Source organism: Poecilia reticulata, chromosome 22 (assembly GCF_904066995.2).
Source record: "Poecilia reticulata chromosome 22, P_reticulata-male-v2, whole genome shotgun sequence".
NCBI lineage: Eukaryota > Metazoa > Chordata > Actinopteri > Cyprinodontiformes > Poeciliidae > Poecilia > Poecilia reticulata.
The window spans coordinates 8,135,880-8,196,235 of record NC_088851.1 but is presented as its reverse complement, the minus strand read 5'-3'; the positions used below and the strand labels follow the sequence as shown (position 1 = coordinate 8,196,235).

The 60,356-nt window shown below is 39.9% G+C and overlaps 2 protein-coding genes across 8 annotated transcripts; both read left to right on the top strand.

Annotated features, from left to right (window-relative positions):
- The first annotated feature begins 1,108 nt into the window (after positions 1–1,108).
- asxl2 (ASXL transcriptional regulator 2) lies at positions 1,109–20,090 on the top strand. 2 transcript variants are annotated; one of them, XM_008399129.3, is made up of 12 exons: positions 1,109–1,349; positions 3,992–4,074; positions 4,923–5,031; positions 6,692–6,830; positions 7,975–8,093; positions 8,958–9,078; positions 9,714–9,773; positions 10,014–10,174; positions 10,400–10,496; positions 10,635–10,740; positions 12,795–13,521; positions 14,474–20,090. In XM_008399129.3, the coding sequence occupies exons 1-12, from the start codon at positions 1,293–1,295 to the stop codon at positions 16,226–16,228; spliced, it is 3,534 nt and encodes a 1,177-aa protein (XP_008397351.2). In that variant the 5' UTR covers positions 1,109–1,292; the 3' UTR covers positions 16,229–20,090. The 2 variants fall into 2 exon arrangements, with proteins under 2 accessions (XP_008397351.2, XP_008397352.2); XM_008399130.3 differs by lacking the exons at positions 1,109–1,349; positions 3,992–4,074; positions 4,923–5,031; positions 6,692–6,830 and adding an exon at positions 6,855–7,361.
- A 718-nt stretch (positions 20,091–20,808) lies between these two features.
- On the top strand, positions 20,809–59,004 carry dtnbb (dystrobrevin, beta b). Of its 6 annotated transcripts, none has more exons than XM_017302437.2 (20): positions 20,809–21,203; positions 24,081–24,127; positions 25,587–25,654; positions 26,667–26,747; positions 26,903–27,116; positions 30,017–30,102; positions 30,384–30,538; positions 30,645–30,750; positions 31,317–31,483; positions 33,421–33,542; positions 43,089–43,163; positions 49,359–49,449; positions 50,082–50,170; positions 50,246–50,359; positions 51,380–51,476; positions 51,804–51,824; positions 52,903–53,062; positions 53,215–53,304; positions 53,396–53,459; positions 54,749–59,004. In XM_017302437.2, the coding sequence occupies exons 3-20, from the start codon at positions 25,588–25,590 to the stop codon at positions 54,858–54,860; spliced, it is 1,911 nt and encodes a 636-aa protein (XP_017157926.2). In that variant the 5' UTR covers positions 20,809–21,203; positions 24,081–24,127; position 25,587; the 3' UTR covers positions 54,861–59,004. The 6 variants fall into 6 exon arrangements, with proteins under 6 accessions (XP_017157926.2, XP_008397343.2, XP_008397342.2 ...); XM_008399120.3 differs by having other exon boundaries at positions 20,811–21,203; positions 30,648–30,750; positions 33,418–33,542; XM_008399119.3 differs by having other exon boundaries at positions 20,812–21,203; positions 33,418–33,542.
- The last annotated feature ends 1,352 nt before the right edge of the window (positions 59,005–60,356 follow it).

Genomic DNA, 60,356 nt, shown 5'->3' with positions numbered 1-60,356 from the left:
TTTTAGAAAGACTTTGCAACATAAAATGCCGTGCAAGTGGTTTTCAAGTTCAAAGTAATGTATTAAGGTTATTAAAAGTTAAAATTAATTCAAGGAAATGTCAAGTTATGTTCTCATTCTCTCTCTTTTGTCTGTTTACATACACATATTATTGATTAGATCTGATTGGTGAATCTTCACATAAAGTCCAGTTCAGGCCAGAGTCACACCCCCCAATTTTGTTGGGTGAGGCTGCCAGTTACAATGCATTCGACCATGAAATATTTAGTAAAGCTGCAGTTATTGTATGTGCTTTTTATGTGATATCCACATTTTAATAAAACTGATAGGTGGTGATATGTCAGTTTCTGTGGACTCAGTGTTATAGGTGCCATAAGAACCATCGGTCACATGGTCATATAATAGGGATGGAATGCAATTTAAAAAAACAAGCCAACTAGAGGATTTCTTAGTCTTATTTATCAGATTTTGCTTGACGACTTAATAAATGACGCGTGAACTTTGACAGTAACAGTAGATTTTCTTGTTTTGTTCTTGTGCTATGTGCTGTTGTAACTAATGTTAGTTAGGTAGGAACATGCTTGCGTTGAGGTTATACTGTAGGCTTGCTCAATACACTCTGCCCTGTGCATCTCCTGGACAACTGGCAAACAAATGTTTGGTAAATTATTATCGCCCACCAAGCTAGATTTTTTTGTTTGTTTGTTTTGTTTCTTTCTTCTCTGATTCAAAATCAAAACTCCTAGTTAATAAGTTATTAATGCATTAATTTCAAATTTAAGTGAGTTCACCTCAATGATTGATTATTTATTTTTTTTATGAGATTTTGACACCTCTGGACTTCCATAAAGAAACGGACCAGGCAAAAATTAAAAGGCCAAAATTCAGATTCTGTTAAGAGAAGGTCATCATAGCTATTTATAAATGCCACCGGACCCTTCTTATGCCTCTTATGATGTCATCAACCCAAATACACACAAAGCAGAGTGTTGTGTTGTGTTCCTTGGTGCACATTTTATTTACTGTACTTTGTACCTCAATATCCAACTATGTTTTTATTGACTGTGCTTAATAGAAAATACACCACTAACTAGTATCTTTAAATACACGTGGGAAGCTTGAGGGTTTTAGAATGACAGCCACATACAGTATAAGTATGACGTTTCCAACGGTCACGTGACTCTTTACAGTAAGTCCAACATGGCAGATGGAGTAGGTCTTGCATGGTGACTAAAGCAACATTTCAACTGAAACGGACAATTTAAACTCCACTCCGCCACGGGACAGCCACCATGAGGGAGAGACAGAAGAAAAAGAAGGGCAGGACGTGGGCGGAAGCCGCTAAAACGGTATTCTTGGGTGTTTTATCTTCCGTTTGTTGTGGTTGTTTTCCTTGAACGCTCCCACTTGTACAACTGTGTTGATGAGTTCATGACCTGCTGGTGGAGACGAATGTTGCGCACACCGCGCGAGGCCTGTGTTGACGGTCCAAAGGCGGCTGCTGTCACAAGCAGGGGACCTTAGCCTCTGTCTTCCTTCTCTGAGGAGAAATGCAGCTTTGTTACCATGACCTGGGCACACCCAAGCATGCCTCTAAACCCACCGTTCGTGTTTCATGCAAACAGTGGGACTGACAAATCTTTATCAAGCTGATTCGGATAAAGTGCTCACGTCAAGGGTGCGTTAGCCAAGTTAGCATCGGCTAGGTCGTGCTAACTCCTCCAAGAAGTTTGATTAGTTTCAAGTAGACTAAAATCAAGATGTCAATTTTAATAAAGTATTATTTTGTGCTGTTACTTTTATATCTTCTTTATCGATGTCAAAGCAATTCTGGTGCATGTCAACTTGGCCAATGAGTGTTATTAGCTTTCGAGCTAGTTGGACTAGCTTAGCATGCTAATAAGTGTTTAAATATGAAAACTCTTAGAAATAATGTCACAAATATAATATTTTACCGAGTTGTATGGATATTTGGAGTTCACTGACATGTGCTACGTGTTCAATAAACTAGTTTAATTGTAAAGTACAGGTAACTGACAGCAAGTAAAGTGCGTATCTAATAACTTTTTAATGCGTAAAATGTAAAGTCGCTGCAGCGTAAAAGTACAAGAACCACACAGCTGTTGAATGTAAAAGGTTGCAGAGAAATAATGACAAAAATAAGGTCAGCTTCACACCGAGATAAACACATTGCCTAACAAAAGTATTCACTTTTCTCATTTAGTTCAGCAAGAACAAATGTGTCTTATGTTTTAGGATTATTTGTGAAAAATGACTAATGATTTTTCAATAGTTTGTTACAATTAAAAATCTAAGACATTTTGTCATGCTTTTATATTCTCCTCTGACACAACTACATTTTGCTGCACCTACAAGTCTCTACCATATTGTAGAGAATGAAAATTTAGCTACTTCTTTGGAGAATTGCAGACAGATTCCCATAATAAAAATAAACCGCTTCTGTATTTATTCCCTACCTCTGGGCTCCTGTGGTTAAACGCTTTCATAGAGAACAGGTCAAACTCAGATTGGATGCAGAGAGTCCCTGAACATCAATGTTAAAATTTTGCAACAAATTCCCAATTGAATTACTACATTTTGATTTGATCTAATCCATTCAGTTGTTGATGCATGTTGCCTCTTGGTGGGGAGGTGAACCTCCATTCACAGTCTTAAAATTTTATGTGGCCTGCAATATGTTTCTTTTGTTTATTGGCCTGCATTTATCACCGTTCTGCTTCCCACACTGTGATGCTGTATCATGTATCATGGTGGGGGAATTTATATTGTTTTATTTCAACAATGACAATGTGGAATTTACAACTCATCTACTAGCAGATTTCTTCCACTTTGGAATAAATTGCTTATTTCTGTTTGTCTAATAGATAAAGTCAAACTAAAATGCATTAAAGTTTGTCAGTTGTTGTGCGAAAACGAAAAGAAGTGGAAAAGTTGAAGAGATCTGAATGTGAATAGGGACTGTAGGTAGATATTGGCCTGCATGCTTTGAGGCAAAGCAACTACAAAACTAATTTCTCTGAAATGTTGTTTAGCTTTGTGTATAGGAAAAACATTCAAGCCCTTTAACACAAAATTGTGCAAGAAAATGACAAAGAACAATCACTTTAATGTCATTATGCATGAAAACATATACAATGAAGCTAAATAGTTTTTTTATTTAAAAAGTTACTAAATCAACAGAACCTTGCCGTGTCCGACAAACCGAGCAGCAGGGGGCGCTCTATATATAATTATAACTGGTCAGAAATACTATCTGAGCTCTCTTCTCCATTCAGTCTCCATGGTAACCAAACGTTGCACTGACCGACAGATGGTTGCAGCCTCCGCTACTTTCTTTGACTACATCAGCGCATGAAGTTTTCCTGAAGCCAGAGGAGCCGCAGCCGTTCTCAAATCTACATGTAATCAAGTTATGTAAAAAGATGAAAATGAGAGGAGGCTTAATGCTGAGTGGAAGAGGAAAATGATTCAGTGGAAAACTAAAACCTGCTAAAAGGAGGCGGAAAAAAAATCTATTTGACCGAGGTGGAAAACTGGCTGGTGGTTAAAACTCTCTGAACTTGAAAGTGAAAAATGTTTGACTCGTTTTTACTTGAAGAGCTCGGCATCAGTTTGAGTCCTCACCGATTTCTACTTTTATGTCTTGCCCAGCCATTATCATAGTTTTACAAACTTTTTGAGAGAAAACAAATTATTCTAAATCTACATCTATTAAGGGTGTCAATAATGATGGACGTAGCAGTACCATAAAATTCCCCTGCATTTAACGGTCACCCATTGAATAGACTGAATATTATGATGAATTATGGCAATAAATATTATAACTTGTTGTAACGCCATATCTCTGATTTAAAATTTACACAAGATTATTGACCCTGATCCAATAAACAAGGTTCTGATTAAGAACCCGTTCTTTATTAATCGTTTTATTTTGTTTTATTATTTTTATTTTTATTTTAAATCTTTTTAGGTTTTGGAGAAGTACCCTAATACTCCTATGAGCCATAAAGAGATCCTGCAGGTGATCCAAAGAGAGAGGCTGAAAGAAATAAGGTAAACCTACATTTTAGGAAACTTTTTTCTTTTTCTCGTAAAAGGCAATACTACCTGTCTCTCTCCCTTATTTCTTTATTTCATGTTTTTATTTCAACTTTTTTTATTCCTGTTCATATTCACAATTAGTTTAATCAATAACTGTTTAATTTCTTTTTGTTTCATTGTCACTCTTTTCATCCAGAAGGTAAGACAAGAGAAAGATGGCCTCCCCCACCCACCATCCCACCTTAACAACCTCACCGCATTTCCATATTTCGTTCAGATTTAAATCTTGCATGTTTTAACAATGACAATGTTGTAGATTCAATGGTTAAAATAACTCACTCATAGTTTTAGTCTTGACATCTTTTGCCCACACGCTACATGTACACATAACACAACTGCGCCACAGATTAGATATAGCTTCATGAGAGCCTTGAATTTATTTACCTTTTTTTTTCAATAAATGCAATGGGGAATCTTATCACCTTTTTTTGTTTTCACTCTGTTTGACAGACTCGTTTATTGTTAAAGTTAACATCTATTTCTTTCAGGGTCTTACACAATTAATAAAAATTTTAGATTCAAATTATATTACATGTTATATATAATATATATATTTTTATTTCAGAAAAGTGTAATTGATAACGTAAGTTGCTTTTAATCTTTAGCTTTGAAACGCAGGGCGGATATCCTACCCTGACGTTACTCTGATTCAAACTTATGCATGACGACACTCGGGTGTTTGATCAGCCTCTACCCTTCTTCCATTGTTTTTTTTTTTTTTTGTGTGTTTTTTTTTATTAATATCCGCTTGAGGAATGGAAGTCGATAATTATAAATCATTGTTTTCTCTGATCCCTCAGCGGAACCTCGCCGCTGGCGTGCCTCAACGCCATGCTGCACACAAACTCTCGGGGTGACGAGGGCATCTTCTACAAAGTCCCGGGCAGGATGGGAGTCTACACGCTAAAGGTTAGTTAGTTAGACAACAAAACACTTTGCAGGACGGTGAAAATGTTTTTAGTTCGTTGTTGTAGAGTCGCTGAGTCTGTCGTCAGTTTGCTGTGCCGTGTTTGTTCAGGGTGTCAGGTCACGTAGGCCTCGTTTCAGTACAGACCTCGGTTTTGTGGTCACAGTTTTAGTATGGGAAAGTACAACAGGAAGAAGAAATAAATGCCAAACGATAGTTTTGTCTGAACTACATAAATAACCTCCACAAAAACGGAGAAACTAACCGCCGTTGTTCGCGACGAGGCTCTCAGGCAGCGCCATGACGGCTGCTTTGATAACTATACGGGGCGAAATGACAGATCCCTCTCGCAAAGGTGAACAGTAGATAAATGAGACAAAATTTTCATTGTTTTTAGTGAAAGTTAATGCAAAAAAACGTAGAAAGCGCTGCATTGATTTTGAAACGGAGCAAATAGAATAAATGTTTTATAAACATGAAGAGCCGATAGGAGCACAGAACCGAACATTCAGTTTTTATGCTCTTTAAATCTGGAACAAACTTACAGAAAACTGAAAAACAGCCGAAACACTGAGTTCCTTTTAAATCATGGCTTAAAGTGGAAAATTGGTCAACATATTTAGTGATGATTATTCTTGAAGAGTTTGATGTTGGCGTTTATTGCTAGTTTTATAATATGTTTTGATTATGTAAGGCATTTTGAACTGCCTTTTTACTGAACTGTGTTATACATATAAACTTGACTTGAGTAGACACCAACTGTAGCACTGCTAGCAGCTAAAGACTAGCCTGTTGCAGCACACTTTTCAAAGTGTTTCCAACTCCTCTGGCATAGTTTCAGAGCAGTTCAAGAGCAACTTGCCATCTTGCTTCAAAACAAGAGTCTGAAACATGGTGACTAATCCGAACCATTTACCTTTACAGCTGCATTTCATTTAGAATATTTTGAAATGTCGTACGAGTACATTTACGATTATGTAGGTTTTCCGCAAATGATTTAGAGTTGCAGACCACAGAAACATCTGTGAGTACAGAACCGTGACTGGGCGGCATTTCATCCCACTGTGTAAGAAAACAAACTCATGAGGTGCTGATCTCAAATACAAATGAAAAGTGTAGAGCAGTGCTGTTCAAACTACTAAATTAACTGAACTAAACTTTAAAAATCAGTTCCTTTTAGTATTTTTATTTTTTTTAACAACAAGGTTAGACAGCATGCTAGTTTTGAAAAATGCACAGCAGTATTTTACTTTTACAGAATCACAAGATTTGATTTTAGTTGAGGACAAACTAGCAAAATAACTGAAACCGCCAGTAAAGTGTGCTGAGTTTCAGGTGTATTTTTGGTGCAAGAAACCCCCCAAAACGACCAAATACAACAGATTTGCAACGATTTATAAGATAAGTTTCATCCAAAATCAAGAAAATCAGAGCAGATTGATCAATTGACACATATTAATGAATAGCCATGTTACTCGTAAAAATCTGGCCCTGCAAATCCATTTTTGATGAATGTAAAAGTCAGACCTTTAGATTGAAGATGCAATCAAATAGGGACTAGCTAACAGGAATTAGCTAGTCATTTACATGGAGGGTTAAACCCTTAAATCCCCTCAAAGTGTTTTCTTTTTGCTAGCAGTTTTTCTCTTCTCTGTTTTTCAGAAGGACATCTCGGAGGGCATGAAGAAGCTGTCGGAGGAAGGCTCTGACGAGAGCAGCGACAATCTGTCGGACTCCCGAAGCTCGGAGAACAGCAGCACCGTTCCTCCAGAGGGCAGGAGAGGACGGTGGATGCGGAGAGGTACCGTCCCTTTATATTCACGTAAAAGTTTGAGAGTTTTAATCAGAGTTTTACGGGCGCAGTATCTGTTTTTGTGCTCCAGCAAATCAATTTTGTGACGGTTTTCTTTTAATTACGGCAGAATTTAGAAGCTTAATATAAAAAAAAGTTTCTTTTTACGACATCAATGAGCACCTTTCGTCTTTTAATCTCAACTCTTTGCTCATAAAAGAATAGCTTTGTTTTTTGTTTTTCTTTTTATAACTTTTTTTTATTGGCGTGAATGAGCGAAGCGTCAGGATAAGTGATATCCTGGTCCCGGTCGTCACACGGCTCTTTATTTACTTATTTCAGCTGATTGGGCACATAGATCTCTTATGTCAGCGAGCGTCAACGCCTCTTCTCAGCTGTTGTCAAGCATTGTTGCTCGAACACAGGAAGCCAGCTCATTTGCCTGTATTCAAGCTTAAGGAAAGCGGTTCTTCCAGAAAGTTAGATTAAACCAGTCGTATGTTTCTGGGACACCCTGAGCGCCCAACATGACGGCGAAAGGTTGGTTTCTTTTTTTGACTCTTGTTGCCCATAAAGTGTTCCCCCGTCATCAGCAAGCTGTAGAATCACATCCGTTTTCTACAGTTCTACCTTGTTGGGCGGCGGGGCGAGTTGTGTTTGATTTATTGCTGTTTTTTTATGTGATTCAGTGCAAGTTTGGAAAATGCTTTTTTCTTTTCTTTTCTTTTCTTTTTTTAAGTTGTATTTATTTTCTCTACTTGAACGTTTTAAGCGACTGTTGAGACAGGAAGCTGAATTTTCTCAGCCTGACCCATGACCACTTCCTCATTACGCATAAGTTTGAAGCTGCCATAGAAAGACGCTGCATTTTTACAGCAGAGTGAGAGAAATTATTATTATTTTTTTTGTTATTGAGCTACTATAAAAGTCAAATGCAGGGAGATCAGCGATCCGTATGAGAAAACGTAAAGCTCTTGCCGCGACGTTCAGCCCGTTTTTCATGAAGATATCTTAGATGGGTAATGTAACTCCCCCTCCTTTGTGCAAAAGGTTGGTTTCGGTTTCATCAAAACAATTGCCTAGCTTGATTGTGGCATTCTCGCCTCAGGAAACGTAGATTTGTAACAGTTTTTTTTTTTTTTCTATTTTCCAGTCCCCTCCAAGCTGCAGTCACAGCCGTCGTCTCCACAGCCACAGTGCTCATCGCCTCCCGTCTCCTCCAGTAAACTCATCTCTCCCTCACAGAAACACAGCAAGAAAGCACTCAAACAAGTATGTTTCTTTTTTTTTTACCCTTTAAGCCTATTTAGCTTAAATAGGCAGTTAGCTTGTTTCTCAGTAGTGTTTACATCTTTGTTTTACTAGTTAGCGGTGTAACATGAGATCCTGCCACGCCCTCTTATTTACAGAGTTTGATGTAAAGATCTTCCACTCTACTCCACAAAACACAAACGATTCCCGGTTTAATGCATCTATGGAGTCGTTCTGGTGTTATTTGAATAAATAAAGTTTTGATGACGCACGTTTGTTTTACTGCGCCTCCTTGATTCTTTTGGTTTGGTTCAAGGTCTTGTGAGAATGTTTCATACCACTTGAGCTTTTTCACATTTTGTCTTTTTTTTTTCTTTCTTTTAGAGTATCGGTTTTTCTTCCTTCAGCTGTATCTGAAGGAAGAAAAACCTCTTCCTTCAGATACAGCTGAGGGGTTTCCCCCCGCCCCCCCCCCCCCCATCATCTCTCATCTGCATTTCTAAAACTCTTTCCACTGAGTCTCAACCGTATTATAGTCTGGGCTTTCCAGACATTTCACTGTATCTCTGTTTTCCTGATGGAAACTCTGACTCGATCTCAAGTCTTTTGCAGCCTCAGCAGGTTTTCTTCTAGGACTCCACTGCATTTAACTCCATCCATAATCTTATCGACTGACTTGTTTCGTTCTCCCTTAACATTTCCTCAGCTGGATGCTGCCACACCACGTTTCCAGATGGTTAGGGTTACCCTAAAGTCATACGCAGTTTTGGTTTCCACCTCACATAGTGTTTTGCGTGTTGGTCAGAAAAAAAAGCAAAAAACAAAACACTTCTTGTTTTGCCTTACACGGTTTGATGTTTGTTCCTTCTTCTGCCGTTTTTCTAGGCGCTGAAGCAGCAACAGCAGAGAAATCAGCGCAGACAGGGTGGCATGCCAGCCATCTCCAGCTCCAGGCTGCTACTGAAGACCATCAAAGACATGGCAGAAAACATTACAACAAAGACTGGTAGGTTGCAACGCTTGTATTGCTACAAGCAGCTCAAATTCATGCAGTACTATGTATTTAGATGCTTTTTTATTTTCATTATGCACCTTTGTGATTTTATTCATATTTTCATATTTTTCAGCTTTTTCCCCCTATTTGAACAGAATCGCTCAATAGTTTAGAGAGCAACAACTTTTTAAAGATGTATTTCTGTACATTTGATACTGCTCATAAATCCACCACTGCTATGTAATTTATGCAAATGCTATTCACGTCATATCAATAATCTGGTAATGGTATTAGTTAATTTCTTGCTATATTACGCAGATGCTATGTCTGCTTTAATGAAGATTTACTCACCTCAACATGAAGAACGCTTGAAAAATGGCATCGACAGCAGGGCGGTCCAACATGTTTTGTGATTAATTTAGCCAGAACTAAAGCATTAAAGGTTTAGCTGTGGGTTGGAAAAAGGCCAGAGTCTGGTGATCATTTGATACGGAGGACTAACGCGTCATACAAAAGGAGAGCAGATGTGTCACATCAAGTGATTCGTTCCTTCATGTAAAACTCGACTCACGTGGTAAAGAATAAGAAAGTTTGTGATTGCAGCTGCTCTTCAAATTTCCAAAGGTTTTCTTCTCTTGTCCAAGCAGATTTATGCCACCCTGTCGTACCCAGAAAAGTTCCTCAGAGGTCCGATCGTCTCAGTGCAGGTAGGTCAATCAGCAGGTGTAACTTTTTTATTTATTTATTTGTTATAATTTTCCCTTGCGTTGCTTTTCTGATGTAAAGCACTTTGAACTGCCTTGTCGCTGAAATGTGCAACACAAATAAACGTCACTTGATTTATAGGCAACAAACAATTCTTTAGTGAACAAATTACCAAGCGTGTCGATTGTTGAGCCAAAATCTGTTCTGCTAAATTCTTTCTGTCTCTTTCTATCTCTCCCAAGGGCAAATAAAACGCACAAAGTGTAAAATAGACGTGGAAACGCCAGACTCCATTTTGGTTAACACCAACCTGAGAGCTCTCATCAACAAGCACACCTTCTCTGTCCTGCCTCCCGACTGCCAGCAGAAGCTGGTCAAACTTCTGCCTGAGGTCGACCAACAGGTGACTCTTTGGTGTTGAATGTTGATTAACGCACAAAAAGTGTCATATTGCAGCAAATCCGTTTGTCTCGGTTGATTCATATGAAAAAAATTCAGCGGTGTTACATAAAGCAGAGATTTTGTCCAAAGCTCTGAATGTAGTGTACTAACTCTCGAATCTGCAGTCAACGTTCCAGTGCGGTGATTATTGAAAGATTAGTCATCGCATTGTGCCTCTTCTCTTCAGGCTTGCTTGGACGGCCTTCTGAAGGTTACGAGCTCGGCTTTAAACAATGAATTCTTTGCATCAGCAGCGCAGTCTTGGAAAGAGAGGCTGGCTGAAGGTTAGTCGCTTGGCTCCCAGTTGATAATGACATTCGTTTCTCATATAAAGAGAGAGAGAAAAAAAAAGGATATCTCCAAGGCAAACCTGTGTTGCTTTCTCTTTTTCTAAATCGAAATAAAACTTTCTCCTCTCGCAGGGGAATTCACGCCCGAGCTGCAAGTCCGAATGCGTCAGGAAATCGAGAAGGAGAAGAAAGTTGAGCACTGGAAGGAGGCTTTCTTCGAAAATTACTACGGGGAAAAGTAGGTAGAGTTGTTCATAATTGTGCAGTTGTCAAATCTGAAGGAGATTTTCATTGTTTGGAAGATGTCTTCATTGGTGGGTTGATTGTGATCTTATTTTTCGCCCCATACCACCTCAAGACATTTAAGAAAAAGTGAGAGCCGATTCTAAATCCTCATCCGATATCGGACTACTTAAAGCTCAGGTTTGCACATAATTTACACTAAAGTTATTCAAATGAATGCCATGTGTATAAGTGACACCTCAGTAGCTCTACAGAAGATTAAAATGCTGTAAATCAACTATCCTTACCTCACTATTCAACATTTCAACAGTTTCATTCTTGCTGCACACTGCTCATCAGCTGTTTGAAAAAGCACACTGCTTATAAACAAGGATCTATTTGGCTATTTCCAGCTTCTTCTTTTAAGAGAAAAACTAGGGATGGCATTAAGGTGACAGAAGCATAAATATGCTCCTCTTCTATAGTTTTTTCAAACTCGAATGCCAGCGTTGTGTTAAACAGGGTGTCCGCACATCCTGTTTATCTAAAATTAAAGCCTTAAAATGTCCTACGTTCATTTAAAAAATAAAAAAAAAGTTTGCCTTAAATGCGTTAATCACAGGACTTAAATGTTGTTGTGGCAGGACCATTTAATCTAGTATATTCTTTGTAGTTTTCCTTTTATTTTTCTCTTGGGACTTTTCTGCTAACTGGCTGCTAGCACATTAGCTAGCGAGCTAACTTGAGTAAGTGCAATTTGATCACCAGTTGGCTGAAAAAATGTTCATTATCGCCATACAATTTATTTATTAGAATTTTTTTTGTCCATTTCTGTCATGACACAGGTTTTAATTTCTATTCATATTGGTCTTAAAAAGTCTTAAATTTGAGGCGGCTAAATCTGCAGAAACCCTGATTATTCTAAATTAGTTGTTTTATCAGAGCAGCAGTGGAAGCAAGTGTCACTTTTCACTTATTAATAAATGCAACAACATCACAGAAAGTAGGTTTTGACCCGTTCAGATCAAACTTTCACAAACTACTCCATAGTGGATCACTTTATTTTTCACGTCATCGCAGCGATCACGTTCACCTCCTGCTGCCTGGATGATAAAAGGGGCGTGGCATCTTGCGCCAAGCTTTCAGATTCCTCATCCAAATGCTTTGACTTTTAGCAAAGTTGCTGTGTGCCTTCTTCTGAAGATAAATGGAAATAAAACATTCAGGTTCGTAGAAAATTGTGTCCAAACTTACAATGCAGTAGTATTGACAGGTGTCCATCGGATAATTATTGACTCCCTCCACAAAGGTCATCGCTACAGAAGCTGGCTGTTCCGATTGATGAATACAGCACTGTAAGTGCAATATAGATGAAAAGTTGAGTGGAAGGATAAAATGTAATAGGAAATGATGCACAAGCAACAGCTCCAAGAGGATTGCAAAGCTGAATCTTAGACAGCAACAGCCCACCTGGCCCAGATAATGCACATCTGGGCCAAGAGGGAAAAGAACTGGGCTTTTGCGCTCCAAAGTTGTTGTTTTTTCTTCAAAGGAAAATCAGTTGTGGATTTCATTTAGAAATCAAGGTCAGAGTCTGGAGGGAGAAGGGGAAAGCTGCTCATAATTCAGTTTGAAGTTTCCACAGTGAGAAGGTCCATTTATCAACTTAATGCAATAAAACCTTGATGCAAAATTTAGTGGTGAAAGTACTTTTCTTATAAAGCATTCACAATTTCTGAGAAACTGAGTTTTGTGTTTTTATTAGCTATAAGCCATCCAATTTCACAGAAATAAGCACCTGAAATGCATTACTCTGTAATTAACCGGTTTTCTTTTTGCCGGTGAAATAAATAAACTTTTCAGTGGGTTTCCAAGTACTGACACCAAGTGTAGAATTACGGTGAAGCCTCAAACCCTAAGCAGATGTTCTCAACCTTGAATGTGCCAAAAACGTTTTTTGTTGTTGTTGTTGTTGTTGTTGTTTGCATTCATAAAGACGTCACAAATCAAAAATATTTGTGATTTAATATTTGAGATAAAAACGTCTTTCAATTTTCCTCCTTTGTGCAGTTCAGGCCTCAGCTACGAGGAGTCCAAAGAGCTGATAAAGCCCGATGGCAATAAGGAGCCTGTCAGGCGCCGCTCTCCTGTCTGCCAGACAAATCCAGCCGCTCAGCCTCCGGAGGACAAGAAGAGCGCCAAGGACTGCGTTCAGACCGAAGCTACCACGAGAGACAAGAAACCAGCGGAGAAATCCCCGGACCCTCCGAAGGAACCACCCCGACACAAAGAGTCCGTCCCCGCCACGGAGCCCATGAAGACGCGTCGGTCGCAGCACGCGGAGGATCGAAAGCTCAGCGCAGCCGCTCAGACCGGGCCGGCAACGACGGCGGCTGCAAAAACGCTTGAATCGGAGAAACCGGCCGAGCAGAGCCCAACTGAAACACTTCACGAAAAGCAACAGAAGGGGGAGAAAGAAGAAGAAGAAGAAAAGAAGAAACTCCCCGAGTCGCCCGTGAAGAAGAGCCCCCCGCTAAAGCCCAGCGCGGATGTAAAAGATGACCAGCCGGTGACCGCGGCGAGACCCGCTGCGGGCGACGAAGAGGTCGCTTCAGAGCCCGGCGCCGCCTCGGACGCCCACAAGAGGAAAACCCTCAGCGAGACGGAGGGGGAGGTGACTCCAGAGAAAAGGCCCCGTTTGTCTTCCGTTTCCTCCGTGTCGTCGGTCTCCTCTGCGTCGTCCATATCCAGCCCCGCCACGCCGTCTCCGACAAGTCAGAGGGTCCCGCCGCTCAAGGTGAGAAATGCGCACGCTCTCCATTTAGCGAAGGTTTTCCTCATTTGTCTTCTTTAAAGAGGATGGTAACTATAAACTCACTTTTTAACATTTTAATCATGTCATAACCACAGATTTTATGTTATGAATGAACACGTTGTAGCTCAAAATTTATAACAAGTAAGAAAAATCTGTAATGAATAAAATCTGTGCAGCATGCAATTGTATTCAGTACTGACACCCTGAAATAAAATCCTGTGTAGTCCTGTTAATCTGTGTTTAATTCAGTCTGAATCAAGCCGCCGTTTTTAGGATCTCAGAAGTTTGTTGGAGAATTTAAGTGAACAAACAACCTTCTGAAAACTAAATAACTTACCAGATTTCAAGTGAGGATTCATAATTAATTTGAAGATTGATGGAGATAACTACCTGGCAGTCATGAATGAGAACCTGTAAGACGTTGTTAAAGACTTTAGAATGGGTCTAAGGTTCATGTTACTGCGGGACAACAAGCCTAAATGTAAACCAAACATTGCCACAAACACAAGTGAATAAAAAAAACTTGTCATGACCTTAACCCTTGTGTGTGCGAGGACTGAGGCAAACGTAGAGGTCTATGGAAAATGATGCAGGTTTTATGTGTGTGGGGCCGGTTGGACCCCATTTCGACATACAAGGGTTAACTTAGTTGAAGATCTATGGAAAGACTTTAAAATTTGTCCTCAGATTCTCTCCTTTCAATCTGACTGAACTTGAGCTGTAGAGGAATTTAATTATTTTATTGCCTCTTTGCAATTTGTGATTCGTTGCATAAAATCCTAATAAAATACATTAATTTGTGTAGCTGTAACTCAACAGTGCAAGAATAAATTTTCAAAGCACTTTAGTTTGGATTTCTTCAAGGTTTCGGAAACTCACTCGACTTTATTCCCAGTGGAACTCCAAAAATTGTCAAACATTTCTCTCTTTTCAGATCCCAGTGTCACGAATTCTTCCTGTCCCTCTGTCACCAAGCCAAGTCTCACCAAAGACTCCTCTCCAGGGCCCGCTCAGCAGCCCGGGCCACACCGGAGCTCGCACGCTGGCTTACATCAAAGCCAAAGCTCAGCTCGCCCGAGCGCAGCGCGTAGCAGCCGCTGCCGTGTCGTCCGCGTCGAAGGGAGCAGTGCCGGGCCCGGGGCCGGGTGGAGGTAGCGGTGGCGATCACAGGCAGCTGTCACCCAGCCCCAGCCTCAGCCCAACTTCCCCACAGGCCTGCACCAGATTACCAGCCACCAGCAGCAGCAACCAATCCAGTGGGCTTTCTCCTCCGCTCAGCTCGAGACCAGCTGACGACAGGCAAAGCAATCATTTTACCAGCACAGTCCAATGCTCCAATGCTTCAGCAGAACATTCATCAGTGCAGACTGGAAAGGATAAGGAAGCCCCAACAAGTGCTGCATCACTAACCAGAACCAGTTCTTGCATTCCAGCAAACAACCCCCTGGTGACGCAGTTGCTGCAGGGAAAAGAGGTTCCACTGGACCAGATCCTCCCAAAACCCCTATCCAACACGGACATTCGGGTGTCGGGCCTAGCGTCTGGAAGTAAGGGGAAAGCGACACATTTCGTTGATCATAAAGGAGACAGGCACGTGTCTCTGCAAGCCAACACCGCCGTACGAGCCGCAGAATGCACAAAGCATCACCGGGAACTTCCCGATAAGGAAACCCAGGAGCAGATCCTGCAGACGCTGATGCAGAGAAATGCTCAGCAACAGAGCCAGCCGCCTGGAGGCGCAGGGCCGCTGCCCGCACACCACAGGGTTCCGCAAATGCTGCACGCACAGGAGTGTCGGGAGCAGTCCAGAGTGTTGGTTGGCTTTCTGGGCCGGAGGAAGATCCCCAGGCCGGCCATGACAGGACATTACCTGCTCAACGTGTCCACGTACGGTAGGGGATCAGAGAGCAGGAGACTGCAGCTTTCAGTCTGCCCCAACAAGTCTGCTTTGAAGAGGGAAAGCACAGACGGAAAGGAGACAGCTAAGACGGAAGAACCAGCGAAGAAAGATCTCGCGTCCGTCACTAGAGTGAAAACCGAGCAGCAGGGATGTGTGGTTACCAGGGCCGACGACCCGGAAAGTTTTCAGCACTGCTCTGGCGTAAAGACCGAGCCTGGATCCGAGAGCAATGGAGCCGGCGGTGCCGACAATGGCGTCGCCAGTGCTAAAGCCAAAGACAGCAGTCCGTTTTCTCCGGCGCACCGAAGTCACCTCGAACTCCGCAATAACAATCAAGGAAACTCTGAGCCATATCTTTCCCTCATGGACCCCAGTCACCAGCAGCTGACTGCCTTTCAAAGGACGCTCGACAATCAGGAGTCGGCAGTAGCCTCCAGCTACGGCGGCACCATCAGCATGTCTGTACCTCACACTCTGAACCACAGCGCCGCGGGCACCGCCTCTTCCGCGCCCTCATCGGAGGTCGACGGCGGGGGCATCTGTGGGAGCGTCATGTCGTTCTCAGTGACTGTCACCACGATACCAGCCGGTCACGCGCTAGACCACGGCAATCAGGGCGAACCCTCGCGCGAGCAGTCCTTCATCGAGGGCGCCAACATGGAGGACGTTCAGTCGAAATGCTACTGCCGACTGAAAGCGATGATCATGTGCAAAGGCTGTGGAGCATTCTGCCACGATGACTGTATTGGCCCTTCGAAGCTGTGTGTGTCATGTTTAGTGGTACAGTGAAATGGAGTTAATAATAACTAAACCATGTAAGGGTTTCGTTAGGCATGGGCCGGTATGTGCAGCACAATATCAGGGTCACTTAGACAACAAATTGAGAATTTTTTTTTTTATCTCTGTCCATTTTAAGAAAGTCAAGCATAATGTTTAAATACAAAATAATTTTTAAAATGTCCAGAAGTAGTTAATACTTTGGTTTTTTTAATTAAAAATGCTGAAATGCCATGGAATAGGTCATAATTTTAAAATAAAAATGTAAAAAAAATACATTTTCAAGAACAAGTTATAACAACAAAAAAAGATAAATGTCAAGAAAGTCAAAATATTTTTTCTATGGATGAAATGAAAAAAAAAATAGATTTATTTATTTACAAATAACACGTTTTCAAGAAAGAAACCTGAAAAACTAATAATTTTAAGATCAAATTTAATTCAACAATGCATTGTCACAAAGATTAATTATAATTGCAGTTTCAGCATTTTGCCATTTTTTTTAAGTCTCATCTCTACTGTACATTTAACATTTTGAGAAATTAGAAAAGGAAAACTCCAGATCCTGTTTTTCTGTCATATGACCCTCATAGACCAATTGTAGTTTTCAGTATCAAATTTTTATTGTACCACAAGGGCTGCAACTATTTTTAAGACGATGATCTCACTGCTTTTATTAAAAATCAAAACAAAATAAATCTGCTGCTGGTTAAAACAATATATTGACTTTAATACATTGTAAATAAGATGCATAGACATAACAACTCACCTAAACTTTAGCTCATTATGAATCTTGGGTTAAAATTTAAGTTATATTTAGCCCTATATAGATTTACAAATTTATTAACTTTGTCCACTTAAATTGGTGTTTAAGCTCCTGCATCTTACCTGGGTCATACGACCTCAACCCTCCTTTAAGGGGAACACACATTGGTGCTGGCCGTAGCTCTAGCCGTTCCGCTAAAGCGCACACACACGCCACGGATCACTGAACTTTAGCCTTGGGTGTTGTTTTTTTTTGTTGTTTGTTTTTTTTTCCCCTCAATAACCTCAACATTTTTAAATCAAACTGTGGAGTGGTCAATGGCGCCCAGATGCTGCTATTATGGATATAATAAGTTAAATGATTAAAACGCTAAAATTCTTCTGTTTTTGCTTGAACTGTTATTGGCAACGAATTTTAATCAACAGTTGAAATCCCTGTTTTTAAGCCTGCATGGCTCAACAAGAACGTTTCGATTTAACTGGAATCTCCATGGATGTTTGACAAATTGATTTTAGCTGCTTAGCTAAAGATGCCGTCTGCGTGAGTTAGCTAGCTCAACAGACATGGTTTGTATAACATTTTAAAATTAGCTTGGTTTTGAGCTGCACTTCTCCAAACTATGTAAGTGTTTTGCGTGACCTGAACTATTTCAAAACAGCCAAATTTGTCTTTTATTTTGTGACGTGAAACTTTATAACATCGCCTTACGGTACTTACTCGGTTGCTATTTTTCTGGCATCTCATCAAAATGAAATTGAAACGACGAATCAAGTAGATTTTTATTTTATTTGTTTGGTTATGCCTTGATACCGGCCCATGCCTAAGCTTCACATGCCGTTGAAGCACAAATATGGCATTAGGTTTATTTAGAGTGAATAGAAAATGTGGTGCGGTATCTTAACTGTTCTACGCCTGCGACAGCCAGGATCTGATCACTGTTGGAAAAAGCAAGAATTTACACTGGACGGTCTTGTTTTTTCATCCACACCTCTGTTTTTACAGATGCCAATCAATTTTCAATCAGTTTAATACTCAGTCAGATGTGTGAGAAATCTCACATTCAACGTTTGCACTCGGCTAGATTAGTCTATATTTTTATATATAAAATATATATATATATGTGTGTGTGTGTATTGTTATGAATGTTGCTATTTTTAGGACTTCATGACTGTTCTGTGTTGAGACTGAGCTTTTTATCGTTGGGTTAATTGGGGTTACTATCGAGAAAAGAGCACTAGAGAAAATCATGGGTCGTACTGTACCTCCACAAATATTTTTATGCATGTGTGGCAGGGAAGTAATAATTTTATATATACATAAAAAAAAAACAATGGTACATTAATACAGAGCACACTGATATTTAAAAACTTTCCTGGATTTATAGGTTTATTGAGGAATTATGCATAAAATGTTTTTTTTAAATCTGCCCATGTGGATTGCACATAAAAATTCTGGCATCAAATTACCTGCAAAGGATCATGTTGTAAAGTTGGAATTCAGTGTAGCACTTAAATTCAAAGTTAAAAATTTTAATAGAAAGTGGTTTATCTTCCGTGTTGTTGTTTTTTTTTTTTCATATCAAATAAAAGTTTAACGTCATCTACTACTGTTTAAAGCCACATTTTCCCTCCCTAAAACCGTTTTGTAGTTAGTGTCCCATAAATTGGAGGGTTTTTTTTTTCCTGTATAGATTGATAACAGTTGAAACGAAAACACTCAAAGTAAATGGAAAAAATGAAAACTTTTTCTTTTCACTGTAAATACTAGATGTAGGTAGTCAATATTTTCTTTGTGCAGCACACTTATCCAGTTTTGTTACTACAAAAAGATATTTGACAATCAAAAGAAAAAATATTATACGGTCAAATAACTGTAGGTTTTCTAAAAAATGATCTGTTGGTAGATGAGTATAACCGTTTATCTCTGACCTTCCCAGAAAATGAAAATCTTCCATTTTAAGGTGATATGAGGTATTGTAAGCCTAATAACTAATGTGACATAAAGTACATTGTAATATTAACACAATCTAAGTGCTTACTTAACCTCATATTACTTTTCAAAAGGGTCAGCGAAAAGCTGTCAACTCGAGCAAAAACAAACAAAAAAAATCGAATAATATTTTATAATATCCCGCACGGGTGAAAATTGTTCCTGTTTTATAGCCGTTGTTTTCAAGGTAAAATGCCAAAGCCACCTTAAAAAAACAAACAAAAATAATCAGAAGATGTTTATAATCTCAGACTTGTTAATCAAAGTAATATATTTTAATTAATATATTTTTAATATAAAAGATCTATTTACTATTTTTTGGGACAAATCAACAGGGTATTTGCTATAGTAATATATTGGCTGTCCGTTTTGTTTTTTTTTGGTTGTTTTTTTTCCTGTAACTTGCAGACAGGACAGACCACAATAAGGAATGATTTAACTTTATATCTGAAATGGCCCAGGTATGTCTGTGTGAACCAGTCTTTGCAATCAGTCTATTTGTCTAAACCGTTCTTTGGAGATTTTGTTTGTGTGCATCTTTTGTCTACAATTATTACGTTGTTTTGTTTTGTTTTGGGTTTTTTTTACAAAAATATGGCTCAATCTAAAATTTTAAGTTGATCTATTTTTACCTGTATATTGTTTTCTTTTTATAACTGGATGGTCATGTCTGTTAAATTAGGGTTTTAGAGTAGTAATGGAAAAAAAACTATTTTATGCAGTCAGTCATTTTAATGTGAATAGCACGTCTTACATGGCTGAATAGAATCAGAGACGGCTGTATTTACAGTTAAATTTGGGGACTGGAATGCACTTCAAGAGAGGCAGCTTGACGAAGACTGAAACGTGCATCAGGCGGCAGTCTTCATTTTTACTGAAGCTGGCTGTTTGTGTAAATTTAGATGAGTTGTTAATCGAGAACTAGCTGGGTTGAGGTTACTATGGGCAATCACCATGTTTTTTTTTTTTATGTAACATTTGTCACTAGTTTTATTTGTTACACTCGTCTGTTTCACTCTGTCCAGTAAAACTCCAGTGAATGTAACATGGTAATCTGCACTTGTAAACAAAAGGTATTTTAAAGTTATAATCTATTATAAATAAAATAATTTTAAAATATGTCTTTTGGATTTCCTGTTTTGGTTTTGCTAGTAATTACAGCAATCAGACGGAGCTGAAAGTTATTTTCTGGTGGCATGAGGGGTAAAAGCTGACTTCTAGATTTTCTTCTTAAAGTCCTTCATGTTAATTAATGGTCTTTCTAAAAGAGCTAAACATTTTGGATATTTTCACAACCTGGTTTAACCTGGTTTTAAAACTACACAGAACCAAATTCCCTCTTTGAAAGTGTTTGACTATTTTAGCTGTTGTACTTTTTTAAACCCATCCATTGAATTTCTGTTTAGCCTGCTTCATGTTGCCTGTCAAGTTCCATTGAAGGGATTTCTTAATTAAACTGACCTGACATTTAGCAGGCCACTGTAGTGAAACTGAGCTCAAGAGCCAGGTTGCTTTGGATAATTATTTCCTTTTAATACACTAAACAATTTTAAAACTGATTTTTCTATTTACTCGAATTGTGTTATATTAACATCACTCGATAGTTTTAAGGACATCTGTAAGTGGGGAAATACTTTTTTTTATTTCACGGTAGCTGTACACCTACAAACGGGTGCGTGTCATTTATTCATTTGTGTGATCTTCAGTTGTCATTTCCTAAAAAATAAATAAATACGTGGCAATTAAATAATTTAGCTAGTTGCTGTTACTTAAAAAAAAAAAATCGATTATTTACACAAATGGCTTACCATACACTCGTGTGCGCGCATGCGTAAAACACTAGGTGTTCGCGCATGGCATCTGCGTGCCTGCCTGCGCTCTGCCGTCCCCTGCCGCTGGGTCGCTGCTGATGCCGAGCGGCGGAACGGTTCGGCTCGTGCGTTTCTACGTACGGCTGCGACCGCAGTTGCCGAGCTTCAAAGGCGAATGAAACCGGAGAGCAGCTCGAAAGAATATGATGACGGCAGGACCGAGCCGTCCCTTACCATCCCGACAGCTGTAACGTCGGCGGACAACGCTCGTGGATTTGTCAGACGTGAGAATGCGGCTGTGAATCACGCAGGAAATATCCCTGGACCACTCCGCTCAGCCTCCCCATCTGACTCCACCGCTGCCGCTTTCCGCCGCCGATGGTGACGATGCTCTAAATGCAACCTGCCCGCGGTTCATCCGGTAAAGGCCGTCTCTCTTTAAATACTGTCGAGGCATCTGGGAGATTTGACAAGATACAATATTTGCATTATTTAGTAATCAAGAAAAAAAAAAAAAAAAAAAGGAGGAGGCGGAGGGGAGGGAAAGAAAATCAAATCATCACGACACATAGTTCCCATTGCGGAAATAAGATAACCTAAATAATGAGTAAAATCATCAGGCAAACATGGCTGCGTTTTTTGTTCCTCCTGGAGTGATCTGCTTGGAGTGAGGATGAAGGCTGGTAGGAAGGGAGAAATGAATGATATCAGCGGTGAGGAGGTACTGCAGTAACCGCGAGTCCTTCTGTTCGGATGTTGTCATCACCGCCGAACCGAAGGTGCGGTTGCACTGTACCCTCACAGACCCGATGTCAACCAGTCCTGCTTATTTAAATAGCTTTCTGTAATTTATTACTGCTTATACTGTTTTGTTTATGTGCAACTGACTGAACGCAGTTGGCTTCAGATGCCACACTTTGATTTTAATCATCCCACCAGAAGGGATCTCGATGTGCTAACCTCTATAATGTATTCCCGAGAAGAAAAAAAACAACTAACAACTTGTTCCTTAGCAAAGGATGCTGTATTCTGAGTAAACCACTAGTGGAAAACCTCAGTTATCTGCTCATGAATCCAAAAAAGAGTTTCTGGATCAGTACAAACAGTACAAACGATGATTCGTTTTGTACTGTTGTGCTGACTTGTGTCTTAATTGGGCTTTGACTAGAAACCAGGTGCTTTTCACAAGGCTTCAGGGTTTTTTCTGGTGTCTGATTGAAGGCTTTTCAAATTATGTTCTGATCCGTGTTGATCTGCGTTCTTTACTAGGTTTCTCCAGCGACACTGTTCAGAATTTCTGTGGTTTGACTTGTTTGTTCCTGGAATAAACGGACAAGATAAGTTAAAGAATATATGTTGAGATTGTAAATATTCATCAGGTGCCATATCAAGGCCTTCTGTGCAGAAAACTAAAGTTCTTTTACAAAATGTATGGAAGTAAATATGTGCCATCAGGATTTGAATTAAAACATACCTCTGAAATTTGAATGATGTATATTTGTACTTACTTTTTTAGTGTATAAAATATATTTTAACACTGAAGAAAGTAAGTACAAATTTACAACATTCAAATTTCAGAGGTATTTTTAATTCAGTTCTTGACGGGACATATCGTCTTCCATAGGAAGGAGTCATACACTTTGATTTTTTTAAAGGATTTTTGTCACGTATTAGTTAAGTAGTTTATTTTATGTAGTTAAGTGAAGGAAATTTGGAACATAACTGCGAAGTTTTTAAAAAAAAAATTTATTTTACAGATAAAGTTCTGAACTGTGTGGTGTGTGCATTTGTATTTAAACCATTTAGAATCACCTTTCACTGCTATTACAGCTGCATGCCTTCTGGGGTATGTCTCAGATCTTCAATTAGATTCAGTTCTGGACTTTGACTGGGCCGGTCTAATTCATGCTTTTCTGAAAACCGTACCATTGTAGCTCCGGCTTAGGGTCGTAGTCCTATTAGAAGTTGAGAAGTCTTCTGCAGCCGCTAACGGTGTTTAGCTCCATCCATCTTTCCATCAACTCTTTCTTTCAATGCTGGCTTTCTTCTTGCCACTCTTGCACAAAGGCCAAATTTGTACAGAGGGTAATGTTACAGAAAAGAAAGGGGGAAAAAAAACCCACATATCCAAGCACCATTACCTTGAAACTTACAGTTTAATATCATGTGCAAGATATGAGGACTTACAAAATCAGACATCCATGAACAGGTCAGAGTAAAAGCTCTGTCAAGACAAGAGTCCACACTTTGTTCTTAATGCCAAGGACAGAGTCACAAAGACAGGAGAAACAGTCTGGCTCCCTTACAGCTGCAGAGAACACGACAAAACCTCGGGTGTGTAGCTCAAGACGGCTTAGTTTGGTGAAAGTTCATTAGCGGTGCCGTAAAAAAAAGTGATATGACATTACCATCAGCTCTATAAAGTCATGTAGTACAATTTTAAACAGTCAAAACGACTCCTCCAGAGTTACAGCGAGCCGCTTGTTCCTCATCCAGCCTGTCAAATTAGGCCACTGGTGTTAGACGAAACAAACAGGTGGACTCTACTTACTTTGAGGGTGAGTTGCCTGCTCTGGATTTTATTGAGGGGTATTGGAGTAAATGCAAATGCACACCAAATTCTTTTTAGACTTTTTTCCCCCCAAAAGTTTCGACGACCACGTAATCGTCGTATCGACTTCTTTCCACTTTCCACCACCGGTTTGTGTCTGTCTGTCTGTCCATCAGACAAAAACAGAGTATTTTGAATCTTGTGTTTGTAATGTGTAGGTTTTTTTAGCAGGTTTTTGCTCGACACTCATCGCGGTTTGTCGAACCTCGGCACGCTCAGTTGATCATCCAGCGCGCACATGACCCGCGCGCGCCCGTCCGGAGGCGCACGGATCCCGTGGTCCCGACGTCCGACCTCCGGGGACGCCCGGCGCTCATCGCTCATTGGCCGGGCCTTAATGCGCTCTTTGTCCATCATCATTAAACAGTTCCCGTGCAGCTCTGTTGGTGTCATTAGCCCACAGGATGCAGGCGTTGCTGAGCAGGATGCCATGGAGAATTATCATTTGCGCTGACCGCAGGCGCTAGACGGGTCCCGAAACAAGCGCACCCATGTACTGTCTACATGAGCAGAGAGGGGGAAACAACAGCCTAGATTGAGAGTTAATGAAGTCTTTGAAGGGAAGAAGAAAGGGAGGCTTTAATTACTTTTTTTTTTTAACACATCAATACATTTTTGGCGAGATTAAGAAGTTGAAAATCTCCTGTAAGAAGCTTTCACTAATGTTTCTGTGTCCTTTCCTTATAGGTTTGACCTTCAAGGCATCACTTTGAGTGAGATCTAATCATCAGCAGGTAAGCGCTTTAGAGCCGTCGGGTTCAGGCGCAAGATGCTTCAAAACAAGAAAAGTGAAAATAATTGCAGCTGTCCACGGGATTCTGTCGACCCCATGGTTTCTGCTGCGAAATATCCTCACACGTGAAAATAACCCATTGCCGTCCACACTGGAGAAAAAGTTGATTCTAAAATGTTTCTCAGTTGGCCTTAGAGAAGGAAGAAGAGTAAATTATGATTGCGAAATTTTATTGTAAAGTTTAAATGCTCTTTCCATTACAGTTGGTGTGGAGTTAATACAAATATAGCCATTAAAAATGTAATTGAAGAAACACAAAACACAGATAATTTACTAAAAATTAACAAAAACTGCAACACAAAAACAAATTGTGGTTAATAATAAATGAAATTTTTTTTTCTGCAGTCTGTTTAATAGGCTACATGTCTTTCATTAGCTCTTTGTAGCCCTGTTTATTTTCCAAAGTCAATGCAGCTAACAGGTGATTAGCAAATTTGACTAAGTGCCGATAGCGGAAAGTAACATGAAGAATTCAAACCGTTTATCAAGCGAATAATTGCTACTAATTATTTTCATGTCAAACAGACTGTCCTATCGATAAAATAACAGCACCCATACCACTGTGATAACAACATCTTTCTGCTTTTTGTGTTTAAACGCAACCCCCGCCCAGCTCCTGTTGTGCTAATGCTAGTTAGCCTTTTCCCCAGAGCTCAACATTTAGCAAATTTCTCTGGTTTTTCTACAATTACTGAGTGCGTGAAGTTGATCCCAGATCCCAGATTTTTTTTTTTGCAAACTAAGACAAGTTCATCTGTTATTTCTTTCACTGTCTCTCCTAACTCCACTCGATGTCCACGAGCTGGTACACAGGAAACGAAAAAAAAAAGTTTCCTATTTATATTTGATTAACCAGTTTCATTGCTAAACTTTCATGAAAAAAGATCACTTCAAAATTGTATGAGGATTGTTAAAAATATACCTACCTAATAGTGAGCAGTAGAAGGATGCAATATTATTTACTGGTAAACAATTGATTTATCCTCCAGTGGAAGTTTAAACTCCCCCGTGGAAAGAATAATGTTCATGAAGGAGAAACACCGTCGCCTACTTTCTGCCAGATTGACGAGGCCAACTGTTCTCTGATCGCACAAATTGGAACCAACAAATCCTTTAGATTTCTGCGAGGGTTTTCTGGATGAGAACGCAAATTAGCACACATTGTTTTACATCTAGAAATCCATCCGGCACTAATTTGTGTTGTAAAAGTCCTTTGAGGTTGGGGTAAAAACCTCAAAAGTTCAGCGGGTGTGAACGCTTTTTCAAGGCATTGTTTCTGTTGCTTTTGAGTCACAATTTACCAGAGAACTTTCTCCGTTTAAAAGCCTCTGCCTTGCATTAATACGACGCTGCTGACTGAACAGTAAGCACTGCTTGCTCTTGTGTTTGATGTGCCACAGAATGATCGAGGAAGGCAGCAAACGAGGCAAGGCCATGGTCGAGAAGAGACAGCTCTTCATGGAAATGAGTGAGTGCAGTCAATTCAGAGACGTCTCTTTCCTCTATTCGTTGTCAGCTCATGTGTCGCTGTTTGACCAGCTTGCTCTCTGACATGCAGTAATCGTGTTTAAACGTGCCTACTGCGTTTAGCCTGTTTGAGTTTGGAGGAAGGTGTTATACCATTTGGGACTAAGATGATCAATCCATTAATCGTTAACTGGAGTACGCAGACTCAAAAGAGACAATCTGCTGAGAGAACTATCGCATCAGAGCAAGAATTAAGAGAGTACTGCACAAAAAATATACATTTTGCATTTAAGATAAAAAAACACTTTCTTTTTCTGTAAATATATTCTATCGAGAACATCTCAAGTTGCAGTTTTAGCTACACCTGGTGCAAATTTTCTAAATAAAGTCCTTTTAAGCAACTTTTTCTATCTAGTTATTAATTGTTTAATCCCAAAAAAATAATTGACGAATCAGCCTTGCTCTGTTTTGATGCAGAGTCGAGCAGAAAGGGCTGAGCTTTCCAAACGTTGACGTTAGACACATCTTTTTGCAGATTTCAGCTACAGATGCTAAAGGAATGCCAAGTTGTTGCGTTTTAGCCTATAAAATGTTTACTTTCTTACTTAAAAAGGGAATTGAAGGGTTTGTTTGCTTATTTTAATGGGGGGAACTGAAACTGTTGAGCGGGTGGGTGGGTGGGGTGGGGGGGTTGTGCCGCGTTTGTCTTTTGATTTCTACCCAGGAAGCATTTCGGCTAAACCGTGAGTGAAACAGCCATTGGGACTGACTAGTATATATTCCATTGGGGAACGTAACTTTAACATTAAATACACCTTTCTCAACAGGCGAGGGCGCACTTTCTCAGTCTATAATCAGACATTTAAGCAACTTGAAACCATTCCTCCCTCCCTGGCACCTCCAGACCCGGGGCCCCATCCGGCCCGGGCCTGCCCCCCCACAGCGCCGAGCCTGGGCCTTGTTGTAAAGTGATACTAATATATATTTTTTTCCATTATTGTTTTGTTTTTCAGGAGCACAAAACTTTGACGTTATCAGATTGTCAACTTATCGGACTGCCTGCAAACTCCGGTTTGTCCAAAAGCGATGCAACCGTAAGAGAACGCAGATTCTTGTTTTTTTGTTTTTTTTCTTCTTTCTTTCTGTCAAATTTTGGCTCCAAAGACGCTTGTGCGGCGACTACAGACATGAATACGCACTCAGCTGATCAGAGCGTGCGCCCCCGCTCTCTCCCCACTTCTTTTCGCAGTCCATCTGGTGGACGTCTGGAACATGATCGAGGCTTTCCGAGACAACGGGCTCAACACGCTGGATCACAACGCCGAGATCAGCGTGTCGCGGCTGGAGACGATTCTGTCTTCCATCTACTACCAGCTGAACAAGCGGCTGCCCACCACCCACCAGATCAACGTGGAGCAGTCCATCGGCCTGCTGCTGAACTTCATGGTGGCCACCTACGACAGGTTGGAAACATGCGGACTGAAACTAAAGTATCGTAGCAGCTAAGGAGCAGAGAGCGTACATTTTAGTAACGTTACAATGCAATGTTGGCCGCATCTATTTGGCATCGCTCATAAAGATTAGCAGACACCCTTAAAATAAATTCATTGTTGTTACACTAGCATAGCCACACACTAAAAGTTTTAGAAAAATCCAACCTTAATTTAAGATCAAATATTCAGTCATTGGCACAGTTTCTGCTGCCTCATATAAACCCCCTCTGAAATAAATAGAAGTCAAGTTTTTATATATACTGCTCTGGAAAAAATTAAGAAAATGATCAGTTTTTCAAATGTAACTTTTAATAGGTGTATGTTTGAGTAAAATGAACTACTGAAATTCTGAGCAAAAATGTAGTATTTATTTGTGCAGTGCTTTCAGACCTCAAATAATGCACATAATAAAACAAGACAAGTTCTTAATCGTTTACAGACAACAACACTAATGTTTTAACTTGGGAAGAGTTCAGAAATCTATATTTGGTGGAATAACCGATGGGGTTTTTAACTCGGGAGTTCAGTGCAGTTGTCTCTTCATTTTTTCCAGAGCTGTATATATTTAACTTTTTTTTCTTTTTTAGTTACTAGTAACTTCAATGATAGTGAAGTTAGTGGTCACAGGAAGCCCAAAAAGCCCCACAGGGATGATTTGAGGGTCCGAATCGGGTTGCTCTGTGCTAGCCGTTCGTTCCTCTTTGAGATCAGTAAAGTATTCTTGAACTTGAATAATGGAGGAAACATAAATTCTCCACCGCTCACTGTTTACATCAAAGATTAGTGTCGCCAAGTCTCCTTGGTAACTATAAGACACTGTCAGCATGTTGATGTTAGCATGCTAACGTGTTAACTAAACTGTACTGGGAGTGTAACTAGAACTGGGTGCACCTCATGCCCAGTGTGAAGTAAGTTTTAGGATCTGTGATGCTGTGGGACTGAACACTTAAGTAATGTGCTACCAAAAACAATAAAAATATGCAATCAATGGGATTTTCAAATAGATAATGATCCACATATCAACACAGAAGTTACACAAAATCAACTCTGTTTCATGACTATGTTTGTCTCCAGATCTTAATCCTGTAAAAAAAGAAAGAAACAAAAAAAGAAACAACAGCATTTATCATTCAGGTAGTAACGCTCTCTATCAAGAGATAAACGTGCGCTCCTGATTGGCTGCTTGCCCTGTCCGTTCCTGGACCCATTTAGTTGGTTTACTTCTATCTGTGAAGCCATTCCAGTCCTGCTCCATTATTAATTACGCTGCTGCTGCGTGTCTGGGAAACTTTGAGTTAATGCCTGCGATTACAGGAAGCAGCTTTGTTATCCGTCCCTTATGTCCAATCTGAGTTTGGCAGGAGCACTATCCGCGCTCCTTGGTACCTCAGGACCAAAGAGAAAACAAATAAGCTGAAGTAAAACAGCTGAGCGTTTAGAATGATGGCAACTTAATTACACAATTCGTTCATATCCCCCAAGCTAATCCCTTCTCTTTTTGTTTCATTTAGATGCGTCACATCGTCAAACAGACTGTAACAGCAGACATAATTGAACTAAGTATACCCAAAAGGAAGTTTACAAGCAACTATCTAATTTATTAAGGCTTTATGTGAAGAAATAACTGCCTACCTTTGACCTTCCTGAAGTCCTGAATTAATTGTGATTCAGCCCTGAACGCTGCCATGCTTGTAGAGACGGCTTAAAACATCTCGAAAAGCAAAACTTGCCTCGATCGAGAACAGATAAAAGCATAAAAGTTATTGACTTCCTTTAGCCTGGGAAGGATTACAAAGCCATTTCTGAGGCCTTGAGGCTCGAGTGAGTCAAAGTCTGAGTCATTGTCCACAAATGGAGAAAACATGGAAGAGTGGTGAACCTTCCCAGCATTGATTGCTACTCATATAGTACATCCACGACAAAAGAGTGACCACAAAAAAAACAAAAAAAAACCACGATCTAAAGTAGCGCAGAGCTCGCCTGCTTCAATTATGGTCGTTGTTTGTGATTCAGCAATTTAAAAGAGACTGGGAGAGTTATGTGGACAAAACCAGTAGAGATTTAAAACCTTAAATCTCTCACATTCATCTGAAAATATCTGGATGATCCTCAAGACCGTTTGAACAATATTCTGTAGACTGACGAGACATAAGTGAAGCTTTTTGGAAGGAGTGTGAACCATTACATCAGGTTTATGATGTACAGAAAGAGAAGTTAAACACGGTGGTGGTGGAGTGATGGTCTGCTTTGACGAAATCATTAATTCTGCTCTCTACCAGAAAAATCCTGAAGGAGAACTATGCGACAAGCTGGTTTTGACCTTAAAAACTCAAACACGTTCGGCTTACGCAGCAGAATGATGATCCTTGGCACGACATCGTGAAGTTTTAAGCGAGGGCCTAGTCAAAGCCTAAACTTAAATCCAACAGAGAGGCTTCACAAATTAGTAATTATGTTCACTTGGTGCTTTCTCCCTTAATGAAATTCTCATTTGAAGCTGCATTTTGTGTTCACTCAGGTTAATTTCATTTTAGTTTGATGATCTTAGACATTCAATTTGACACTAAAGCAAAAACAGAAAAAAAAAATCGTACCTTTTAGGCTTTACTTCTTCATATTTTTATGAACATTTAAAAGATTAATATAACTGATATTGTTTTTCTTTTGGTTATTTGCACCACAAAACTTGTATGTCTATGTCACTATTTCTAATTATTTTGAGTATTAGTTTGATTTGTTACACTGATGTGCTAAAACAAGGTTTTTGCTTAAACATAGAAGTTGCAGCGACCCAGCATCAACAGTTTTTAATCACACTATTTCTGCTGACAATGTATCTCATTTTCTTCTTTTTTCTCCCTAACATGCAGTGAGAGTCATGGGAAGCTGACCGTTTTCTCAATGAAAGCCATGCTGGCAACGATGTGCGGAGGAAAGATTGTGGACAAACTGCGCTGTGGGTACAATTTTCACTGTCTTAACCGTTTAATGTCTGAGGATTTAGAAATGATTGTAATTTAAGCTTTAGACATCTTCCTTTCCAACCTTATGTCCTCCTGCAGTTCCCAAATTTAAACACAGAGGGGCGCTGTTGAAGCACATACCCTTCATGTAATAGTTGAATGAATTGTGCATGTATTCAGGTTCTGGTGAAATTATGCAAAAGACATCATGGAGCATTTGTTTTTTTTCCCTTTCTTTTCTAACAATAAAGCCAAACAATTGCTTGTCCCTCAGACGTTTTTTCACAGATCTCGGACTCAAGCGGAGTCATGGTGTTTGCAAAGTTCGACCAGTTCCTCCGGGAGGTGCTGAAGCTCCCCACGGCGGTGTTTGAGGGCCCGTCGTTCGGCTACACGGAGCATTCGGTGCGGATGTGCTTCCCTCAGCAGGTAGGCCGAGGATAACCGAGAGCTTTATTTTATTTCTTTCTTTTCTCATCTCTTTGCGTTTGGTTGGGGGGAACTGTTTGATTCACTTGCGCCTGTTTCTCTCTAGAAGAAGATTATTCTGAACACATTTCTGGATGTGTTGATGGCAGATCCTCCTCCTCAGTGTCTTGTATGGCTGCCGCTCATGCACCGACTCGCCAATGTTGAAAATGGTAAGTCGCTATGGTTACTGCGAACGTCGACAGACACAGAAAGTTGCACACCTGCTGTATAAAGCATAACAATTATGTACAAGCTGAAACAAACTTCACAGAGAAATGAAAGGACCGCAGTGTCTTTGTAAAGAAAATGAAAACATTCCCACAACTTGACATTTTTCCCTTGTTCTAAGTAAATCTACCAGTGGAACTACTACTTTTTAAATCAATATCAAGGAGTTATGGATTTAAAACAAGGGTATATCTTGCTGAAAAGTTACTTGTTATTTTAAGTGTACTAAAAACTAGGTAAGATGCAGCATAAAATAGTTTCCCTAAAGTTTACCCTTCTACTTTCTAAGCATTAATTCAAACCATCTGCTTCGATCTGCTTTGTTTCCAACCTGTTTTGCTGTCCAGTTTCTTGCTTATTCAAAGTGACAAATTAAATGAAAGCACAAAATATTTCCATTATTTATCAAATATCATGAGATATTTCAACAGGAATGACTGGAATGCATAGAAATAAATAAACAAAAAAGATGTAATGACCCAGTTTGTTTTTGCGTTTCTCTGCGCAGTCTTCCATCCGGTGGAATGTTCTTATTGCCGGAGCGAGAGCATGATGGGCTTTCGGTACCGGTGCCAGCAGTGCCACGGCTACCAGCTGTGTCAGAGCTGCTTCTGGCGGGGCCACGCCAACGGCCCCCACAGCAACCAACACCAAATGAAGGAGCACTCGTCCTGGGTAAGGAAACGATCCGCGATCCGCTCCCGGGTTTGCATTACGATTCTGCCGTCTCCGCGCAAATTAAAAGTCAATACCTCTCGTAGGCCGAGGAGTGATTTTATGACAGAACAGCTGTCTGCATGCGGTTAATGGGCTCTCATAACAATCTAAGGGTGGGGCAGCGGAGGTGAGGGGCTTACGAGGTTTAGTTATTTTGAAAATGAAACTGTATTGATCGTGTTACCGCCTTCCCTCGAAGCTCAATCACGATGTCATAAATTGAAAGCAGGGAAGGGATATTACCCTGGATCCCAAATCCATTTCCAATTCTGCAGGAAAGAAAAACAGATCGTATCGCTTCGGGACTGGAGTGACATGATTGAAAGCATTTAGACACGAAACACAAGTCTGATATGCCAAAACTATATTTTTTTGCCACTTATTATAGGATACGTAGATGCATCTGTACTGGACGTGGTCCTGAAAAGTGAAAAAGTCTCAATTTAAACGAGTCCGAAGCTTTAAGTTGCATCTTAGGTTCCACCTCTCTGACACTGGCAGGTTTTCTTTCTACTGTAGCAGAGTCGCAGAATGCCTATAAAAATAAATATTTATGGCAAAATCCAATCATGTTTTTATCCCTGAAAGCCTCAAGGCGCTCCGTTTACACTACGCCGTCAAACCAGTTTATTGTAAAATTGACTTTGAAGGCATTCTTATTCAGACTGAACATTTCACTTCAAGAAAGTTGACTATTTCTAATTAAATAACTCATAAGACGGAAATACAGTTACGAGATAAAGAATAAATAACCCGATTTCAAAGGAGGAGTTTTTATGTCTCCAGATTTGATAGATATTGGTAAAAAGTTTAAAATGAATTGTTACCACAGGTGTGAAACGACACACACTGCAGATTCCACCAGCTTATAGAAAAAAATAGATTAAAAGTTCTATTGAAACAAAACTATGTGCGATAAAATAAACAAAGATATGTGCAACACGCATCAAAAATTACAACTAAAAGATGGGTATTAATTATTTGTCAGAATGATCAGAATAACCCTAAAAAGTTGCACTTTATTACAGTTCTGTCTTATTTCTGTTTCCATGACAAAAACTTTTGACCCGAGTAAGTCAGGCAACTACGTATACAAAAACTAATACATGATGTTCGTAAACGTCAGAATAGGAAGGAAAAGAATCTGTATATCTGTATTTTTCAGCTAAAGTAGAAAAGGTTCAGTTTGATTTCACATCAGACATTGAGAAAAAAAAGTACTTCCTGTAGTGTATGTTAATGATAAGGTTTGAGGGGTAAAATACTATTGTAAACATGTATGGATGTATAAAGTGTAAATGTGTTTATGTTAACAGCAGGAGATACAGAAACGTAGAGTTGGTGAGGAACAGCTCACTGAATTAGCTTCCAGAAAACCTCATCAATACTGCAAAAACACAAAACCTTTCCAAATCATTTTCATCTGGTTTCTAGTTCAAACATCTTAGTAAACTTAAAATAACGAAAACTAATAACAAGTAGCTTCAGCAAGATGTAGGAGGAGCTTCTTTTTAGTCAATAACTCCTCAATTATTTGTGAAGAACAGCATGTTCCACTGGCAGATTATTTCACTTATGATAAAGGAAAAACATCTTGTTATAAGTGAATTAATTTGCCTATTGAACATGTACTTTTTCATCAATAATAATAAGGAATTAGTGACTAAAAACAAGCTCCTCCTCTATCTTGCTGAAAAGTTACTTGTAAATTAGTTCTAATCTAGAAACCAGATTAGAATTACTCTGTAAGATTTTTATGTTTGAGTGCTTGAGAGAGTAAGACACACCTAGTTACGTAAATAATTTCTGGAGCAGCTTACGTTTGAGCGTACAACACCAAATCCGACCGATCGGGCGAGAGGTGACACTGTTTTTCCCGCCTGCTATCACAGAAGTCTCCGGCCAAAAAGCTGAGCCATGCCATCAGCAAATCTCTGGGCTGCGTCCCCATCGGAGAGCCGCCGCACCCCGTGTTCCCCGAGCAGGCCGAGCGACCTCAGGAGCTCACCCACACCGTGTAAGTGCTACTCCCAACGCATTACCTGCTGCTGTGTCGATGAGCAGCGCAGTAGGAATCGATGTGCTCATGACACGGAATCCGTTTCCATCGTGTAACGTTTTCCATCGTCTCACTTCGCCATCATCACACCGGCTTACAGCATCTCGACTCACTAAGACGTCCAGTCCCAGGGACGTGTGAGTTGCTGCGCAGGCCGCTAACAGCTCAGTCATCTCCATCAATCTGTTGGAGACCGTCATTGTGAGATTGACGGTGCCGTCAATCTCACATGGCTGTGAGGCTCCTGGAAGCCGTTATAGGAAATGCGTTATGTTCTGCTGCCGTCTTTAACTCTGCGCTCATCGCTGAGTTCCCCTTCATGTTTTCCTTCTGCGTTGTTTCTCTGCAACTCTTTTGCTTCTCACATAAGAAAAAATGTAAGCAGAGCTGCAACTATCGATTCGTAATCGATTAATCTATTGATTATTCTGACGATTAATCGATTAATTGACTTAAAAAACACCTGTAAGATTCTGTGGGCTTTTCATTTAGAACTTTTTTTTATACATTAGAAATGCATAAAAGATGCAAACAAAACAAATGTATTCTTTTTTTAATAAGAAAATACAAAAAATGTTATTGCCTGAAATTTAATAAGACAGCATTTCTTCAGCGAAAGGTTTAATCATTTTTAGCTAAAGGATTCATCTGCAGCTAAAAAAATATTTCTGACATCAACATGTAAAAAATTAATCCCTTTCTGCTCAGCTTAGCAGGTCCTAATAGGAGATTTTTTTTTATAGATGAAGCTAAAATTGTGTCACCTGAGTTCTAGGTAGAACATATTTACAGACAAAGGTATTTTTTCTCTTAAGTGCAATATATATATATTTGCACATTTTTGGGTTCATTTCTGCTCTGAGTATGTTGTTCTACTTTCCAGTTAACCATTAATCGGTTACTAAATTAGTTAATTCATTCATTTCAATGATCGATTCATCATGATTAATCTAATTAATCGTTTTAGCCTTAAATTTAAGATTTCAGCTTTAAAGACGTGACAAATGGGTTTACCAGCGCCAGGCACAAACCGGAAACAGCTCAACTTTCTGACCTGACTTTCCAACATTTCCGATCGCTTTTTGCCATAACAGGAAGCTCCTTCGCTCGCCACGCACGACTATCAATCTGAGCCGTCTTTTTATGCCTCTGCTGCAGGCAAGTGTCAGTGAGTAAATGATAGAGAGTTGCGTTTTAGCAGGAGAGCGTAGCTCAGTAAATGCCAGGCAAACAGACAGAACGATACATTCCTTTCTGTTTTCCGGCATGATGGATACCATCAGCTCCAAATGAGTTCTCACTCCCAGGCTCCTCCCACCGGCAGGAAGTTTTCTCTGTTTTCTTTTTTTGTTTTTTTTCTGCACTCTGTTGAAATGTATGCATTTGAGATGCATATGACATTTGCATACATTACAATTCATCACGGAGTGGAGAACAAACAGTGTTTTTAGAGACGAGGCGATTGGATTAGATTGTGCCATGTAGGCTGTGTAGCATGAAATTACATCACACAAGAAGATTAATAGCGATAAAAAGAAATACAATTTGTGGCCAAGACTATGTCAGATTAAATCTTTCCAGCGTCCTCAGCACACATTTATCTATTCTGTTCCCTGTTATTGTTCTTTTCTCTCTTTTTTTTTTATGAGGTTTGTTTTTTTACAAGATTCGCCCTAAAAGAGTAAATCCTGCCACAGAGTCCTAAATGGCCTTCGGCGTACGTTTTTCTTTATCTAAACTGTTGTTTTTTTTGATGAATTATCAAAACATACGAGGGGGTACCCAAAAGTTTCCAGAATGACGCTGCTGCACGCGCAGTTTTTGTAGTACACGATTCTGCCCCTAGTCATTTGTTCAACCACGCCTTCTCAATCAGTGTGCCAAGCGGCGTTGATGTGGAAGGTTTCTTCTACCCGCAGTGAATTTTCTTGGAAGAGCTGTTTTGTCCAGCCGTCGTTTTTCTTCATGGAGAAGTTTTATGAGCAGCGACCGGCTCAAGCTTTGCTTCCTGCTCGGGAAAAAAGCATCGGAAAACGTTCAAATGTTGAAGGCCGCTTACAAGGACGACGCTATGTGTCAAGCTCAAGTTTACTCGTGGTTCACCCTCTTTAAAAATGGTGAAATGTCAATTGATGATCAACCGCTTTTGTCCCCGAGCAGCGCGCGGCTGTTAATTTTTGCTTCCTCGTATACTGATTCCTGAATAAGAAATTTGAAGCTTTGTGTGTTAACCTGATAATGAGGAAGCAACTTTAACTACAGACACCCTGCGTGCACTTTGCAATTTCTGCGTAAGGGTTGTTTAATTCAGACGGAAATTTCAGGAACTCTTGGCTGTTTTGTTTTTCTCGAAAGGACAAAGTGCTTTCTCATGCACTTGTAGATGACATTTTAGCGGGGTTTTTTTGTTTGTTTTTATATGGAGCGAGTGGGTGTTTACTGACTTTTAGAAAAATGGATGTGACAGTTGCCCCTTGTTACTTGTTTCTTGATCTTTTTGCCTCGGTAGCTGGATCTCTCGCAAGGAGCGGGGGAAAAAAAAAAAGCTCTGCTTTTCTTTGAATTATAAATAAAATATTGTTGACTGCAAGAAAATGTATATTTGCGTATGTACCCGAGGATGAATGAATCAGCCATGCAGCCAAAGAAAATGTGTTGTTAGTTTCTCTTTTTTATTTATTTTTATTTTATTTTACAAGCTAGCATATGTAAAACGCTGTCACATCCTTTTAGGCTTGTCCTTGAAAATGTTTTCTTTGTATTCATTACAAGATCCTATAAAAAACATAAATAATTCAGTAGTAACCAACCTGATATAAAACTGACAATAAAATCAGCAACTAATGTGCTGACATGTGTTGAAGTGGTCCAGTCAATACATGTGTTTTTTGTTCAACTTTCAACTTCTTGTTGATATTCTTAAAAAAAAAAAAGACATCGACGGTCTTTGCAGAGCATAGAGAAGGTCACAACATGGCTCCCATTGTGTTCGGTGTAGGTGACATTATGCATTAAACTCACGTAGTGAGACAGTGGTGGTGTGTGGAGCAGCGTAGTCACTAATCCACAATGTGTGGCTCAGGTTCACCGGCTTCGTATTGCTGATCTGAGGACTACAAAGGAGCAGCTACGCTGCGACCTAATTGTGTGCTCACCAGGAGGCCATCAAAGTAATTAAAAAGTGCTTTCTTGGTGGCAAAAGCGACATTGCACCGCTCTGCCTGCTACCAAAAAGTACTTAACCAAGCAGCTGAGACAAAAACATCACAGGCTACATGCTAATAAGTACAGCACAACGATCGAGGGAGAACGTTTAGTTTTTGGCAGCTGATGCCTTCATCCAGGAAGATGTAGCGTCTCTGGAGAGAAAAAACATAAAGATAACATCTTAAATAACAGCAGATAATGCGAGCTGGAGAATAGTAGAAGAAGAAAGTAGCAGAGTGAGGAAAAGTGATCAGTTTGTCCTCCAGTGGCAAAGTTTTGGATCATCAAGTTTTTATCTACATTTTGTGGACGTCCTGAGACTCATTCAGTCTTGAAGTAACAAAAGTTTAGCCTGGTGTTTCCCCTGTTGTATCCTGGAGGAGAAAGAGAGAGACGGCTGACACAGATGGGCATTTTAAAGAATTGGTGGGTGAATGGATAAGTAATCTCCATATCATTCACGACTCCTGAATCTTTTACCTCCTGCCTCATTGGCTGAATCGTACAGATTCCAGTAGCCTGAGACAGAAACTCTAAAACTAGCGGCAAGTTGGATAAACATTGTTTTCGATGAGCTGTCATTTCATATTATAAGTCCCCATCATATCTCAGGTGTGCGTGTGTGTGAGTGTTGACAAAGCCTGTGTGTGTGTGCGCGTGCGTGTGTGCGCGTGCGCGCGTGTGGGTGTGTGTGTGTGTGTGTGTGTGTGTGTGTGTGTGTGTGTGTGTGTGTGTGTGTGTGTGTGTGTGTGTGTGTGTGTGTGTGCGCGCGCGCGTGTGTGCGAGTGTTGACAAAGCCTGTGTCAGAACGCCTGGCAGAATCAGGCTATAGCGTCAGGTTTGATCAGGCCACCCAAATCGAACGGACACGCGCTCCCCTGCTGTCCCAACCCTCGCAACGCCCTCTGACAAAGTGCTGCTGTTCCCGTGCTATTTTGAAATATTTACCGGCGTCTGAAGCGACGTCTAACCGAGAACTAAGCTGTGAGTTTTTCTCCTCTCTCAAAGTGTCAGGTAAGATTGTTGGGGATTTGTTGTTTGGAAGAGGATGCATCGGTTTGGGAGCCACCGTTTGTCTGAGAAGCTTCCTCTCACAGACATAGCGAGCTCCGCTTCTGTCAAAGTGACTCACACAGGCATTGTCTGTACTTTGCATTCAACTTTAATACATGCTGTTGTGACAAATCGTGAGTCACATTCAAAATTCAGAAGGTAAATTTCGCTTCACTATAAATTCTTTAGAAATTCATTCATTTTTTAAAACGTATGCCCCTCCTTTACAGCTTGAAGTTATCTCCTGGCCAACGCAAAAATACATCGGCGCCATTAAAACCGAGATATGAGGCATGTAATTGGCCATCCTGAGATTTGAAGGATTAAGTTTTCATAATGGCGGTCTTGAAATTTTGGAGGCTGACGCTAAGGGCAAGTCATTTCAAGGTTTCTAATGTCTTGAAACAGCTTGAATCACAAATTCATCAACTGTTTCTATGACTGACATTTCATCAACCACTGAAATTTCATCATATTTGCATCGAACAGTTATTTACAAAAACTCAAATTAATAATAAGAACTGGAATAGAGGCTAGTCAATAAGTCAATAACAATATGTATTGCGATAGACACATACGGTAATATCGATAGAATTTTCAATCATTTCACTGAACTCAGATTCAGAACCGCACAGAATTCTGGGAGATGTAGGCAGAGTAAAAGCTTCAGCTTCTCAACCTCTCATGGCCAGCTGAGCAAGCTGTGTGGCTTCAGCTGACTCACTCTTTGGTTACCTAGCAACAACCTGTTTAAGGTTTCGCCTCACAGCTACTTACGACTGAAAACCACCGACGTGAAGCGGAAACTGTGAGTAAAACAAGAAACGTCACTTCTCTAGTTTGGAAGTATTTCAGATATTTAAAAAAAAAAAAAAAAAACTACTCGATAATTATCGATATCGACCGATATGAAACGATTAAATCGTGGTAGGCTTTTCAGCCATATTGTCCATTAACTCCCATCCTTAGCACTCTGCCATTCTTTTCTTTAACATGTAATTTATTTTTGTAGCCTTTTGCATCATTTCCTGTTCTTAAGTGAATCACACATCATTCTTGCTGCCACACTTGAATCTGCACAGTTATGGTGACCTAATTCTGTAGCAGTGCTTGTCGATGTGTCACATGTTAGAGCTATCCTACCTGCTTCTCATGATCCCGTCACTTTGATTCGGTCTCATAAAGTGGGGATCGCTTGACAGTGGATTGACGGCGGCAGGATGTGATCAGCTGTTTTCCTTCCGCCTCAGGTGTAAATATTTGAGCTTAGTTCCTCACAGTCTAATGCAGCAGATAATTTGAGTAACATAAGGAGCTGGTGCTCTGACTTCTTTCAGGGTTTGTGACAGACAATAGAGTCACTTTAGTGGAGAGGCGACCTTTGAACCCAGATTTTTTTAAGTCAAGGAGGTTGTTTTGAGAGATCTGTTCAAAGTCCGCCCCTCCAATGGCTTTGGATGGAAACAGGAGAGACTGGTCGGTAGTTCTCCATGGGTCTGAAGGAGAATATAATAGTCCAAGCATGTTTGAGTCCGGTGGGAAATGTACCTGATGTCAGAGAAGCGTTAATTACATGTGAGTTAGTAGAAGCTATTGAGTGGGGTAGATTAATAGGAAAAAGGTCCAACGCACATGTAGTATGATTACATGTGAGACGTTTATTCACACTTTCCTCAGTCAGAGGGCTAAGTGAACAGGAGGTTTGGTTAGTTTGGTAAACTCTTTTCTTGTATCTGAATCTGTGAGTGGCAGGGGATTAAATAGACTTTTTAAGTTCTAAGAAAATAATTTCTGGGTGTCCAGAGAAAGATGACAACATGGCCTAGAATCTTGTTAGATCTGCAGGATTTTTTTTGATTTGCAGCATTTCCTATTTGCAGCTCGGACGTTGCTACGCAGTGAGCGGAGGGCATCATTGAGTCACTGAGTGGGTTTGGTGGATAGATGACAAGGACTATTTAGACAAGAGCTCAATGACTCTTTGGCATCAGTAACATTGAGAATGTGATGGAGGTTTGAAGAGCAGGGGGTCGAAGCAGGATCTTCCCAGGAGAGTCATCAGAAAAGTGCATAAAGGGCCTGTGAAAATGAGATTTAGCTCTTTGGTAACCTTGTGAGTTGGAAGACTGAGGACCAGTTGTAGCTTAAACAAGTGAAGTGATGATTGAAAAATTTGATGAGTCATGATTGCCAAGGTGGAAATTCGCATAATCAGGAACAAGGGACAGAAGAGAGCACTCTTCTAGAAAGTCATTGAGGTATCCTGCAGGGTGACATGCGACGTACGATAAACGATTTTAACCTGTGCAGGATGGGATGTTGGTCCAAGCTGACGTATTCGATTATGGGTATCAGTTGTTCGTATTTCCATTTGATGGAAATTAGCAGGTCCATTTCACCACCTTACCTAAAGAGGGATGGGAGAATGTGTGGTTCGTCATATCTTTGGTACAAATATGCCAAAACATTGTGCTGCTGAGTTTTGTGAGGACTTTAAAGAATAGAATACATTAACCTGTTAGTAGCTGTTATATTTCCTGATGACAAGGCACCACCCTTCCCACTTCTAGCGTTTTCGAAGTCAATGCTGGGGGCGAAGGGACAAGAAGGCACGGAGCTGCACTTCCAGGGAAAAAAATAGCTTTCACTCCGTGATGTTAATTGCCTTGGCTAATGGCTCTTTTATTCAGGAAATTTGTTTCCTATTACTTCATTCAACCTTGTCATGATAAATGAGTAATGGCACTGTTCATTCTAAATGAATGAATATTCCATCAATACCGTCGCTGCTTCGGCAGCCATATTGTGCTGTTCTATTACATTAGCCTCCGTTTGGTGAAAATGATTAAGATATTAACTGAATCACAAAACAGGAAGACACAACAGAAAAGGATCTTCCTAAAAGACTCTTGCAAAATTGTCATCTCATTTCACATGATAACCGCATAATAAATGACAACAAACTACATAACATAGCAATGTGGTGTTCAACTGTTCAGTTAGCTAAGTCAGAGGTTCCCAAACTGTGGGGTGTGCCCCCGAGGAGGGGCACTGTGCCATTGCAGGGGGGGCAAGGGATGGATGAAGCCAAAAATGCACAAAGCAATGAAAAGATGTGCATTAAAAGAGCTTAACAGAGTACCAATGTTAGTTTACTTAATCAGTCAACAATGTCTGCAGCTCAGAGCATCCAAAAATAAACTTAATCTCCCACCACTATCAAAGTTCTCCATTACAGATTAGACACTAACTCCTTCAAACCTTTTTGCAGAACCTCGCCTAAAATATTCTCCTGATCTAGCCCATTAGTTTCCCGTGTCTCGCTGAGCCACAAGAAATGAATATATTGCACTGTCTGTCATTCAGGAGAAACGGGCCTTAGCGCATTGCAGGCTTTGATCTTTTTTAATGCCTGAATGTTGACCTCTGAGACACTGGATAGAGGTCTGGGCTGGACGTCCTCAATCAATTTCATGCAGGTAATGAGCCACGGAGCCGTAGGCAATTATGCGAGCGAGTTGAGCTGCGTTTTAGATTCGACTTATTTTAGATAAAAGTACTAAAACCCAAACATAAAAATGAGGTTTTTTTTTTTTTATTGGACCCTGCTGTTACACATGAGTTGCATTAATAGATTCAAAAAAGGGGCTGAAGATTATTTTTAGAAGTCTCGCGCTGAGGAGCTTTGATTTATGTAACTTGCTGAAGGTAAAGGGAGGAGTTGAGATATGTAAATGTAAATATACTTGCAACCAGAGATGAGCACTCTGTGCACAATTCTAAATAAGACACATTTTGTATTTTTATTTATTTTTTTTATCTACTAGCAGTTTTGGCTAAGCTAAAGCAAAACGACATTTCCCCATTTTGCAGCATGTCTGCATGTGGCAAGGCGAAGAGACAGAGTCAGAGCGGAGCCTCAGAGAGGGGAAAGGAGCTTGAGTGAGACATAGAAAATCTACGTCGTCACAAAGTCACGTGACTGCCGAGTTTCCTTGGAGACAGCAGCAGTGTAGTACATTGAGATGCTCGCCTGCTCAGTTGAGGACAGATTAGGCATCTGGCAGCAGCAGCAGCAGCAGTGGTTGGATGTGTTTTGCCACCGAGGCAGGCGCTCTCTCTCCCCGCAGAGGTAAGTCTCGGACCTCGTCCTTTGACTCCAGCTGCTTCTAAGGCGATTTGATGACCGATAAATCTTTTTTTATGTAACTGTTTTCCATAATGTTTGTTTTTTTTCATGGAGGACAGAAATAGTATATGCAAGGTTCAGCGCTCACACTTTTTCTTTTACTCTCCTGATGCAAAAATAGTGGAAAGTTGTAGCAAATGGCTTTGATGAAAGAACAGAGCAGATGAATTATTCGTGTGTTTCTCTAATCTAATGTGTATTATCAAGTATTTAAACAGAAAATATTAAACAGAAAAGTGTTTGTGAGGAGATAATCCTGTTTAAATGTTTTTTTTATTTATTTCTGTTTAGTTTTGAAAGTAGAATCATGCAAAAAAAAACAAACCCTGCATGATGCTATTAACAACAGTATTGTCTATAAATTCCTGTGTCAGTACAGAGGAGTTCTCCACAGGGCTCTGCCTTCTGTGTCATAGTGAGAGATGTAAATAAAGCCAAACAGAATCGAGGCTAATAACTACAAGGTGCAGATTCAGAGGATGCAAATCCAGAGATGTGCAGACCTCCGCGTTTTTGTGAGCGGCTGCTGTTTTGATCCGTTAATGAGACTCCGTGCCCTGAGAGTTCGAGTCCTGGCGAGCCCCGACACGAATCCAGACACCATATGGGCCGCGTTGCTTTGTTTACTCTCTCAAATTACCTCCCACAATGTCACCTTCTACTGTTTTATTGGTGCCGTTTTGTTTTTTTGTTTTTTTTCCCTAGACTAGTGGTTTAATTAGAATCCTTGTTTGCTGTTGTTGCTCTTGCACTTGTTAATTAGAGTTGAGCTAATTGCCTAAAAACATCTAAATCAGTTGCAGGAAAGTTGATTATATCACAATTTTCCTTTTTTTTTTTTTTTTTTGGTGCACCACATTCTGTGGGTTTTAATGATTCCTCTTCCTGTTTCGCTCTTTCGTTATTTTACTTACAGTTGGATGAAGCTGAAGTTAGAATAGCTTGATTTATGATTATTAATAAAAATGCAAATTGTTCTCCTCCTGTTCCCGGTGTCAAGCAGCATAGACCTCTGCGGCGTAGCATTAAAAACCTCTAATCTTGTCTTGTTTTAGTCAGCCGAAAGCAGCGACCAACAACATGAACGACACAATGCTCATGTCCTCTGGTGCACCCACTCCTACCAAAAGGTAAGCTTTTTGACAATATGACTGCAATCTCCCCCATAACTGACAACACAAGGACCAGATTTAAGGTACTCCAAAGTTTTGGAGAGTTTCAAAACTGATAAAATATTTACCTGTGATCCTTTTTACTGCAACACCAGACCAGAATTTTCCCTCTCAGTATGAGCATAAAGAGACCTAGCATTCTGCTGTCCTAACCAGTCAACTAGCTAAAGAAGGCTTCCACACTTAGCCATGAATGAGGAAAAGTTACCAAAAAAATCAGTTTATTTCCAGTCACACACACACAAATAGTTCTGGCATTGAAAACATCACTCTTATTAAGATAACTAGAGATATTAGATCATAAATGACAAGCTAAGAGGATATCTGTTAAGCTAGTGAGTTTAGGCTAGTTAGCCACTAGCTATGACAGGGTTGCAATTGCATACAATCAAACTTTATTTTTGTTTTCTTGGAATATTTTGTGATAGGTCAACACAAAACAGCACGTAATTGTAAATTCAATAGTAATGTTGAATGGTTTCGACAGTTTTTACAAAAAAAAGCTAAAAATGTGTCAAACATAGAACATTGTTGATCTACATGCCAAATATGTGGCAAAAAAAATAGTACTGCACATCAATCCTGAACACATGAACCCCAAGGTAAAAGATGGCAATGGCAGCATTATGCCATGGTTGTTTTTTTTTGTTTTGTTTTGTTTTAGAAAAAAAATACTAATACATAAACCTAAAATTATACATAGATATTTGTCCAAAATTGAACCTTTTGGGTCTACATTGTAAATGTGTGGCAAAAAACACAACATCCTCAGCATTATGCCATCAGGATGGCTGTTTTTTACGTCACTCTTATGTCGCTATGCACTAGATTACGTCCGAAAAAGTCTTAGTAAAATACCTCAAAGTTTGTGATTGTATTGTGAGAAAAAGTAAAAAGTTCAGGGGTTATAAGGAATACATCTGAGGCACTCTATCAACTTCTTATGAACGCTTTACTCTCTAAAGAACAGCTGAGCAAAATTGTGTGGTAACGTGCTCATGAAAGCAAGTAAGCATAAAATTTTGCTTAATTTTAAATCAAAATGCCAAAGTCAATATAATGTTTTTGCAGCAGCAGGACTACATCTTATTTTTCTGTTAACTTTTACGATCGATGATATCTAACCATGACTTTTTCTTTTGTTTTGTTTTACTCACAGTTACTCTAAAAATTATGATCGCAGTTCTGGCCTCGAAACGACAAATTACCTCCATAAGTCGCCCTCAAAAAATCCATATAAATCCTTTTTAATCACTCCTGAATTGAGCCCGCGCTTAAAATAGACGACAGATTGTCTCTGATCAGAATGAGAACAGCAAATCATACCCCCTCTTTGCACATATTTTTGCCTCCGAGAAGCGTGACCTTCCGGGTGTATTTTTAGTTAGAAAATATGCTCTGCTGTCACAGTGAATTTGTGATCACGTCTACCTAACAGGATGGCATGACAAAGAGATTATGATGGAGCCGGATGGAGCCTGGTCGCTCTAAGAGCCTCCTCTCATTTCAGTCCATCTCGTGTGAGAGCCTGGACTCTGGCATCATTATTTTCTCACAGCGGGTAACGAAGCTCTGTGGTTATGAAGCCGGCGACGGAGCAGAGCGCTTTGAGGGGAGCTGCGACGTAAACGCGTCCTCTACCCGCAGGTCTAGATTTTCCCCGTCTCGTGTGCGCCGTATCGCTCCTGCAAATCTTTCTGGCAATTTTTGCTCCTGAGATCAGAGCGCTCAGAGACTCGGGAGCTGCAAGACGACGACTTTGTCGGAAATCTGGGGGGAGACCGTGAACGAAGGGGGTGTGGAAGTCTCAGGCAGAGTCATCAGCCTTCACCAAGGACTTTGTCAGCTGAAGGGCAGCTGGAAAACTAGACGGGGTGGGGAGGAGGAATAAAAAAAAAATCCATCAATTTAAAATGTGTTGGTTTTTTTTTCACTTAATCTTCAAAATCTAACCATCAAGCCAATCTTTTATGACATTAACCTTTGATTTAGATGGTTCTGACGGCGCGGCGCTGGTTTCAGGGACTCTAATGGCGTCACGCATCCAAACCGATGGAGGTCAGCGGATTCGTATTGCAGGAAAGGCGATTCTCTCCTGAGGTTTCTCTCACTGTGGCGGTAACGCAGAAGCCCGATAACCTTTGTCTTGACATTTTGCTCTGTGAGTCAGCGCCGCTGTGTGAAGATGACACTCGCGGAGGATGTCGTTGCCTCAGAGGGGTCAAAACAGCTGCACATCTGCCATTTGAAGGGCAAAAGCAGCTCACAAAATCACACCGTAACTATTGCATTGGTAATTACTTCAACCATTTTTATTCATTTGCTTGACTAATTTGAGTAATCTGTAGTCTTATTGATCACTTCTTAAACCCCTTAGAAGCTCCTAACATCTGTCATACTGAGAAACTCCAGAAACCCCCCCCCAAAAAAGCAAGAAGCACATTAGAGCAACTAGCATCTAAAATAAGAAGTGTTTGATGAGTTGAAGAGACGACATGAAGGATTTAAGGCAGACGGCAAAGACAAGATGGCGGAAACTATGTCTTCTCCCAATTATCACAGGGATTATGGAGTCCCAAGCAAACAGAAAGGGGACGACATTGAAGTGGCGATGAGAACGCAGCAGGAGTCCCGGGGAAGCAGCGTTGTGGATTTTGCTGAGAGATGTGAACAAGAACACGCAATCCCCCTTGGAAGCCTTTTTTCGCACCCAGTCATGTTACAACCACAAGCTTCGGCGCATTTTATTGGAGTTTTACCACATGATTTTGAGTAGGAAGGAAAAATAAATTTCTTTATATATGTTTTGTTTAAAAAAGAAGTGTGGCGTGCATTTGCGTCAGTACTTTTAGAAAGCAACTTTTTGCTGCAATGAGACACTGAAATGTTTTGTCATTTCTTCTTTGAAATGGAAATTAGATTGAAAGCATCCATCGATAGAACTTTTCATGTTTTGCTACATGCCCTGCGACAAACTGGCAACCTGTCCAGGGTGTATCCCGCCTCTCGCCCGGTACGCTAGCTGGAGATAGGCTCCAGCACCCCTCCTGACCCCATGAGGGACAAGGGTGTAAGAAAATGGATGGAGGGATGGATGTTTTGCTACAGATTCTCAATTGGACTCAGGTCTGTACTTTCAACTAGGACATATTAATATCCTCTGAACAAAACCTTTCTACAGCAACTCCAGCCCAGGGAAATAATCTACCAACAGAACTAGTGCTTTTTAAAAAATCAATATTCCAGAATTATTAACTAAAAACAAGCACCTGTATCTTGCTGAAAAGTTACTTGTTAGCTAGTTTAGTTTTATTTAAAGTGTACTAAGATATTTTTACTAGAAATTACACCAAAAATACTTGGTGAGATTTTATGTTTTTTTGCAGTGTGGGGGGAGTGGTGGCAAGTTCGGTTCAGCCCGGTTGAGTTGTTCCCTGTCTTCATAATAAATATTAATCCACTGTTAAAATTTCCCACCATTCTCTCGCCTGTAGTCACATGAAAGGCCGGTGAGTGAGTCAAATATGCTCCTGCTGAATAAAGCAAAGCTGGTCGTCGCTCTGCTTCAGCTAAAGACCCCCCCTAAAGCGGGACAGGGCCCCCTCTCCACCACCGTCATTGTTCGTTGACCGTTTCCGATTTCATGTTTTAACAGGGTGAAAAACAAAGCAGCAGGCTACAGACTCCATGCATGCTCTTAAGAAATGGCCCGAGCTCTGTCTCGACGCTCCATCACAGTCGGCTTCTGACATCGTCTGCTCTGCTGACATGGCAGCCCCTTTCTGCCACTCTCACACAGGAAGACAATTTACTACGTGTTACGTCATGCGGAAATGGTACAGCAGAGGAAAACATTTTGAAGTGATTTAACTTACCATTCACGGGCAGTCGAATAAATGTAAAACAGCTGTGTTGATACCGATCCGAGTCATTATGAACGTGCATCCAGTAGAGTAAATAGCTATATTTCGTCGTTGCTAATGGTTAGCATTAGCATTCTGACTGCATCCGACTTTCCGAATTCTTTGGAATCCATGTTTTTTTTTTTATTGACAGCAGTGGCTACTTTATCCAAATGGGAGTTTTTTTTTTGTATTTTTTTGCAAAATGAATTCATGTTAGCGTTCTCTAACCCTTGCATATGTTCAGTGAACTCAAGTCTTACCTCTGCTGACATGTCTGTAGCGTCTATCGTTTAATATTGCAGAACAAAACCACTTTCTGCTTCAACTTTGCCTTGACTTTTATGTTTTAGTAACTTTCAACAACAATAACAAAAAAAATGCTATTTTTATCTATGACCTCTCCTCATTTCTTTTTTTTATTTTTATTTTTATTTCAAGTAAAGATGAATGTCACGTCTTCTGCTCCCTGTGGGGTAGGGCTGTTTGATCGCAAGGTGAAGCAGTGAAAATACTCCAAATTTAGCACACACCCAAGCTGATATTGACTTTGTGTCCCAGCGTTCTGACTTCATCCGATTCTCCGAACTAGGAGCCTGCCGACGGCGATCCGGTCCAGTTAGTGCTCTGAATAGGCGCGGTGTCACTTCGATGCTTCGACGATCGGCCGTTTATGTGGGAGTAACGAAAGAAGTTTGAAGAAAACAAAAATACAGAACGTATGCGGCAAATGTACCGGATCAGGAAAAGAACTAAAAGGTAAATTGTTTCGGTTTTGTCAAAAAATAAATAAATAAATAAATTACTACAATCTGGACGTAGCAATAGAACTTCGGGCAGAGCAATTCCCCGATGTGTCGCCGTATTCTTACAAGAAACATCGGTATCAGCGAGACTGTAAATTATTTAGAACGACACCCATTTAGCGAGATGTTTTTTTAATGTCCCGCTCTGCTCTGATTGAGTTCCTTTACATGTTTTATTTTTTTTCCCTCTTAATTTGTGACACAACATTGAGCCCGTCAAGGGATCTGACGGATACTACGGCCATTACCTCGGTTCATTCAGGGGTCGTTCAAGCAATGATGACAAAGTAGCTAAATTTGCAGTTTTCCCTGTTATGTTTTGTGAAGGATTCGGCTCATCAAACACATTTCTATCTCAAGCAAAAATACCCAGAGTGAGCAAAAGAAAAAAAAGTCAAGTCAAAGTTTATTTGTGCAGCCCATTTCAAAATGATTCACGTCATAAAAATATAGAAACAAACAATAAACATTCAATTTTGTCAAATGTCATCACATCAAACATATTCATCAGTGTTACACTTACTCAAAAAAAAAAAAAACTCTAAACAGGTTTTAGGCTTTGATTTAAAGGAAAATGCAATTTTGAAATTATTACTTAATGTATTGAGTAAAAATAGCTATCCGAACCAACCTGCATCCAGATGTATATATATGTTCATCTTGTTTTACGTATTTAGTTTCTCTTTGAGATAAATAAAGTATTTGCAAATGGAATTACATTGAGTATGAAGGTGTGGAAATATGCTCGTCGAGATGCAGAGGACAAACGCCGTTTACGTGTGCGGGCGTTTCAGGTTTGAAAACCTTCCAATGGGGTAAAAGCAAAAGCTCAAAATCCATTTGTTAAGTTTAGGGAGCTTTTTTCCCCCCTGGATAAAATAAAATCATCATTTGATAAACACTTTTTTGGATTTCCCCAGGCCATGTTTGTTTAAAGTTCCTTTGATGATAAGAAACCTTATATTGGGATCAAACACTTGAGGAAAAAGGCACAAAAAAGCCACTTTTTGCTGCGTTTTTCAGGTTCGGTTAGACGCTGTTAGACGTTGGTCTTCCTCCAGTCGGAATTGGAAATGCTCCCCGCATCGTTTGAGCTCGCTTTCCCTCCTCGCTTGGAGATGACCTGCAGGGGGAAAAGCAGCATATGTCCCATCATCTGCCCACACCATATGTCCCACTCATTATCATTTTAACTCTTGGACAATATCTAAAATCTCTTTTCTTGGCTGAAATGACCAAAGCGGGTACTCGTAGCTGTCATAAAAGCATCCCGCATTCTGCTTATCCAGTCATCATCGTTTCATTCTTCTAATCTTTTTTGCGCCTTTTCTACCATTTCTGCACTTCTGAATTCATTTATTGAAATATTTTTTTTCTGCAAATAATCAGATTGACTGTGTGTGTGTATGTGTGTGATGTTTTGCTCTGTGTTTGACTTTGGTCAGTGTTTTGGAGAGTCCCAGCCGGTTAGATGAAGAGCACCGGCTCATCGCTCGATACGCTGCGCGCCTGGCGGCTGAGGCAGGCAACTCCACAGTAAGTACCTCACAGAAAGACTCAAAGGGTTTCGGTCAAAGCTGTGTTTCAAATCTCTTAGTCATAGAAGTTATCGTTTTTGTCTTCGTATGCCTCTCGGTTGCTGGAAAATTGTAGAAAAAGTGATTTTTCTACAATTTCTACAAGTGATTTGTTGTAATTTGGGGACTTTTGTGGAACAGACCAACACAGAGTGGTGCATAGCTGTGAAGTGGAAGGAAATGACACGTGGTTTTCACATTATTTTTTTTTTACACATAAAAACTTCAAACATTATGACGATACCCCAAAATAAAACTCAGCACAACCAATTTCCTTCAGAAATCACTTAGCTACTAAGTAATAAAGTTCAGCTTGCAGATTATTCAACTTATAACAAGACATTTTCTCATTAAGATACCTGCACTGGAAGCTAGACGAAAAATTCACAGTGACTATGGCGAGCTGAGTGAAAACGCACACCACACTTTTCAGATTTCCATTGTTTAAAAAGGTTTGAAAACCCATATGTCCTTCCACTCTTCAGTTCACGTCTGTGGCTGTAACATGACAAAATGTTGAAAAGCATGAAAACTCTTGCTGTGTTTGTAACTTTTCTCGCTGGTTTTACTGAGAGGTGTTTTGCGTTGCAGCAACAGTGTCCTCCAACAGACCTGACTTTCAACTTCGACGCCAATAAGCAACAGAGACAGCTGATCGCAGAACTGGAGAACAAAAACAGGTCCGCTTGATTTCTCGTTGTGGGGGTTAAAAAAAAAAAGTTCTGTTACATTTAAAGTATTTTTCCCCAAATCAGGGAGATCTTGCAGGAGATCCAGAGGCTCCGTTTGGAGCACGAACAGGCCTCCCAGCCCACGCCAGAGAAAGCCCAGCAGAACCCCACGCTCCTGACCGAGCTGCGACTCCTGAGGTACGAAACGACACGTGATGCGGCGTCGGTGACCTGACGATAACAGGAAGATACACACAAGTAGAGGGCCAAAACATGCCTTCTCTTCTTTCCTGAAATAATTTTCTGTCGGGCCGCAGAGCTTGGGGTCACCGCTAGGTTATGTGACACAGCCTCAAAGAACATCTTATATGTTCTACGAGGCTGTGTGTGCTCTGTCCTAAGGTTCATTTTTCTTTCATTTGGATGTTTTGCGTAGGCCATAAGCAGAAGCTTCCAATTTTGCCAGAATTATTTTAATCATAGCTTTTGCTACGATTAACAGGATTTGAGAACTGCATTTCGATTAATCGGATTATCTTTGTTTTAGATAAAATTTTGTTGTTTTTTTTATTTAAATTTGACCCAAAACAAGAGCAAAAAACAAGACTTGTAAGGGGAAAAAAGATTCCAAACTAACCCAACAGATTTATGCACATTGGCAATATTCAAAATTACGTTTTTTTGTTGTTGTTTTTTTTTTTTTCTTTTGATCCTTCTCTGTTCCCTTGCTGATTTGCTGTTCTGATCCCTGACGGAAGTTTCAAAATGCCTGATTCAAAATATCTGGAAATATGCAGTTACACACTGTAAACAGCAGAGGGTGCTAACAAGCCGCAACACAAATGAAGGATTTCAGTTTACACTCGTTTATGTATGTATTTCTTGTGTGCACTTACTTCTGGTTGATTTAAAAAAAATATTCTTTGTGCTCCTGTCAAAAAAAATTATTAGATGACTTAAAAAAAAACACTCGGTACTGAAGCAGATTTTTTTTTCTTAATGTAAATAAACAACTTTCAGTTTACCTCAAATCAGTCAAAAACTTTGAGGGTCAACTTCACTTTTTATTATTATTATTATTATTATTATTATTATTATTATTATTATTATTATTATTATTATTTTGCACTAACTAGAACGCAGACTGCTGTTTTTACCCAAAATCCACGCGTGAATGAACAAACCTGAAACTTGAACCGTGTTGTCTGCCGTCTGCAGACACAGGAAGGACGAGCTGGAGAGGCGCATGTCGGCCCTGCAGGAGAGCAGGCGGGAGCTGATGGTCCAGCTGGAGGGTCTGATGAGGCTACTAAAGGTAAGACCGCCTCCTGGTTCAAGAAGATTTACCTGCAGGTGGGAGGATGAGACCCCCGACTTGGGTAGAGCATCAAGCGTCTTGGGTCGGCCGCTCTTCTTTGTGGTTTTCTTACTGGCTCGTTGCTGCTAATCTACCTCGGATAATTGGGATTTGAATAGATGAAATGTGTCTCCCTCTCCGAGCACAACAGGCTACCTTGATGTTATGCCATGTAAACGTGTGCCGTGTGATGCATGCAGAAATCACTTTCTCCTTCTTTTTTTCATTAATTTTGTTGCTCTCGCTCTTCTCGCTTTCTCTCTGCTCACCTTTGTTGGCTGATAGGATGAGGAGCAGAAGCAGGCTGTAAGTTGCTCTCGATTCGCTTTGCAAAGTGCTTACAGTAGTTGATGGTCTCTGCGCTTCCCCCCCTGTTCCTCACAGACACAGCTTGCACGAGTTTTGTGAAATCGAATTAGGAAAATATCACATATTTTCATTGACATCAACTCATGACGACTGCATAGATTTTCTTTTCATTGAACCTGAGCATGAAGGTTAGCGTCATCCGGTTCAATGATATGTTCAAAACAATTCAAGAATACTGTGTACTTTTGTTAGTCCGGACTCTTATGCCCGTACGTCACATTTATTAACATCCTGATGCAGTAAAGGAGTTTGAACGGGAGAAACTCAACCAGTGTAACATTAAGGGAAAACTGAGAACAACTGGCAGTAAAGATCCGTACATACCCATACATTTAAGTGTGGAATTTGCCAATGGACATGCCAATGTCAAATTTACTTTGTCAAACTGCGTCAGGACTTAGTGAGGAAATGTATTCTTTTTTTTTCCTAGACATATTTCTTGTCTGACCATCTTGAGCTGGAAGTTCAACGTCCACAAGAGTCCACCAGTGACCAAAATATAATGTGATTTAGTCAGAAAATAGCACAGACCGACTTTTTTTCTTCTCACAGAAATAATTTAATTTTCCTCAGCGCAGACAGAGCGTCTGTGTTGCGCAGCATGAGATTCAGAGGTGATATTATTATGTCATTGCTGCAGCGTTTGATTTGCTCGTGTGTGTGTGTGTGTGTGTGTGCTCTGTGCCACTGACGCCTCTGTGCTGCATAAATTTGGCCATAAAAGGAACATTTATGCTGATAAACGAAGAACAAATAAGAAATTTAGAGCAACTTTATCTCCGTTTTACTGAACGTCTCTTGTCATTAAAATATGCAGTGCTTTAACATTTAATGTCTAGTATTAATTCTTTGTTGTTACGTTAGAACATTTGACTTATGTGCAAGATTTACTGTTTTGTTTATTCTCCTATCTGTTTTCTATCTGCCTGTATTCTAGCATTATAAAAAAAATAAGAGGTTAGTGATGCAGTAAATAGGTTATTTAAGCGTTTTTGACCGATTTTGCCTTTCGCAGTCCCAGTCTGGAGGCTCCCCTCATTCTTCTCCCAGTCACGGTGCCGGCTGCTCCATGCCCATGCCCATTCGCTCCACCTCGGCCGGGTCCACCCCGACTCACACACCGCAGGACTGCCTGGCAGGCGTGGGAGGAGACGTGCTGGAGGCCTTTGCTCAGGGTGAGTCGAATCCAACTCCTTACAAAAAAAAAATGCTGAGAATCATGGAGCTTCCAAAAATATAAAGTAGTGCTTAAAAGGTAACGCAGCTGAAAGGTAACACATTCCAAAGCAGAACAGAACTAATGACGGTCCATCTTACCGCTCCCTAGGTGTACCCAGAAACCTTCGGAACGATCTTTTAGTTGCTGCTGACTCAATCACAAACACCATGTCATCGCTGGTGAAAGAGCTCCACTCAGGTCGGTCTCCAGGCTGTGTTCGAGGAGTCTTCCACTTCCATTTGACCCAAGTCTTTGCATCTGAAATGTTGGGTTGTGTTTGTTTCCAAAGTGGATGACGCGGCGGAGGAAGACGAGACCAACATGAGGAATGGTGGAGACAGAGGTGGGTTCAGGTACTTGCCGATCCATTAGTCTTCTAAATGCACTAAAGTTAATAATAATGTGTGTCACACCTAACACTAAATGATTTTAGAGTTTTAACAAATATGTAAACGACCAAACCAGCAGTTAAAAATAAAAATTTAATATTGAAACTTCTCCAAACCAAAAAACAGGGGAAAAGCATAAAAAAGACAGAAAAAAATAAATTACAGTATAAAAGACAAAAAACTGCAGATTTTTTTTCTCAAAACAAAAAAGTAAATTAGAAAAAATAAAAATGCATAAAAAATGCAAAGAAGTAATTAAAAACTCAAGAAAAACAAAAGAATTATGTAAATTAAAACAAAAAACAGGTAAAATATCTTCAGCATAAAGAAACTAGAGACAAAAAAATGAAAGCAAAGAAAACTGAAAAATTGATAGATCTAGGGAAACCCCTTGCCTTCAAAAATCACCTAGTGGATCTCCTAAAAAGAAAAAGAACAAAGAAAAAGAAAAATTATGAAATAGGGAAACAATGAATAAAAAAGAGGGAAAGGAAAAAAAGTGAGAAGAGAATAAGAGCAAGTGTCGTAATGTTCCAAAATGTTAAAATGTTCAAGGGGTGTAAATACTTTCAGAAGATGCCGTACTTATGCTCACAACTGAATTCAATTAAAGAAGGCACATAGAGAACACACAAAAAATAAATACAAGATAAAATACACAAATAGAGAAAAAGCGCAATATGAAGTAGCAAGAACCTCTTCATCCACTTACTTATCTCATTGTGCATTTGCAATAAGATAAGTAAGTGGGTGGAATAACTAACCAGTTTAATCAGTTATTAAACATCAACTCTAGAATGTATATATATTTTTATAATTCCACTTTTTTTTTCTTTTTATTTCATAGCACTTATCACGAGAAGAAAAAGTGACACTTTAAGAGGACTCTTGAGTTAATTAAATAAAATTAAGCGATTGCACTTGCGCCCGTCATTGACTTCGTGACAAGCGCACTAAACATGAAAAACTGAAGTGCAAGCACTTCCTGGTGCAGAAGCGGCATCTGTTTCCACTAATGACTGCGTTGTCGCTGTATTTACTTGGCCTGGCAGCACCCTGCATGGCACCGACACCGGCTAATAATAAACTCATCTGGCTCTATTAAACGCCCTACTGCCGCCTCTCTCGGCCCCACAAAATAAATTAAACAGTTAGAGAGCGGCGCTTTGCCGCTCCGAGACAGGTTTTTCATTCGTTCGCCCCTCGGGGTCGGCGGCGGCGGCGCTGAACATGCTCTTTGTTTGTGCGTCCAGGCACACTGAGAGTACAAAAGCACTGAGGGGAAGAGATCCCTACCCCGGCCTGCGAGGACATCCGGTCATCGACTGGGAAGACTCGGCATCAGCAGGAAGCCCCTGGCATTAGCACGTAGAGTAATGCATGCATCTAATCTAAAAAGGAATTTCACTATGTGAAAAAAAAAAAAAAGAAGTCGTCACATCTTGCGCCTAGCAAGATGTGTCTAATTACCAAGTGTGTATGTTGTCCTGTAAACAAAACAAACAAACAAACAAACAAAAAACTTGCTGTAAAATTACCAGAACAGTTTCCCTCCTGAGTGGGAAGAACAGCTTGCTGTGCTTTTTTTCCTCCCATTCCAGCAGATCGTCCTGTACATAAACTACTGTAAACACACGGAGCCTTCTCACCAAGGAGACGGCTTTTTCTCTTTTTTTTTTTTTCTTGAGTAGTTTACATTTATTTATGATGTTTGTTTTCTTTTCTTTTCTTTTTTCTTTTTTTAGGTTTTGCATGAATTTGCACTCATGTCTGGAATTAGTTACTGTACTGTACGACGCTATGCCGGGTCTTTGATGGTGTTGTGAAGACAGCTGTGGTGTCAGAACTGTCCTCCAAATTCATGCTAGCTGTGTTTACTTGCACAGGGGAAATTCTGGGACTTTGGGCTTGTTACTGTGAGAAGAAGCTCGAGGAGGCACTATTTATTTACACGTTTATTTTTAATTATTACTGTTTTTTGGGGATGAATTTGCTTTACTGCCATGACTTATGTGATGGGGAGAACCGGCCAGAGGAATAAGCAAACGCCTGCTTAAGGTTCCTTTGCTTACGCAGGAATGAAACCAGGAATGTTTATTCCTCTGAATTTTCATTTTTTGATAAACATTTTCATTTTGGACTAAAAGATTTACTCCCTCTTTCAGCACACATGGTTCCAAAGATGTGCTGGTGATTTTAAATCTTTAACAGAAAACGGAAAGTATGAGGTCTGAGCTAAAGCTAACTTGCGACGTTTAAAAAATGTACCAGTTTTGAATGCTTGAAACCCTACCTCCCTAAAGCACCATACAAAGGTTCCTGTTTTATTACACGTTTTTTTCTAGAATACATTTCTACCCTGGTAGTATATTGTTACCCTTCTTTATCAGTGGAAACAAAGGTGGGTAATGGCAACCTAGTTTTTGGAGTTGAAAGTCACTGACTGTAAAACTACCACAGGCTCTTGTGAAACTTGTTACCTCTGAAAACCAGTTGTGAAATGGTTAAAATTAGATTTAAGTGACTGTTGTCACGTGAGATAAACTTTATTTAAAACACAGAACAAATGACAGGAGATAAAGACAGGCTGGCGTTTGTATAAAAACGCTCATAAATCTCATGGCAAGAAAGCAAATCAAGCTAATTTACCTCAGTTCTAAACTAATAATTTCAGGGAATAATGCAGTGCAAAAATTCTTTGACATTAGGGCTTTTTTTTTATTATTCTAGTACTTCAGTGTGAAGAGCCAAATAAAACCCTTGGCTGGCGTCCAGAATAACCTGTGCATGTGAACATGCTGGATGAGTCTCGTACTACTCTGCTGCTAATGTGCTCTCAGAGAGCAACGCTCGCCGAACAGAGGGCTTCCGCGAAAAAGCAAAACAAAAAAAAAAAAAAACACAACGAGCCAAGTCTCCTTTACTCCCAGTGAATACCACCTGAAGGGCATTGTTAGCTCAACACAGCACGGCGCCTCCTTCCAGAGGACACTGAGTGGCTGCTAGGCAACACGTTAGCACGCTGCTAGGCAACACGCTAGCGGGTTAGCCGCAGGGCTAGCCGCCGACCTCGAGGTCAGAATTTCAACGTAAACACAAGTGTGAGGTTCTGTTCTAAGGCCATAGAGAACTAGAAAGTGCTTAAAAAGAGCTTTATTTTGGTGTTGAAAGTGAGCAGAAAATATTTATGTGCAATGACGATAAATGTGCTCAGGGACTACAGAGCTTACGATTTGCTGTTCGAGTCCTGAAATGTGAGAAATATCGGGAGGTCGCGTTTAATCAATAAGTGAATTGGACTTGAACACATTTGTACGATTTTATTAGGACTTCCCAAAGCACATCTTATGAGTAGGTTTGATCTGTTTTAGGTAGAAACTCTACATGCCTGTGCAGAAATCAATCAGCAAATAATGAATGATGAAGCATTGAGTAATTTGTGTAATGGCCACTTTTATTGGCACCCTTCATGAAGACGGTAAACAGCCTAATAATAAAAATTTAAAAAAATTACAATTTATTACAGCTCTATAACCTCACTTTAAAAAAAATTTACAAATCCCGTCTTAAATTTAAGGGATTTTTTTCCATGTTAAGAAATAATTATGTTTAACTAAATGACTAATTATCTGTACTCCTAACAATCCTACTATTTATTTAATTAATTAAAATATATATCTGAAATGTTTTTTAATACAATCTTTACTTTTTTTCTTTTAGCTGATCAGAGTTTCTAGGGAGTTATAATGATTAATCAATACCTTTTCTGTTTCCGTAGTTCATAAGTATGATGTGACAGAAACTAATTTCTTTTAGCCACTCTGATGGACGACTTCCCATATTTAATCTGCAGTGCTGCACAGTAACAGAAGGAAAAATAAACAATTCAGAGCTAGAATTTCTCTAAATTTTCATTGACGATGAAAGATGGATTCACTGCAGGGCTTTTTCCACGTCTCTATCTAGGGTGCCATGAAATGTGTCAGGGATTTTAGGAGAGGAGTTTTTCTTAAGTGCGGTTTGGTTAGAAATGATTTGTCTGTGGGTGACTTTGTGTCTTTTGGCAAAGCAAAGTGTTGTGTTAACAGAGGCTGTGAACTGGTCGGCCATGCTTATCATTCAAAGTCACACAGGTTATCAAACCATTTTACCTTTACGTGCAAGTTTTTGGTTTGATTTCATGTCGTTTAATGTAGCCGTCTGTAAAAACAAATGTGCATTTTCTGGATTTTAGTTCAATTCTTTAATCCTTATTTAACTGAACTGCAGAAGTTTTTTTTTTTGTTTGTTTGTTTCTGGTTCATGCACTAAGCCTGTCCTATAAGCTACATAAGAGGTTTCAGCGACCCGTTGCACACTGTGTTAAGACAAAAAAACAAAACAAAAAGAGGCTCCTCTGTTGCCATTCTAAATGTTCATTTTTTTTTCCCCCTCTTTTTTTTTCTTCTCTGTTTTGATGTATATTGTCTTTTTATTTCTATGATTCTGCTCTGCAACATTGATGGAGTCTAGTCGTTGTAATGGGTTTATCAAAAACTGTTATTCACCTGGTACACTTTCATTTGAAAGCAGGAACAATCATTGTAACCACTGCTGCTGTAAAACACGTTTCGGCCCACAAATTATATGTGAAAACGCTGAGATTAAAAAAAACAAACAAAAAAAAAAAACACAAATGTGACCCTTTCCCCTTTCATTCTGATCCTGCATTTTATTGCAGCTCTTAATCTTTCTGTTCTGTTCTTTCAGTTCGTGCCTGTAGCTGTACTGTAAAGTGCTGTACAAAGTAACCATTCAGCAAACAAGATAATCTGTCAGCCTCCGTGTCAAGGTTTTAGTCTGTGACTTTGTAGAGATTTTATTTATTTGTCGATTACTTTCTCGTGTTTTTTGGGGTGGGGATCTTACGCTCAGCCTTTACATTTGTGCCAAACTGTTTGCAGACGTCGTGTGTCATATAAAAACACAGGTATATATCGAAGTATATCTGCATTACTAGTCTGTCGTCGACCTTAATCTGTTCACTGAATGCCTGGGGATGGAAAGTCATCTGCTGCTGAAAAAAAAATAAAATAAATAGACGCATTTAAGAGTTATACTATTATTATCAAAATGGGGAAAATATATATATATATACATATATATATTCCAGAGTGATTCATTTTATTTGAACCCGTCCTGAGGCAATACTGTATGTATCCCGCCCTGTCAGACCAAACTCGGGTTAACACAGCTGGTCACACAGAGGTGCATACGCCGTAATCCCTTTTTTCTTTTTTTTTCTTTGTTTTTTCACAGAGACATGGTGCAAAGCAGACAGCACAGCTTCCCTGATGTTATTTAAATATGTGTGTGTTCTGTACGCTTACGCTTCTTGTATATGCATTCGTTCTCACGTTGATTTGACGAAACATAGTTTTATGTCACAAAACCACAGATTTTTTTGTGTGTTTTTTTTTTTTGTAAATACATCAAATGTGAGATATATTAAAAAGATTTAAAATATGAATCGCGTTGGTCTTTTCATGTTTCCTCGTCTGCTGTTGGATGGAAATACTCTTGAGTGCCAATTAACCACCATGTTTTTTTGTGGGGGTGGGGGGGGTTTAACTGTGGGAGGAAGCCGTGTACACAGGGAAAACATGCAAATATTTCTGCACCAGAGTCCAAAAAATGTCTTTCTAATTTGACCCAAAAGCTGAATTTTATGCTATTGGAGCATAAGTTGGCTGTTTTTAACCAAACATTCATTAAAAGATGAGATGACATGGGGTTCGCCTTCCAGCAGGATTAGGCATTAGAGATGATCTAAGAATGGCCCTGTCAAAGTTCAGACCTACATTTTTTTTTTAAGTAAAAATCTATTACATAGAATCGCAGTCAGTCTCCTCTGACTGAGATTGAGCAATTTATAAACAAAAGCGAACAGAAAAATTCCAACAAAAATGGATAAACAACTAATTAACTCTGGTTGTGTAAATGCAAATGTGTGCCACACCTTTGAGAATTTTACAAAAGTAAAAATTAGTAGAGAAAGTAACGGAAAACAAGGTATATAGTTTGTCTACTTTCCAAAAATGTTGGTCTGTCAAATAAAGACTAGATTTTATATACTGAATTTGATATATTAATGAGGCTAAATGTTCAAAGGGTGCTATTTTTTAAAGCACTGTACATTTCAACACCGTTTACATACTTTTAGCGACATAATCATAACACACTATGTATAAAGAGTCACACACAGATCGCCCAAATCACAGCCTTCTCCCAACAGCAGGTGTCGCTAGACGCTCATATTTACGACATTTCGGCTGCATCCTTCTCACTGTTTCGTTCTCGTTTTTGGCACTGCTTTCCTTGCTGTTTTTATAACTAGTCTTACCGGTAAAGGTAACAAACGTGAAAAATAATAGGTAGCAGCAGTAAGTTTTCTTGTAGATGTCATTATATTGTATGTGAAGTCAGTTTATGCGTTATAGTTTATACTATAAAGAATGTGAAATACAGTATCCTAATTTAGCATTCTTTCATTCAGTGAGTAATGGACTTCTAATTCTATTAGGCTAGGAGTGAATTCCATCCATCCATTTTCTTACACCCTTGTCCCTTAGGGTCGGGAGGATTGCTGGTGCCTATCTGGACAGGTCGCCAGTCTGTCGCAGAGCAACACAGAGACACACAACCATGCACACACACACACACTCACACCTAGGGGCACTTTGGAGAGGCCAATTAACCTGACAGTCATGTTTTTGGACTGTGGGAGGAAACCGGAGTACCCGGAGAAAACCCACGCATGCACAGGGAGAACATGCAAACTAAAGACTGGGGCCGGGAATCGAACCCAGAACCTTCTTGCTG

What these genes read in the sequence shown, in the direction of transcription:
- asxl2 (XM_008399129.3), top strand. Translation starts at nt 1,293, where the DNA reads ATGAGGGAGAGACAGAAGAAAAAGAAGGGCAGGACGTGGGCGGAAGCC. An exon ending in AGGACGGTGGATGCGGAGAG is followed by an intron (nt 6,831 to 7,974) that starts GTACCGTCCCTT and finishes TCTATTTTCCAG; the next exon opens with TCCCCTCCAAGCTGCAGTCA. An exon ending in GTCCGATCGTCTCAGTGCAG is followed by an intron (nt 9,774 to 10,013) that starts GTAGGTCAATCA and finishes ATCTCTCCCAAG; the next exon opens with GGCAAATAAAACGCACAAAG.
- dtnbb (XM_008399119.3), top strand. Translation starts at nt 25,588, where the DNA reads ATGATCGAGGAAGGCAGCAAACGAGGCAAGGCCATGGTCGAGAAGAGA. An exon ending in ACAGCTCTTCATGGAAATGA is followed by an intron (nt 25,655 to 26,666) that starts GTGAGTGCAGTC and finishes TTTGTTTTTCAG; the next exon opens with GAGCACAAAACTTTGACGTT. An exon ending in GTCTGATGAGGCTACTAAAG is followed by an intron (nt 51,477 to 51,803) that starts GTAAGACCGCCT and finishes GTTGGCTGATAG; the next exon opens with GATGAGGAGCAGAAGCAGGC.